Raw genomic sequence first — 70,808 nt, 5'->3', positions numbered from 1 at the left:
AATCGTTTCTTAACCAAATTAGACCCATAATATATCAAAATGAAGATAGGAAAGTGTAGAATAAGATTATACCTATTTGGAAGCCCAATGGTTGCCAAAGATGGCCAGAAAATAACCTAAAAGGTGACTGTTTCGCAGAAAAACTGGAATACTCGTCGGAAACTGGGTAAACTTTAAACGTTCATAACTTCTTCAATACTCAACCAAATCGAGTGATTCAAAAACAAAAATCATACTTCTTGACGAGACGAAGAGCATGGTACCTTTTTAGAAGGCTAACTCGGTGTGGTTTGGTCGGACAACGGTTCGAAAGTGGCCAACCATTTTCGAGTTAGCCCCTTTCGAGCAGTTTTCTGGCCAAACCACAGCGAGTTAGCAATCAAGAAAGATACCATTATATTCGTTCATTGAGAAGTATGATTTTCGTTTTTGAATCACTTGATTTGGTTGAGTATTGAAGAAGTTATGAACGTTTAAAGTTTACCTAGTTTCTGGCGAGTTTTCCAGTTTTCCCGCGGACCAGTCACATTTTAGGCTATTTTCTGGCCATCTCTAGTAATTATTTGGCTTCCAAATAGCTATAATCTTGTTCTACACTTTCTTATCTTCATTTTGATATATTATGGGTCGAATTTGGTTAAGAATAAATTGAGTTACGAAGCTTTGAAAATTGCCCAAAGAGTTTTTAACGGAAGGACCAAACCAAAATCATGGATGGTGGACAATCTCAGTAACTATTTCTATTGATTTTAAATCTCAGGGACCATTTCTATTGATTATGCAAATTTCAGGGACCATTTTGTATAATAACCCTTTTTAAATCAACAACAACTCAACTTTTATTATTTTTGTTTAGAAAAAACATAAATGAAGTAATAAATTTTGGCATATCGGGTGGAATGAAAATATTGACAATATGTCAAATTGCCAAGTCAACCATAAAATTGAAATTTGATGTTTTGAATTTGATGCCTCATTTGGAGATGCTCATATAGTATTCATTCATTAAAAGCATTTTCGTAAGAGTCTACAAATGTTTATTTTGTTAAATTTGAAGTGTTACTTGGAATTTATTTGTTCCAACAAAGTTGACAAACTCACTCATCAAATTTATGACATTGCTTCACTCACTATATTTGGAGACTTGTTATCTCACTGTTCAACAATTCTTCTTATTATAATAATGTGTTTTGTCCATTTTTCCCATTCACCACAAAAAAATTGTAGGACCAACTTGTCCCTCCTCAGAATAAATTAAACAGGAATGTTAGCTACATTTCCTTCTTGATATCAAATCTTCTGCACCCAAAATAGGTGTTGCCTCTCTGTATCCTCAATCATTGCAAATTAAGTTTAGGACAATAAAGTTAAGAAAATTAAGTTTATAAATACGTGTTAGTCAATGATTGGGACCATAAAGAGGTCACATCCATTCTGAGTGCATAATATTTGATCCCTCCCTTCTCACCTTCTCTAATTTACTTTTCTCGTTCATTGTTTGCATGTGGATTCCAATATCACTTCAAACTAGACAATTGGTGTGTTCAAAATTCTTCCTCGGAGCAAGAAGTTGTTCAAATCCTTTCCTCAATATAAAACATCTCTCCATTAATTGAATCCTTATACAAAAAATGCTTCTTCCTCAGGCCCGAATCGTTTAATCACATTTTAGTTGCGGCCGCCGTCAAAAGCAACGACCTTTGCTTCTACAGGTCGCAGTTGCATGGTATCAATCTTTAAACTCTGCGTGTCTTGTCAGTGTTGCCAAGGCTTTCACAATATTGGATGATTGCACGGAGTTGGTCAAGATTAACCAAGCACGTAATGGAAGCTTGTCTCTTATCTTTGCTCTCGACAAATGTAGCGAGACTGAAGAGTTTTCTATTTTTTTCCCATATGAAAACTCTCGATTTCGTGCCCGATTTGTACACCCACAACACTATTTTAGACATTGTGGGGTGCGACGGGGTGGGCTATGACTCTGCCACAAGTTGTAGTGAGGGACAATGGGGTGCACTATGGCTTTGCCACAAGATAAAATTTAAAAATCCTTGAAAAAATAAGAATTAAAAAAAGGTTATAATTGAATGAGCGGTATCCGGTATGTGTGAAAAGGAACTAAGAGAATTTTACACATTAATTGTCTAGTTTGAAGTGATAATGAAATCTATATGGCAAACAATGAATGAGGGGAGTATGGCTAATTTGTATGGGAAATGATTTCCAAATTTTTCTCTTCCTGATAGTCTTTTCCACCGTTAGTGTGAGTGGTTTCTCCTCTGTCTAATTTCGTCGCCTCCATTCCTCCCTGTGGTTGTGACCAGTGGTAGATCTATCATTTTTACCTATGTTTCCTCCTTTCGTTCATTTTGCTATCACGTCTCAAACGAAACTAACTTTTTTCCTGGTCAACTTTGTAAGGAATAAGGGTATGGCGGAAAAAAAAATTACCATAGACCGTCAATGGTAATCGACAAGACCAAGGATACCTCGTATTTCGCAAAACCTTATGGGGTTTCCAATTTTTCTACAACCACAACTTCTTTGGGAATTGACAAAAATATCATGTACTAAGATCATGTCTCCCAAAAAGGCATATGATCTAAATAGGACTGGCATTTGGGGAATTTAGTGTAAAGCTGATTCTCATTAAAATTGCTTGGATTAAATTATCCATGTTTAGAAAGTTGGACTTTATCATTGGAGTAAACAATGATGTTGTTGATAAGGTTATCACGAATCTGTCAGGATATGGGCGGAATGTCCGGTCTGTCAGGTTCATGAATGATATTGGAGTATTTTTCAACCCACATGACATCACAAGGAACTCATAATGAACATGTTGAGTCCTTAACACAATCTTAGGAACATCATCATTTCTGATCTTCAGCTGGTCGCAACCAAACTTCAGATCTTGAAGAAAGCTCGGGTTCTAAAGAGTTAGTCAGAGAGATCATTAATTCCAAATATGAATTAACAGTTTCATAATTGTCACCCAATTGAATTGCTTGTAAACAATGTACAATCTTACGATTTGGTCGTTCCTCTTCATGAATAGAAGTAAAGGTTTCAACGGTGAAGTTTCAAGGAAAATAGGTGTTATACTTGGATGTAGATCAACGGTGCCACACACATCTCAATCTAGTGGTATCACAAGTAGATATTTAGGAATGGCGTCATGAGTTTAATTTGACTAGATTCACAATTTCCAACTGTACCGCATTGTCTTCTTCCTTTACAACACATGCTAATAAGCCTTCACAACTTTATCTTAATAACGGTTTTCACCTTTATATCGGGAATTAATTTGTGCTTCAATTTCTGAGGTTTGCCTGTGGAGGTGACCACATGGATGACAGGTTGTCGAAAAAATAACCACTTTTGGTCGATGCTCCACCAAAGGAATAATAATGATGTAGTCAATCCGCCTCTTAGATTACATGGAAATCCATGATATCTAGTGAAATAAGATGAACTGGCATTATTTGATTGGTAATGGAAAAAAGTGCAACCATTGCACTTACACAAGACGTTACAGACTTGCCTCATGACATTGGGATTCTCGAGACGTACTCGACTGAGGTACCATGTGATTGAAGTATTTGAACAAACAAGGGTAATATGACTGATTTGTGCTTTATGTTGTTGATATGACTACGGGTTTGTTGTTCTCCTATATGGCTTGCTCCTAAGTTTCCACAATTGTGGTTCCATTGGCCTTACTTGTCTCGATACGTGTATGTAGGTTGTGCCGTTACCAAACGTTTATATGGTATTCTAGTAATGTCTGCCTCCATGGAACTGTAAACCGGTGTCCTGGAAATGAGGTATGATAACCATATACTGCATTGTATTTTCAATATAAAGAAATCATACTGCATGGGTATTGTTTCACAACTCTCAGATACATGACAGTCTTGACCTGGTGGCAATGCTTCTTGATTTACTCTATTCTTCAAACCTCATGGGCGTCCATCTTCCTCAACCACTTTTGATTCGGTCTACAGTCAATTTTAAATGCAATTTGTTGCGATCATTCGAGAGGGTGTGTAGAGTTCCAATGGTCATGTTGACTCGGGTGTTTACAACACCACCTCCTTCTCTGTCTGCCTTTGTTGGCAGTGTTGTTCTTGGTAATTCCAGGAGTTTTTTTTCAATTTATGGCTGAGATTGGCGCGGCCTTCGTGGCTGGATGAAGGGATATTACTTCATTTCATCTCCGCGGTGCTACTTGGTTGGATTATTGGTGTTTACTGGGGAAATTGAATCGGATTGATCGGGAAACACTATTGCAATGGTGGTAGCAGGAATCTCAAACTTTCTTTTGTTTTGTATCTAGCCTTGGGCCCTTTTTTAGGCTCTTTTAGGTTAGCTTGGGAGACCCTCTTTTGTTTTGTTTATATTTGTATGTGGGCTTTTGATATGTAAATTATTTAGGAATAAATTTTTGTATCTTTCTATGGAAGAGATTTCTAAAAAGAAAAAAAAATGAATGAGAAAGACAAATGAGAGAAGGTAAAAGGGGAAGGTAGCTAGCATTCCTCTAAACTAAAATAACATATAAAATTTATAAAGTTTGTTGGAATGTAAAATTGCAAAGTAGCAAAGTTTGGTGTTCAAATTGTCACTTAGATCAACAAACTTTACTAAAACTTACGGGGATGAATTCGAATTTTGAGGGAATTTAATGGATTTATAAATTAAATTCATGGATATGATTGTGATGGAGTTTCCATGTAAAATTTTAATTCAATTCCCTCAAATTATAAGGGGAGAGGTTAGATTTGTGAGCTCCCTCAAATTATAAGGGGAGAGGTTAGATTTGTGAGTGCTTAAAATACACTACGAGACCTATCCACTTCTCTCAAATTCCTTAATTTAAAAAAATATTATTTAAAATCAATTTCTAAGTGACCTGAAATGTTATAAATTTCTTTAAAATCCTAAAAGAATACAATTTCTAAGGATTTTAATAAAATATCTTAAATTAATTTTTTTTTCAAACGATATATATCTTAAATTCTTATTGAATACAGAAAATTACTTAAAATTCTGATTGAATACTCCTATATTTATTAAAAAACTTAAAATCAATCAAAATCTCAATTGAATACACTTGTGGAGCTGTTAGAAATGCTATGGCTGGAAAAAAATGCCGAACATCCTGAACCAAACTGAAAAAATCCCGATCCCAAACCGAAAACGTCCCAAACCGAAAATCCCGAATTGTTCGATACTCGATCCCGAACCGATCCTGAAAAATTCGATACAGGATTCGGGATCACATTTTCTTTCATTCGGTAATCCCGAACCGAACCGAAACATTTATAAAATATATATTTAATTTTAAATAGGTTTAAGAATTATGTGGACCGTCGGATTAGTTGAGATTTAATCTCAACTGTCCAATCCAACTTAAGTTTTTGGGTAAATTACATAGTAGCCCCTCAGGTTTGAGGTCTATTACAACCTCATACAACATCTTTAAAACATTTCACTTTCATACCTCACGTTCTATTTTATTTCAAAATAATACATCCGTTACATTTTCCATCCATTGATCCGTTAAGTGCTGACGTGGCTGCCAAATGTGTGCCACGTGGCAAAAAAAAGAATTTTTAATTTTTTTTTTAAAAACCTAAATCTTCTAAATTAAAAAAATTTCAAAAAAAAAAAAGCAAAACCCTAACACCCCATCGCCCCACCCCTGCAACCCACAAAGAACCCTTCATCCATTCTCTCTCCACGGTCGACTTCCCCGCAAACCCCCCCCACGCCATCGCAAACTCGTCAGCAACCCATCTTCCCCAACCTTCGTCCCTTCCCTCTCATCCCTCCAAGCTCTGCGACTCCTGCAAGATCTCCTCCTCCCGATTCATTCTCTGCCTACCCTGCGACGCCATAATCCACAGCGCATTTGGATGTGCGACGCCATGAATTCGTGAAATACCAACCCACATCTTATTCTCCCCAGCTTTTTCTCCAGTAACTCCACAGCATCTGCAAGCTTCCCAACGCGGATTTTAAAAACCCCTGCACCAAAATAAAACCTATATCTCAAAATCCAAAGCTCGCCTCCAATTTTGGCCTCGTCGTCGTGCACTGCGTTTCGTCGATCCCCCATGCCCATACGTTGGAGTGGAACAAGCCGATGTCGTACTCAAAGGTCGGTGATGGCCACAAACCACCATGGACCTAAGCCCTCAATTCCTGTCCGCTGTCGGAGAAAGTGACGGAGAGGGAGAACTTGAGGTTTTGGTGGTGACGGGAGAGGACGAAGGTCGGGGAAGTGAAGAGGGATGAGAGGGAGAAGGTGGGGGGTTACGGGGGAGGTGGGGGTGGGGTGGGGGTTGCGGGGGAGTTGAAGATGGTGGAGGAGAGAGAGGTGGGTCGGGGAAAGTTGGGGGTTACGGGGGAGGTGGGGGTGGGGTGGGGGTTGCGGCCCAATCTCATCTATCTCAGTGTCAACTTCATAGTCGTCAAGATGCCATCGTCGTCATCCAAGAGTTGCCATAGAAAAAAGAGGCGCCGCAGAAAAAAGAGGCGTCGTTGTCGTCAGAAGTAAGGAAGCGTCGTCGTCAAGTCTCCTTCTGCGGAAGTATGAAGGAGGTGTCGTTGTCGTCATCCAAGAGTTGTCGGCGTCGTTATCATCCAAGAGTCGCCGCAGATGATCTAACAACTTTGATTCTGCATCTTATACCGAGTCCAATGGTTTCGATAGCCGCAACTCCTCTCTGGCGAGGAGCTCCAGGGAGAAAAAGGAACGAAGCAGTCGCCGCAAGGAGTGATGAGATTTCTGGGTTGATTTCGAAATATATAAGGTTTTATTTCAAATTCTTTTTTTGGGTTGATTTCTAGGGTTTGTCAAGATTGAGGTTGAATTTGTTTTGATTGTTTCTTGATCTGCAATTGGAAAAACTACTTTGTAAAACAATTTTGAATTTTGAATAGATGAGTTTTGTATAATCCAATCCCGAACCGAAATACCGAAAAATTTCGGGAATCTCGAACTTCGGGAATGCCGAAATATCGGTTCGATTTCGCGTTTTGAAATTCCGTCCCGAAAGGGATTGGTTTGGGTTTGAGTTTGAGCTTTTCGGTTCGGGATCCTGTCCCGAACCACCCCTAAGAAATGTTCTAACGTCGTCTTTTTTTCTTTTTCCTTCTCTCACTGGCTTTGCTCCGGTGAAACTGATTATTCAATGTTCAGCTACCATTTAGCCTAATTCAACTCAACTTATATACGCAAACAGAAAGTTCAACTCAACTTACATACGCAAACAGAAAGTTCAACTCAACTTGCAGAGGTTTGGTTAATTTCCCTGTTGGTCAAATGAGCCAATCCAACCCCCACGTCGCTTCTTTAATCAAACGCTAACAACGAATTAACTTTCTCAGTTATCAAGCCCTATCAAGCTACGTGCTACATATTTCTAAAGCAAGCATTCTTATATATTTAATTAAACTCTTTCATTTAGTATTGAATTGTCAGTGCCTTTGTGCCTCAAAGTTTGTTTTGTGAAATTCGTTATATTTATCGTAAAAATAATTTTGTTGCTGATGATTTGGCTCGTTTGGGTTTGTCATGCAGTTTGGATCTAGACTTTATTGAGCATACTCCTCCCTTATCATCAGATGTTAGTTGTAGATATAGCTAAGATCTCGTGGCCTCATAATATTCTTATGTAATCGTTCTTTTTCTTCCGGACTTATGCCTTGTTGTCAACCAAAAAAAGAAATTAAACTCTTTCATATAATTATAGTCAAAGCATATACCTGGCCAATGGAGAAAATATGCAATACTACTAGTTGATTACAGTCATGTGAGGCATATTTATCGGTTCAATATATTATATCACCTAGGATATACAACCATATATCTTTCTTTATCACATAAAAAGAAAGATATACATATATTTGTAAAAAACCTCCCATATAAATTTCCTATTAATGCACCTCAATCTTTGGTTTTTCAAGCATTACTTGAACTTGAAAATCAAGTTTTTAGGACATCCTAGCATGCAATTGTAATATTCTTATGTAATCGTTCTTTTTCTTCCGGACTTATGCCTTGTTGTCAACCAAAAAAAGAAATTAAACTCTTTCATATAATTATAGTCAAAGCATATACCTGGCCAATGGAGAAAGTATGCAATACTACTAGTTGATTACAGTCATGTGAGGCATATTTATCGGTTCAATATATTCTATCACCTAGGATATACAACCATATATCTTTCTTTATCACATAAAAAGAAAGATAGACATATATATGTAAAAAAACCTCCCATATAAACTTCCTATTAATGCACCTCAATCTTTGGTTTTTCAAGCATTACTTGGACTTGAAAATCAAGTTTTTAGGACGTCCTAGCATGCATAAAGCCTAATTTTAACAAACATTTTGTAGACGAATTAATTGGATTGAGATGTTTACCTGCCAATTAATCAATATACTGTTCCCTTTCTTCTGAACATGTAAAGCAAAGGTAAGGAAGTGAACACTATAACTTGTTACTTGTGTATATATCATCGTGCTCTAATATGTATGTATAATCTCTTTGTGCCGCCTTAAATTATTACGCTTTTGCTTTATTGTTGAAAAGCATGCCTAATATTAACTTGTCGTGGTCCCTTGATCTTTAATCCATAGATCTGCACAAGAGAAGCAGCAAGACACCCTTCGTAGCAAAAAAAAGTAAGATAAAAAATTTCAGTTAACCAAATAAAGAACAATGTCGTACTTTTAATTTGTCATTTCAAACTTTAAGTGAGTAAAATAGATTTTAGCGTGTAGAATGACAAACTGAAATTGTAAATGATGACTATCAAAGTAAAAGCTGAAAAATGCATGTTTGTACGTAATGGATTATACAATGTAAAAAATATATAGCAAAAACGTTGGGTTAGAATCTTTTGATGAAAATAAAAGGTGATTTAGTTCTATCCGCTCAATAAATGTACTTCTTGGCTAAGTCCTCATGTTACGGCCAGGACTAATGGGGTATCTAATCCCATTTGCTCCCCTAGCTTTCATTTCCCAGTGTCAGTATCGACCCAGTAGAGTATTTTTGCCGTTGGTATTCTTTCCAATCTCTATGCATTTCACCGCAATTTCACAATCAATATCGTAATGAAGTGTTAGATAATTTCTTTCTTCTTTTCTTGTTGCTTGTCGATGTAGAACTTTTACTATTTAATATAAAATTCCTCAAATTCCTATAATATGTAGTATAAGGATTTGCTTCAGTAGAAACTGGAGATCAAGTAAAATGTGAGTTCAACAAGTTGGTTTCCAATGATTTATGAAGGAGATTCTCATATTCTTATGATTCAATTAGACATTACATCTAAAAACATACCTTTTGTGGTTGTATAAGATGTCTTTTGTTTGAATCTTTTTTTTAGGAGCATCTTCAATACAAAAACTCAATTTTTATATCTAAACTTATTTAAGTTCAAATAAAAAAAAAAAGGATTTGACTACAATACTTGGGCGCAAATACCTATATTAACAGGAGTCCAAAATCAAAATTTGATTTTTGCAATTTGGATATGTGCATCGGAGGTGATTGGAACTCAAAACTCAATTATTATTTTCTTGTTGAATAGCATCTTTTCTTGTTGACATGGTACTCTACTCAAATTTCATAATGAAACCCAAATTTGAATCTCTTTTTAACCGGAATTCAAATATGAGTTTTGAGTTCTAGATCTCCATAGCATTGGAGATACTGCTATATATACATCGATCGAGATAAAAGTTTTGGAGAACGATGTATTATGTAGTGCACCAGATTCCATGCTGAAAACATGAAATAAGGCACATGTGGTCACCAGAAACCCATGAGAGAGAGAGAGAGAGAGAGAGAGAGAGAGAGAGAGAGAGAGAGAGAGAGAATGGAATGGAAGTAACTAAGTGGTAAAAAGACGTTATATAAAAATATATATACTTTAAATAGTAAGACATATCAACCCTATTATATCAAATAATGGTACACATAAAAAATTCTCTAAGGAGTGGGGCATGCATTCTGCATTCAGCAGAGGCAGATGGTTTCCTTTTTCAAGGACGTACAGTTGGGGTTTGCTTGCATTAACTGTCCCAACACCGGTTTATAGATGAGAAGATGATCAAAATTTAAGACCAAACCCTACTACTATCTCCGGTCCATCTTATCCTTCACATCCATGTCTATATATAATCCCCTCTCTCAATCTCCCGCTTCACAGCCGAAGTCATCTTTTGATTAGTCACTTAATTAGCTACTCTATCCAACTATGGCTAATTATAAGATGCCTTCTTCTTCTAAGCTTCTTCTTCTTGTGCTTCTCGGTGCTTTCGCTTTCACTAGTGGTGCAAGGAAGCTCGGCAGTGAAAAAGGTTCCTTTGAGGATCAGAAAAACTTGTTTCACCGTGGTGGTGGTGGACTAGGCGGTGGAGGTGGTGGTGGTCTTGGAGGTGGAGGAGGTTTAGGTGGCGGTAGCGGTGCTGGTGGTGGTGTTGGTGGTGGTGTTGGAGCTGGAGCTGGTGGTGGACTTGGTGGCGGTGGTGGTGGAGGATTTGGTGGTGGTGGCGGTGGAGGAGTAGGTGCTGGATCAGGTTTTGGTGGAGGAGCTGGTGGTGGGTTCGGAGCTGGTGGTGGCCTTGGGGGTGGAGCTGGAGGAGGTGGCGGCGGAGGATTCGGAGGTGGTGGAGGAGGAGGACTTGGGGGAGGAGCCGGCGGAGGTTTCGGTGGAGGAGCTGGTGCTGGTGGTGGGCTTGGAGGTGGATTGCCTTAAAGACGTACATGATCTACATGAATAATCTACGATTCTATATGCACTTCCAAATCAATTATATTTACCTTGAATTAGTAATTTAGTACTATTGAATTGAACTCTCTCTAGCTCTATAAGTATGTGTTAGGGAGAGTCTTGTTGTTTCGTGTCAATTGTAATGTGCACCATCGTTGCTTTGGCTACGAAGTATTCTAATCGTGATGAGTTTGCGCAATTCTAGTCGACCCCTAATTTATTGAAGACACAAAGCTGATCTTCATATGAATGTTTGCCCAATTGTGCTAATTAATGTCAATGTGTTATTATAAGAAACTTTTATCTGCTCGTGACCTCCAGCCAATGCTAAGCGCTCTCCATCTCTCTCGTATACAATGACATTGCTGAATTTAACTACTAAATGTACCATAATTAAAACTAACTTGTCTTATAAGTTGATTGTGACGAGTTATAACTTCTTATTGTTCATAATAGATTGAGATAAGTTAACTGTGACGTGGTTTACATAATGGACCTATCCATAATATTTTTGGTGTACTTAATTAGAAGATTTGTCTCGTGTTACAATTTAGGTGGGCAACTAATATATCTCACTTTTATGATATATTAATTAAAGAAACAATTACACGGGTTATAATTTTAGTGGAATTTTGACACCAACAACAACAACAACAACAACAACAAAGCCTTTTCCCACTAAGTGGGGTCGGCTATATGAATCATAGAACGCCATTATGCTCGGTTTTGTGTCATATCCTCCGTTAGATCCAAGTACTCTAAGTCTTTTCTTAGGGTCTCTTCCAAAATTTTCCTAGGTCTTCCTTTACCCCTTCGGCCCTGACTCTCTATCCCGTAGTCACATCTTCAAACCGGAGCGTCAGTAGGCCTTCTTTGCACATGTCCAAACCCATTTTGTGTACGTGTTGATGCTTCACCGCCCAACATTTTGTGCCATACAGCATCGCCGGCCTTATTGCCGTCCTATAAAATTTTCCCTTGAGCTTCAGTGGCCTACGACGGTCACACAACACGCTGGATGCACTCTTCCACTTCATCCATTCAGCTTGTATTCTATGGTTGAGATCTCCATCTAATTTTCTGTTCTTTTGTAAGATAGATCCTAGGTAGCGAAAACGGTTGCTCTTTGGTATTTCCTGATCTCCGATCCTCACCCCTAACTCATTTTGGCCTCCATTTGCACTGAACTTGCACTCCATATATTCTATCTTTGATCGGCTTAGGAGAAGACCTTTAGATTCCAACATATGTCCTGTTAACTCATCCATTACCAATGCAAAAAGGTAAGGACTTAAGGATTGTTGATGCACAAAATCAGTGAGGACTTTGGTACAACAGAAAGTATTAAGTTTGTGATCTTCGCTAGATTGCTCTGGTCATTAGTGTGGATAAGTATGTAAATGGATAGAGACAGGAAAGCAAACACAAGATGTACGTGGTTCACCCAGATTGGCTACGTCCACGGAGTAGAGGAGTTCTCATTAATTGTGAAGGGTTTACACAAGTACATAGGTTCAAGCTCTCCTTTAGTGAGTACAAGTGAATGATTTAGTACATATGATATTAGGAAATATTGTGGGAGAATGATCTCGTAATCACGAAACTTCTAAGTACCGAAGTGTGGTATCGTCTTCACTTGCCTTATCTGTCTCATAGGTAGATGTGAAATCTTCTCTGGAAGTACTCTTCCTCCATCCAGGGGTGGTATCTTTAACTGGTGGAGATGCACAAGGTAATGTATCAATTTCACTTGAAGCTTACTTGTAGTTTCAGGCTTGGTCAAGCGCGATACAAACCATATAGTAGGAGTCTCCCAAGTCGCCGAGCTAGGGGATCTGCTGAAAGAGGTGATAGACAAGGTAAGCAATCAGAGCTCCAGCAATCAATCTTAGATCGGAAGTTTGATTTCGAGTTCCGGCTGATTGTTCTCATTCTCCCTATCCTGTAGGCAGCATGAAGGATAAAGAGAAGAAAAAGGAGGATAGATGATATGAGATGCTTTTGCTTTTGAAGAAGGAACTTTCCACAGTTATTCTTGAACTGGGCTGGAGGGTTTTCTGGTTTCCTCCAGAGTATAAGGCCGATTGAAGAATTTGAGGGTCAAAACAAGTCCATCAGATCTAGAGTACGTTCGACCCTGCTGATATGAGATACTTTTGCTGTTGACAAAGTAGTGGATGTATCGGCACTGTTCTGTTACGCTTGTCTCCACATGCTTCCTTGTATCATTCTCACTTTCCTTATTTGTTCCTCAGGCATATGTGGTATCTTCTCTGGAAGCATAAGATGTTGAAGATGAGTACTCGAGAGCAATGCCAGGTAAGTAATCAGGTAAGGGGTTCCAGGCAGTCAGTTCCTGACTGGAAGCTTGATTCCAAGTGCTGATTGATTGCTCTCTTTCTCCTTGTCTTGCAGGTAAGAACAAGGCCAAAGGAAAAGACAGGGAAAAAGCATGATATGGGATACTCTTGCTTTTAACTCTGATGATATGAGATATTCTTACTCTGGTGTAGCTTGTTTGCAGAGGTATTATCGGGGGGAAAGAAAGCTGAGTATTTCGAGAGGCTTCGTTAGGAGTGCCCTCTCAGATATGAGGAAGGGTTGAGCATTTTTCCAGGTCTGCATGTCCGTTGAGGATGGAGGTCAACATATATAGGAGTCTCCCTAACAACAAGTAGTAATGCTATTCCTTTACCCTGCTTGGTCATAGCACGGTAGTGGGAGCTGCCAACTTCACGTGTGTCAGAGCACTTTGAAAAAGTGGTCTGTGGTATCTGGAAAGCTGATGTTGGGTGTGAAGATTACAGACAAGCTTTATCCAAGGAGATCTGGCTCTCGAAGTTGAGAAAGCAGTGCCTCTTCAGTTTTCGAACAAACAATCCTGTCGAGGATCTGGCTCTCAAGATTCGGAGAACGGTGCCTCTTCGATTTTTGAGAAAGCAATCTTGCTGGGAGTCTGGCTCTCGAGATTCAAAGAGCGGTGTCTCTTCGATTTTTGAGAAAGTAATCATGTTGGGAGTCTGGTTCTCGAGATTCGGAGGGCGGTGCCTCTTCGATTTTGGAGCAAGCAATCTTATTGGGAGTGTTTTCTCGAATGTGAGTAAAGGTTGGGTATGTTTGCTAGTCTACCTTGCCACGGAGCACAGAGGTTGACACACAGGGACTTTCCAATTATCCAGCAGTGGTCCTGTTCTTTTATCATTGTAGGTAATAATATGGTAGCTAGACCTTCAAAATTTATGTGTCTAAACTTTGTTAGTGCTGTTTCTTTGCTATTCTTTTACCCTTCTTGGTTATAGTGATGTAGTGGGAGCTGCAAGTTTCACGTGTCTAAACTTTGTCAGAGATCTTTGGCAAAGTTATTTGTGGTACCCATGAGCTGATGGTGCGTGTGGAAAGTGGATGATTGAACAATAAGATTCACGTGCTTTCTACTTCACTAGAAATCTTCAACATAATGCCCGTAATTTCAGCAAAGCTGAGTGTGCATGTGACAGGTGCTGACAAGGCTGAAAAAAGTAGGTGCCTCTTCGATTTCTGAGATTGGCCCTCGTGGTCTCTGAGCAGCCCAGCTTTTGAGAAAGCAAGCGCCTCTTCGATTTCTGAGATCGGCCTTCATGGTCTTTGAGCAGCCCAACTTTTGAGAAAGCAAACGCCTCTTCGATTTCTGAGATCGGCCCTTGTGGTCTCTGAGCAGCCCAGCTTTTGAGAAAGCAAACGCCTCTTCGATTTCTGGGCAGGCGCCTCTTCGATTTCTGAAGCTCCGTTAAGTGTAGATTTTTATAGAGGCTGGCATTAAGTTCCAAAGCACACTTGAATCTCCACCAATAGAAGCTCCATTCTTGCACTTCTAAGATCTTGATTTGTCCGACCTCTTCTCTCTTCAACACATTTGAAAATGTCTGGCCCCTCCGACCGTCGTTTTGACTTGAACCTTGTTGAAGAGGCAGCCACGCCTTCTCCAGACAACATATGGCGCCCATCCTTCTTATCCTCTACTGGTCATCTTACCGTTGGGGATTCCGTGATGAAAAATGATATGACCGCTGCGGTGGTGGCCAGAAACCTTCTCACTCCCAAAGATAACAGATTACTTTCCAAACGGTCTGATGAGTTGGCTGTTAAGGATTCTCTAGCTCTGAGTGTTCAGTGTGCAGGTTCTGTGTCTAATATGGCCCAACACCTATTTGCTCGAACCCGCCAAGTTGAATCATTGGCGGCTGAAGTGATGAGTCTCAAATAGGAGATTAGAGGGCTCAAGCATGAGAATAAATAGTTGCACCAGCTCGCACATGGCTATGCTACAAATATGAAGAGGAAGCTTGACCAGATGAAGGAATCTGATGGTCAGGTTTTACTTGATCATCAGCGGTTTGTGGGTTTGTTCCAAAGACATTTATTGCCTTAGTCTTCTGGGGCTATACCGCGTAATGAAGCTCCAAATGACCAACCTCCGATGCCTCATCCTTCTAGGGTTCTGTCCAGTACTGAGGCTCCGAATGATCCCCCTCCGGTGCCTTCTCTTTTTGGGGCTCTACCGACTGCTGAGACTTCTCCTAAGCAACCTTTGTGAAAGCTCCCTTTTGTTTGTTTATTTTGACTCATGTATATGTACATATTTGTAACTTATCGGAGATATCAATAAATAAGCTTTGCTTCATTTCAACGTATTATGTTAAATACACCAAAGCTTTCTTCACTAAGTGGGGTCGGCTATATGAATCTTATAACGCCATTGTGCTCGGTCCTATGTCATGTCTTCCGTTAGATCCAAGTACTCTAAGTCTTTTCTTAGAGTCTCTTCCAAAGTTTTCCTAGGTCTTCCTCCACCCCTTCGGCACTGAACCTCTGTCCCGTAGTCGCATCTTCTAACCGGAGCGTCTGTAGGCCTTCTTTGCACATGTCCAAACCACCATAACCGATTTTCTCTCAGCTTTCCTACAATTTCGGCTACTCCTACTTTACCTCGGATATCCTCATTCCTAATCTTATCCTTTCTCGTGTGCCCACACATCCAACGAAGCATCCTCATCTCCGTTATGCCCATTTTGTGTACCTGTTGATGCTTCATCGCCCAACATTCTGTGCCATACAGCATCGCCGGCCTTATTGCCGTCCTATAAAATTTTTCCTTGAGCTTCAGTGGCATACGGCGGTCACACAACACGCCGGATGCACTCTTCCACTTCATCCATCCAACTTGTATTCTATGGTTGAGATCTCCATCTAATTCTACGTTTTTTTGCAAGATAGATCCTAAGTAGCGAAAACGATCGCTCTTTGGTATTTCCTGATCTCCGATCCTCACCCCTAACTCATTTTGGCCTCCATTTGCACTGAACTTGCACTCCATATATTCTGTCTTTGATCGGCTTAGGCGAAGACCTTTAGATTCCAACACTTCTCTCCAAAGGTTAAGCTTCGCATTTACTCATTCCTGAGTTTCATCTATCAACACTATATCGTCTGCGAAAAGCATACACCAAGGAATATCATCTTGAATATGTCCTGTTAACTCATCCATTACCAATGCAAAAAGGTAAGGACTTAAGGATGAGCCTTGATGTAATCCTACAGTTATGGGGAAGCTTTCGGTTTGTCCTTCATGAGTTCTTACGGCAGTCTTTGCTCCTTCATACATATCCTTTATAGCTTGGATATATGCTACTCGTACTCATTTCTTCTCTAAAATCCTCCAAAGAATGTCTCTTGGAACCCTATCATACGCTTTTTCCAAATCTATAAAGACCATGTGTAAATCCTTTTTCCCATCTCTATATCTTTCCATCAATCTTCGTAAGAGATAGATTGCTTCCATGGTTGAGCGCCCTAGCATGAACCCGAATTGGTTGTCCGAAACCCGTGTCTCTTGCCTCAATCTATGCTCAATGACTCTCTCCCAGAGCTTCATTGTATGACTCATTAGCTTAATACCCATATAGTTCATGCAATTTTGTACGTCGCCCTTATTCTTGTAGATAGGCACCAAAGTGCTCTTTCGCCACCCATTTGGCATCTTTTTCGTTTTCAAAATCCTATTGAAAAGGTCAGTGAGCCATGCTATACCTGTCTCTCCCAAGACTTTCCACACTTCGATCGGTATATCGTCTGGGCCTACTGCTTTTCTATGCTTCATCTTTTTCAAAGTTACAACCACTTCTTCCTTCCTGATTCGACGATAAAATGAGTAGTTTCTACACTCTTCTGAGTTACTCAACTCCCCTAAAGAAGTACTCCTTTCATGTCTTTCATTGAAAAGATTATGAAAATAACCTCTCTATCTGTCTTTGACCGCATTCTTTGTAGCAATAACCTTTCCATCCTCATCCTTGATGCACCTCACTTGGTTTAGATCCATTGTCTTCTTTTCCCTTGCTCTAGCTAGTTTATAGATATCTAACTCTCCTTCTTTGGTATCTAGTCGCTTATACATATCGTCATAAGCCGCTAACTTAGCTTCTCTCACAGCTTTCTTCGCCTCTTGCTTCGCTCTTCTATACCTTTCACCATTTTCATCGGTATTGTCCTTGTATAAGGCTTTACAACATTCCTTCTTAGCCCTTCACCTTTGTTTGTACCTCCTCATTCCACCACCAAGATTCCTTTTGGTGTGGAGCAAAGCCCTTGGACTCTCCTAATACCTCTTTTGCTACTTTTCGGATACAACTAGCCATGGAATCCCACATTTGGCTAGCTTCCCCCTCTCTATCCCACACACATTGGGTGATTACTTTCTCTTTGAAAATGGCTTGTTTTTCTCCTTTTAGATTCCACCATTTAGTCCTTGGGCACTTCCAAGTCTTGTTCTTTTTTCTCACTCTTTTGATATGTACATCCATCACCAACAAGCGGTGTTGATTAGCCAAGCTCTCTCCCGGTATAACTTTGCAATCCTTACAAGTTATACGATCCCTTTTCCTCATTAGAAGAAAATCTATTTGTGTTTTTGACAACCCACTCTTGTAGGTGATCACATGTTCTTCTCTCTTCTTAAAGAAGGTGTTGGTTAAGAAGAGATCATATGCCATTGCAAAATCCAAGATAGCTTCCCCATCCTCATTTCTCTCCCTAAAACCATGGCCACCATGAAAACCTCCATAGTTGCCTGTCTCCCTGCCCACGTATCCATTTAAATCTCCTCTTATAAATAACTTCTCCGTCTGGGCAATTCCTTTCACCAAGTCTCCAAGGTCTTCCCAAAATTTCTCTTTCGAACTCATATACAACCCTACTTGAGGTGCGTACACACTAATCACATTAATGAGTTCTTGTCATATTACAATCTTGATTGCCATGATTCTATCTCCTACCCTCTTGACATCTACAACATCTTGTGTCAAGGTCTTGTCCACGATGATGCCAACACCGTTTCTCGTTCTATTTGTGCCCGAATACCAAAGTTTAAACCCTGAGTTTTCTAGATCCTTTGCCTTAAGACCAACTTAGTTTCTTGTAGGCACATAATATTTATCATTCTCCTCACCATAACTTCCACTACTTCCATAGATTTTCCCGTTAAGGTTCCTATATTCCACGTTCCTAAACTCATTCTACTCTCTTGAACTCTACCCTTCTGTCCTAGCTTCTTCACCCTTCCTCGTCCAATAGGATCAAAGTACTTATTTTGTGTGTCCTGTGTAAAGTTGATAGGCGCATATGCTCCTAAACAACTTTGAGTGGAGTCGTTTGAAAAGAAGTTTTTATGGCCCCCTTGCTCATTTAACACTGCATCCGGGTGCCGATGGAGATACAACGATCCTTGCTCACTTATCACTGTGCTCGGGCCACACAGCGCGCCACTTAAGGGTGACGCCCTCGCTTTAGCGCGATTTCGTTCTGGATTCATTTTCATAAGGATTCGGTGTAACCGAGGAGTGCCGGCTGTCGACTACCTGACGCCCTCCCCTTCATCCTTGACCCGGGCTTGGGACCGGTAATGTAAGATAAACTTACACAGGCGGAGTTAGTGGAATTTTGACACCAAGTAGCTATATTTTAGACATTGAAAATTTTCCTACTATTGATGCCATCGTCATTACTATTATTAGATTATAGGTAGGAAACTGATAAACACACACCCTTCAATATTTCACACATCCCTATTTAGCTATGTCCATTGTTTCATTTGATTTATTCAATTTGATAAAAAAATAAAATAAAGGAATTGTTATTAGCATTAAAAAAAATCTCATTTGGCACTCCAAAGTTTCTATAATTAGAAAGAAAAATACACTTGTGAGGAGTGTAGAATGAGATTTTTGGAGTGCTAGTAATAGTTTTCAAAAATAATTATGGTGTGGAAAAATAACCTTTATTAGAGGTATATATTAAACAATTTTGAGTTTGAAATCCCAAACTCGAAGGACTTGGGACTACCGATGAGGTCAAAAATATAATCAAAAGGGTAATGTTAGGGAGACTAAATTTGGAGATAAAATTTTGAAAACTAAAAGACATGAAAATTGATAATTGGTTTATTATTTAAGTGTTGATAAACATGTCATTTCTATTGGTGATACATCATTAATATGCAAATTTTATCTCCAAATTTAGTTTTCCTAGCATTACCCTAATCAAAAGGTCCATCTGAATTTGAGGGATTTCAAAATAGGGATTTATTACATGTTTATGATTGGATATGAGAGAAGTGAAGTGCACTAAAATTTGACTTCTCCACAATTACAAAAATGTGGTAATATTGTGGATGGATCATATATGTGTGTGTGTATATATATGTATGTATGTATGTATGTATGTATGTATATAACAAAAGATGGAGAATGGAATAGTAAGAAATGTCAAACAGTATGGATAGAATAATGTTATTTTATTTTCGACTGTTCATTGCATTGTGTGCTTTGCATTCACGTGACGTTTGTTCTGCATTAGTCTGATTGTGTATACTAGTGGCGTACGTATTTAGACAAACATACAATTTATTTGTATGTGTAAATGATTGATAATATATAAAGCTAGTAAGTGCGCTTAGGGGGCAAACCTCTCTTTCTTGCGCTGCATCTGTTTGAAGTTTATGGTGCGCATTTGCTCTGAATCCTGTTTTACTGATGCTTTGCTTGACTGAGTGCCGACATAACCGTTTGGAGTTTAGTTGCGAACTAGGTTTGGCATCTTTTTATTCGTCTACGGTCTCTCTCTGAATCCTGTTTTTGCCCCCTTTGTATTTGATTTTATTACGAATATTCATGTTTCCGTTGGTCTAGTTAAATTTTCTCTATTGATCTGAATAAAAAGAAAAAGAAGGAAGTTCTCATGGCTTGACTGTTTCTCAGGAATGTTGGTGGCTGATGGGTCGATTTTATACTATATATTATTCTTTATTTTTGGTTTATTTTGATGAGATTTTGATGTTTTACTATGTGTTTTTAATGTAGGACATGCAACTTGTTTGGAGCATAAAGTAATCAAATTGTGGAATTTTTGAGTGATTCCAATTGGAATAGCTTTGTGAATCTGTCAAGAAGGTTGTGTCAAAATTTCATAATTTTATTTCGAAACATCTGATCATGGCTAATTAATTTATGCCTGGCATGCAGTGCTGGCAGATTGGGCTGCATAGCTTATTTGCGACTTTTAGGCTAGAAGATGATGGATTTTGGATCTCCGCTCTTCTTGGAACTTGAAGAGGAGGTCTTAATCTTTAATTTGAGTCATTTTTGGAGCCCTGAAAGTCCAGAAACGTGGCTATCTCTTTGATGGGCAGATTTTCTAGTCAAAATAGGAATGTAATTCCAAGTTATCCTTTTATTATTTTATTTCCTAGTTTTTAGAAAACCGTTTCTATGAGGGTTTTAATTTGGAGTAGTAGGTTTTAATTTGGAGTAGTATAAATAAGGCTTTTTAGCCATTAGGGTTTTGGGAGAGAATGCACACAACATTGAGAGGGAGACGCATTAGTTTGGAGAACTTCAGACTTTTTACCTACAAGGTGTTTTCAATCATATTCCTAGTTAATATATTTTCTTTAGTTTTTATTATGATTGTTCGTAACTAGTTCTTTTGCTAGGGCGAAGCCACAAGCCTTATCATGAATATGTGATTTTATTAATTTACTTATGAATGGATGCATGCATGTTTTGAATTATTAATCACAGTGATTAAACTATCTAATTGTCTTAGTGATTCGTGACCATTAGGGTTTTTAGACAAGTAATTTGATGCAATTTTTGTTGGAACATCACCCTGAAATTGAAGAAGGCTTCTTGTGATTAGTAATTGTAAGTTCACTTAAGGCGAACATCACGCTCTTAAGGGTTGCATGGTTTTTCAAAGGGTTTTCACAAAGCTTAACGAGCTTTGCATGTTTATATTTGATCTGAACATCTCAGACGGGTTGCATGTTAGATATACGTTTTCGCTTGAACATCACGAGGAAAGTATGCATTAGGAAAGCCTAACCTTCAAAGCAAGTATGTAGAAATTTATAAGTAATTAGTTAAATTGCATAGGATTGTTAATGGTGACGGCAGAACCCTAGTGTTTAAATTGTTTTCCAAAACCTTTGTCTTTTACTTTCTTTACTTTGTCAATTATTTAATTATTTTTATTTAAATTCGTTTTTATTATTTTAAATTCCAAAATTAACTATTTCAAACCTTTGTTCTAAATAATTAGCTAAGGATTAGTTTAAATACAAATTATTCATTCAATCCCTGTGGAAAACGATATTGCTTGAGCTGCTATACTACGATAACCTTATACTCTTGCAAGTATTTTTAAGTATTTTTATCCTTACTTTTGTAGATGGTAAAAATCCTATCACACAAATGTGGAGCAGGCCCTCTTCTTCAGAGATTGCTAACATGAAACACAGACTAACATGTTGCTTGCATTTTTATAATCATTTATCTTTATTTATTTTCTGTTAACAGGCTGCCGTCAGTGGACTCCAATCTTCTACATTTGTAAGATCCCATCCAGAAATCTATTTTTAGATTTTTGAGTGAAAATGTGGTATTCATTTAAAAAAAAAAACAATGTCACATATCATATCAGCTCAGGATGTGTGACGGTAATCTTATCATTTCATCTGTTTGATCTTAAACTTTAGCATCCAGATCAACATCTGATTGTTGACAAACTATTTTGTTTTAATATCTCAGGAGTTGTAACCTTTTTGCAAAAATACATGTTTGTCATGGTTATTATGTTCTGAAATGAGTAGAAACACAGTAGACTGGTAGTACTTGATAAATAATTATGCATTTTAATTGCTTCATTAAGTTTCTTCATACTGTTTTCTTGCAGGGCCTCGTTTTGGCAGTTATCCGCAACGCTGATAAAATGAATTTTGCTGAGATAGATAAGGAGATCAATGATGAGTTGATTTTATATTATATATTTAATCTTATTCTTGGTATATTTTGGTTATTATTTTGGAAGAATTTTGATACTTTGAATTGTATTTTTAATATAGGACTTTTGGCTTCCTCTGGAACAAAATGTTATCAAATGGATGAATTTTGGAGTAATTCCAGTTGGAGAAGTTCGTGAGTCACTTGGCTTGATCGTATCAAAATTTGGAAGTTTTCTAACAAGCGGTGATTTTCTGGCGATAGAATAAAAGAGCAGTGCGCGGTGCTGGAAATGTGACGTTTTGAGTTTTGAATTGCATTTTTGGAGCCCAAGATGACCTCTGATGGGTTTGAGGCCTTTTGGAGATTTTTTTTCAGAACGTTCCGATCTTCAAAACAAGCTATCATGGGCCGGATTTGGAGGAGATTTGAGGCTAAAATGTGGCTGGACAGTTACATGGCAGATTTTCCTAGCTTAATTAGGACTTTATTTTCTAAGATATTTTATTATTATTTGATTTCCTAGTTGGAACAAAAGACTATGTTTTAGGGATTATGCAATGGCTTTAGAGTCGGATATAAGGTTTTAGCCGGCCCTAGTTTTGTTGAACCTTTTCTTTTATGCGACTTTCGAGACAAAGAAATTGGCTAGGGTTCTTGAGGATTTTTCAGACTTTTACTTTAAGGTGTTTTCAATCATTTTCTTTATAATAATATTTTTATGATTTTAATTATGAATATGCGTAGCTAATCAGTTTTGTTAGGGTGAGGCCACGAGTCTTAGCAATAAATGTAATTTCTATTTAATTGCTTATGATTGATTGCATGCATGCTTTGAATTATTGATCACCATTTTAAACTGTGTAATTGTCTTAATGCTTGATCACCATTAGGATTTTTAGAAAAATAATTTGATGCAATTTTGGTCGGAAGGTTCCTTGAAATTGACTCTGGCGGCTTCTTGTGGTTAATAATTGTAATTTCACTTAAGATGAATACCACGTCTTAAGGGTTGCATGGTTTTTCAAAGGGTTTTCATAAAACTTAATGAGTCTCTCATGTTTATATTTGATCCGAACGTTCGGACTAATTGTATGTTAGATATACGTTCTATGTTGGAGGTTCCAAGTAGAATATATATTAGGAAAACCTAACCTTCAAAGTGGCATGTGTAGATCATAAGTAATTGGTAAAAATACATAGGATTACTAGGTGATGGTGAAACCCTAGTGTTTTTATAAATTGGTATTTAAAACTCCTTTCTTTTATCGTATTAATTTTGGAAGAATTTACTATTTGTTTTTAATTAAAATTCGTTTTTAATATTACCCAATTTCAAAATCTCTTTTCTCAATTTTTAGTTTTAAGTAGTTAATTAGGAATTGTTTTTACATAAATTATTAAAATAATCCTTGTGAAGAAAGACCTTGCTTGAGAATCTATACTACATCATTCTTTACTCTTACAAGTATTTTACGTGATTTTAACCCTATTTATGTAGGCGGTAAAAATCCTATCAATCAACACCCTCTCAAAGAAGGCAAATGATGGATCTATATCAATGGATGAGATGGCTGGAGGTACATTTACAATATCCAATGGTGGAGTTTCTGGAAGCCTTCTAAGTACCCCCATCACCAACCCCCCTCAGGTCTGGTGCTTCTCTGACACAATCTTATTTGAACAAATGGAATTCTTATTTTGGGTAGACACCAACATTGAAAATTTAACCTCACATAAGCGATTACTTTGGCAGTTGGCAATCTTGGGTATGCACTCAATAGTTGACCGCCCAATGGTGGCTGGAGGCAACATTGTCCCCCGGTCAATCATTTGTACCTTGCTCTTACCTATGACAGTAGGCTTATTGATGGAAGAGAGGCAGTTTTCTTCTTGCGTTAAAAAGATGTTGCGGAGGCTTCTCCTCGACATATGAAGCTCCCATCAGTAGTGGTACGTGATTTGATTCGGGTCTTTGGGAAAAATCTAATATGCTAGAGGATAATGAATACGTAAGACATGAATTTTGGTACAATTTTGATATGTTAAGTGAGATCCTAGGTGGATTCTTCAATTCAGCTTGTCAGGTTGTGTTTTCTAATTCTAATAGTTTATTGACCCCGTTGTCTAGATGTTTTTGTTTTACAATATACGGATATAAAGATATTTTTCACACTTTAAAAAAATCATCATGCATTCTTATGTAAAAAATATAAGAGAAGCTCTACTTGAAGGAATTTTTTAGAGTGCAAATACCAGCTCCGAAATAGGAAGCTGATGTTTCATAGGACCATTAAACATATTGGTAAAATATGAATTCAATAAATTGTTGAATGTGATTCGATGTTGTCTTTGATAAGGGTAGTAACATGGATTACATGTGGTACATTTATAAAGCTATGTTGAAATTCTTAATATCATGGAACATGGTTTTTGAATAAGGTGATACCGTCCAACATAAAGAACAAGGTGATAATTCAACACAAAGTTATTATCTTTTCTAGTAAGTTTGCCGGCCATTTGAGCTATTGCAACTAAGTTGTTTATGAACTTCTCACGGTATGAAGCAAAGATTATTGCGGATAAATTCATTAAAACTTTTATCCCTTACTTGTCATTTTAAATCATTAGACCGTTGCTCGACATTCCGACCAGCAACACCGCAACCCAAGACTCGTGATACCGGGCCGAACCCAGGACTTGGTACCCATAGTACTGACTTAAGTACGTAATCCAATGTAGTACAAATTTATCTCTTGATCCCAAGCCGATCATAGTCATGAAATATGACCATATTCTCAAATCGATATTACTTGGTACTCACTAGGGAGTACCCAAAATACTGATTTATGTACAAGGTCCAATAATAAAAGGACACGTCATTTAAAATCACACCTCATTGTTGCGCTAACCAGACATCCCTCTTCGTCTTCGCTCACCAAATACAGACATCTCCCACCGCCAACTACGATCCTCTCCCACCACCGCCGACCATGGTCCTCTTCCACTGTCCCGCCACCACCGGATATCGTCATATTCCACCACCATCAGCCACTGCCCCTCGCCCAGCACCACTAGGAGTCGTTCTTTCCCACCACCACCAGACACCGCCCCTAGCCCGAATTCATGGACCTGCATCTCACATGAAGGTAGAAACAAGAATAAAACATCCCACTCCACCCCATCACAACCAGCCACAGTATTCTCCCTGTGCAAAAAGAACCCATATTTTTGGACTCATGAAATTGAGTTTTCTCTAAATTAAAATGGTTCGTTTTGACGGGTGAGGAGTGTTCCTTTTGAATACTCTTCAATCTTCATGAGAATGGACGGTCTGGAGTAGGTTTTGGTGAGGAAGAAGGTCATTGTTTGGTTATATGATTTGTTGAAAATTTAGTGTGTTTGGTTATTGGCTAATTTTTCAGAAAGTTTAAATAACACGTGTCTTTTTCCTGTTGGATTACGTACTTAAGTCAGTAATATGGTTACTCACTCGTGGGTGAGTACCCAAGAATTATTCTTCTCAAGTTATATTGATTTGTATTAGTTACCAATGATAATAGTAATTGTAGCGCTCACCCTTTAGTCTATTGAAGGATTCCTAAATTATATCTATTTAGGATTTACACAATTACACTATACCAATAATAATTGTAACACTAACTTTTTAGTGTGTAAATACTTAAGTAGTAATCTCATCAGATACTTTAGCCTGAAGATAAAAGTAGTTGATGTCTTGTAGGCACTGCTGGAAAACATGCGAGTCTCACTTAGAAATTACATATAGGAGTAAGTCTCACCAAAATTTGGTTATGGTAAAACCTAACAGGAGAAAGCCCATAGTCTAACAAGAAAGAGGTGAGTTAATGCAACATGTCAATACTTAACATCTTCAAGAGGTAAGTAGTAGAAAATGCACACAAGAGTATGACCATTCCAGAATGGGTGTCTTGTCAAAACCTCGTCAGGTTCGAACTAAGGGAAAAAAGTATAATAGAGTAAAGTGAGGAAGAAGGTCATTGTTTGGTTATATGATTTGTTGAAAATTTAGTGTGTTTGGTTATCATGATAATGGGTGTTTGGCTAATTTTTAAGAAAGTTTAAATGACACGTGTCTTTTTCCTGTTGGATTACGTACTTAAGTCAGTAATATGGGTATTCACTCGTGGGTGAGTACCCAAGAATTATTCTTCTCAAATTATATTGATTTGTATTAGTTACCAATGATAATAGTAATTCTAGCGCTCACCCTTTAGTCTATTGAAGGATTCCTGAATTATATCTATTTAGAATTTACACAATCACACTATACCAATAATAATTGTAACACTAACTTTTTAGTGTGTAAATACTCAAGTAGTAATCGCATCAGATCTTTAGGCTGAAGATAAAAGTAGTTGATGTCTTGTAGGCATTGTTGGAAAACACGCGAGTCTCACTTAGAAATTACATATAGGAGTAAGTCTCACCAAAATTTGGTTATGGTAAAACCTAACAGGAGAATGCCCATAGTCTAACAAGAAAGGGGTGAGTTAATGCAGCATGTCAATACTTAACATCTTCAAGAGGTAAGTAGTAGAAAATGCACACAAGAGTATGACCATTCCAGAATGGGTGTCTTGTCAAAAGCTTGTCAGGTTCGAACTAAGGGAAAAAAGTATAATAGAGTCAAGTGAGTATATTTTAGGATACTCATGATGAGTTTGACAAACTCTCCTTAAGAACTACACGTGTTGCAAATGAGAAAATTTTTGTAGACCAATTCCTCGAACAAGTTTTTGGAGGATTGACTTCGGAAATGACTTCGTGAAGAAGTCGTGTAACATCCCACATCGACCAATGGAGAGGAGGTGATGTGTCTTATATGTACATGCCCACCTTCATATAGCACGAGGCATTTTGGGAGCTCACTGGCTTTGGGTTCTATTGGAACTCCGAGGTTAAGCGAGTTTGTACGAGAGCAATCCCATGATAGGTGACCCACTGGGAAGTTCTTGTGTGAGTTCCCAGAAACAAAACCGTGAGGGCGTGGTCGGGGCTCAAAGTGGACAATATCGTGCTACGGTGGAGTCAAACCCTGGATATGATGGGGGCATGGGCAGGGATGTGATAGGTCGACAAGGTTGTCTTGGGATCGGATATTTGCTTGACTTCAATCTTCTAATGCTTATGATGATATGAGAATGACGCAATATGCTTGACGCTGACTTCATTGATGTATCATTGCTTGATCTAGTTAACACATGCAATGTTGTTTCCATGGATCGTTGTTGGGACTCAACAATGGATAAAAAATTGCAAGTACTTTGAATATGTTGAATGACGGTTCATGCGCACATGTGGCTTCGTGCAAGGTAAGGAGCTCGTGGTTCAAAGACGTTGCAACTAAGTTTTGTTTAGTGGACCTCTAAGATATTGCGATGTTTCTAATGGTAAAGGCATAATTTGTTTGCCTTGTGTGGATAGTCTGTGTCAGCATATACCACAAGGTAAGCATAATCCGTTTGGATTCTAAGATAGTCTATGTTAGCATAATCCTTAAGGTAAGCATCATTCCTAAAAACAAGGGGGGGTTGATTCATTTCGAGATGCATATGGATAGAATAAAACCAAATCCATAATACCTTTAAGGTAAAAAAAAAAACCCCTTTAACACCAATTTGGTTGTGTTCACGCCTCGATCTCGACATTCGTCCAGGATCGACACGTGACATCTCCAAATACTCGTATCTCTAACTTACCCCGCCTCCGGGATAGGGCAAAGCATAACTCGAGAATCAAATCGCATAGTAATTTTTTGTATACTTTATGGCTGCATTTAATCTCATCGTTAGACTGCCTACGTACCCTAAAAAAGGATCAAGCCATTTGCAGTTCACCATTTGCTACAATTCGACATATATCACAGTTCGTTCAAGCCGAAAGGCATAGCATTCCTCAATCAATCATTAGAACTTGACAAGCATGAAATTACTAGGTCCAAAGCTACATAACAAACCCACATGACATTCAAGATTTCCATTTCATCCATCCATCCATCATATAAATCATTATGTTTTCATCATGATACCTCAATCCACAACATGTAACATATCAAAGAACCAACGAAGCACAATATTATTCTCAAGCCCCATTGATCTATTAATCTATTCATAATAATAACAATCATATCCCACGACACTCCACAATCACGTCAATTAATCAAATCCATGAATCAAAGATACACGATATTAACATCTAACTACGTTAATCAATCAATGAAATAACATATCGTTTCACGAATTTAATTAAAGAACTCTACATAAATCCCCACTTGGATTATAAGTAATAACATGGTGAATTTCATTTATATTCACAAGGTCTCCTGTGGTTACTCCCCATTGGGTCGGACTAACCTTATGAAAATGAGCAAGAGCAAAGATTATGGACCACTCAACGGAATCCAACTAAAATATGACACCTACCGAAATGTTCCAAATACAACCAATCCTCATCACCTGTAGTATACGTATGGTCCCCTATTGCGGATACACTAAGCAGAGCCTATGATATACCAAGCAGAACCATAGGCATAATCTAAGCATGCAGGCAGTGATCACCCATCGTGGATATACCAAGCATGATCACCCCTGAAATACGTATGGTCCTCCATTGCGGCTATACCAAGCAGGACCATATCCTAACTCTAGGTAGTGATCACCTATCACAGATATATCGAGCATGATCACTCCTAGAATGTGTATGGTCCCCCATTACGGATAAACCAAGCAGAACCATATGCATAGTCTAACAACGTAGGCAGTGATCACCCATCGCGGATATACCAAGCATGATCACCCCTAACAGTCCCCCATTACGGATATACCAAGCATGTAACCTATAACTCTAGGTAGTGATCACCCATTGTTGATATACCAAGCATGATCACTCCTAGAATGCGTATGGTCCCCAATCGCGGATATACCAAGCAGAACCATAAGCATAGTCTAATCGTGCAGGCGGTGATCACCCATCACAGATATACCAAGCGTGATCACCCCTGAATACGTATGATCTCCCATCGCGGATATACCAAGCAGGACCATCCATGTACCATTGCTACATGGTGTAGTAAATTCAACACACAACCTACCCATACCTCAACCCCTATGAGTTACAACGTAGTCACCTACACCATCAACTTCGCATGGCCACCAACTAAAATGTCACACAAGCATATAAGTTCTATAGAATACTTCTAATAGCATTATAGAATCACATTGTCATAACATTTATCATACTTATCATTCACATTATTAAGAAGATAATTAAACACATATATATATATCACAATATGACGTCTCATACACGTAAACCGATGTATATATTATCTGGGATAACTCACTAAACAATATAGGCCCACTAAGCCCTACATAGTCTCTAGTAATACTGATTTTAATATTTAAGATCAATTCGTAGCATGTTGACCAAAAGTCAAGTATCTGTCAAAGGTGGGGTCCACACCCTATACAAGTCAATCTGGAACATTCACCCATGGATTTCAGATCCATAACTTTCCAAGGGTCTTATTTATCTTCTAGAACAATATTCTAAAATTTAGGAACGATCCAACGGTCGGATCTCTGCCAATTGCTAGAATTAGGTTGCTATCAATGTTTGGTTTTACAAACTTAGAAATTCAATTTGGGAAGATCCGTACATTGAATTCCCAATCTGTTAGTTCCTATGGTCCTTAAATATTACGTACCATAACATATTAAGGTTTGGTGACAATCTAACTGTCGGATCGTTGAATCATAAAATGGTTAAGTGGCATAATATTCATACTAGGTTTAAACTATCGAACTATATCAAATCGTTATAAAATTTGAAATCAGAACATCGAATTTAATTTAAAAAGGCAGCGTCTGCCCACTAGCCATGTGCCGCCGCGGATGGCGGTTTTCGGCAAATGGAAACCCCAAATTCCGACCAACACTAAAATTCACCAAATTTTTCAGAAATGTACAACTCAAGGAGAGGAACATTTTTCATACCTGGGCTAAAACCTAGTTCGATTGAGAAGTGGCCAGAAAATCCCTCGAAGCTTCGGAAACCCCAAAAATGGTGAGCTTTGATTTGTCACCAAAACGAACTCCGATGCCTCATCCAATGCTTAGGCCTTGCTCCTGGGATTGAGAGGAGTCTTTTGGTGGTGGTCCTCGATGGTGAAGCTTGCCAGAGCGGCGTATCTCCGCCATGGGTGCCAGAAAAGACGACGATTGTTCGTCGTAAAATCATGTCTAATCGCCATCGAGTTTGTGTGGAAATGGAAGCTTAGATGATGCTGAGTAGATTGCAAGTGGTGGTGAGCCTTGGATAGCCGAAAAATTGCCAGAATCGGCATTGAAAATTATGAAAGAACCAGGTCGTCAAGTCAAGGGTTTTGAGTTCCGGTTCCTCTCTTTCTCATCTCCATTCTTTCCCTTTTCCTTTTCTCCCTGATTGGGCAGTTTCATACCTCATTTCCCTTCTCACCTTTCCATCATTGCCACACACATGGCTTCATCCAAGCCATTCCTACTCCAACAAATTTGGAGCCTTCCAAATTTAATAATTATATGACCATTTTGCCATTGACTTTGTTCTTTAATAACTCATTTGTTTGAACTCCAATTTAAGTTCTGTTTGCGCCCACGCGTTTGTATCAACACGTACTATCTAGATATGCAAAGAAATTTGAAAAATTATAAAAATATCAAGTACGTCCACCAAGAATCTCGTTTAACACAATAGGGGCAATTTCATCTTTTTACTTACAAATTAAAATTTTATACATCGTAAATATAAACGCGTCGAAACTACGAATATGAATACTACATATGAGATACATAATTTTAAATAGTGAAATCCGGGAACGGGATTTCACATTGGCGGCACAATTGGCACATAGAATGCACATCCAAACGCATAAATACGAAACGTTAGGTTCATACCCAGTAACCAGCAATAAAGCCAAAAATAGCATGCAGAAAACTGGAAGCTTGGTCCACTCATTACCAAGATCCATACGATCATTTAAGGGTGTTAATTAATGGTTCCTACGAGATTGTTTGGGTGTGAACATAAGGAATTAAATCTTCAACTTATGTACCCAAGGGAAATGCAATAACCATTGAACTCTTCGCTGTAAACTCTCCAACATTATCCAATCTTCTAGACTTTATGGCATAATCGGGGTGGTGAGCCCACAACCTAATATTGGTGCTAGAAACCTAGAAAAACGGTGTTGTGTGTGGATAAACATGTTACCAATGTTTTGATATATCAACCAAACCATAAATTATTTAATTGGTCCGCTAGTTGGATCAATCCATAAAGATTCTTCTGAATTTGCGGTAGAAAAGATGGAGGATCTGTTCAAATCTTGTTCGTGAATTGATGAGTAAGCAACTTGTCCAATGAACATGTTTCGCATGAAATGCAACGATCAACGATGTCCATAAATCAGGGAAGGGGATGCCCATGAATTGTTTTTAGAATATGGCACATCATAGTACCATGGGTGTCCAAAGTGGTCATCCCATAACATAATTTCCAATGCAAGCCTAGCGGTTGAGTCGGCCACATCTGTGCCTCAATAGATCGAATAGTCGTAATATACATAACCACCTGGTAGACATTCACGGATGGTCCTAATATACATAACCACTTGAGAGACCTAAAGACAAGAAGAAAGGAAAGAGATAGAGAAGAGAAAGGCTTGAGGATTATGTGATTAACATTCCTCATGCCTAGGGCCCTTATTTATAGAAATAAGAGGGAGAGAATAACTTGCTCCCTAAGTAATACAAAGTCTAGTAAGTCTAGTAGGAATCTAAATTTTCTCTACGTAAGATTTAGCAATAACTTAATATGGCTTTTTAGCCAAAATGGTCCATGAGATTTGCATAACACATTACTTTGGTCCCTGAGATTGAAAATCAATAGAAATGGTCCCTGAGATTGTTCACCATCCATTATTTTGGTAATTCCGTTAAAACTCCATTAAGTGTACTGGAGCTCTTGGCCGAAAGTTTTGGCAATTTTCAAAGCTTCGTAACTTAATCGTTTCTTAACCAAATTCGACTGATATTATATCAAAATGAAGATAGGAAAGTGTAGAACAAGATTATACCTATTTGGAAGCCCAATGGATTTTCAAAAATGAAAATCATACTTCTCAACAAGACAAAGAGAATGGTACCTTTTTTGACTGCTAATTCGTCGTGGTTTGGCCGAAAAAGGCTCGAAAGTGGCCAACTCGAGACTAAGACAGCCACTTTTGAGCCATTTTCCAGGCAAACCATGGCGATTTAGCCATCAAGAAAGGTACCATTCTCTTCATCTCGTCGAGAAGTATGATTTTTATTTTTGAATCACTTGATTTCGTTGAGTATTGAAGAAGTTATGAACGTTTAAAGTTTACCTAGTTTCCGGCGAGTTTTCCAGTTTACCCACGGACCAGTCACCTTTCAAGCTATTTTTCGGCCATCTCCGGGAACCATTGGGCTTCCAAATAGGTATAATCTGGTTCTACACTTTCCTATCTTCATTTTGATATATTATAGGTTGAATTTGGTTAAGAAAATAGAGTTTTTAACAAAAGGACCAAAACAATGGATGGTGGACAATCTCAGGGACTAAAGTGATGTGTTATGCAAATCTCAGGAACCATTTTGGCTAAAATGCCACTTAATATTGAGTTTTTTTTTTTTTTTTTTAATTTCACCCATGCTTTTTTGTAATAGAACTCCACACCTACTGGTTTTGCAGGTTATTATTTGAGCCTCACTATTTAGCAGACATGAGCAATGTAAAAGGCGAGGGCAAACCCTTTGTTTATAAAAGGGCCCCCTCACTCTCACTAGAGAAGGGAACTCTAGCCTGTTTACTCTCTCAAGCCAACAAGTTGTTGGAAATTATATATTATAATATGAAATATTGTAATATATAATTTTAATAATTGAATGAAAAATAGTGTTAACCAATTTCTTAGAAAGGTTATGTTGTTTAAGTGATATTCCCTTGATAAGTGATGTATACTTATAGTGAAAAGTTACATCTCTTTAATAAGTAGAAGTTGGATTCTATATAAACCCATGAAACCATTGGTATTAGATATAGAGAAATTAGAGTTAATTTTTACTCTTGAGAAATAGGGTTTCCCCACTTTATTTCTCTCATTCTTAGTCAAATTCCGAGTTGTGTCTTGAGAGTACGGAATATATGAAGTTCGCCAGAGTCCGAAGATTGAAGTGCTTTGACTTCGGATTATAGATTGTTGAATCCTGGGAGATAGACGCCTATCGAACTACAAGCACAAGAGTAGGGGCGAAATTCTATCTTTAGGACATTGCATTTATGCAAGCCTCAATCTCCAAGTTTGTCAGTTTTCTAACTTTCACTCTAGTTGTTTATATTAATCTCATATATAATTGATGTTGTGAATTTCTTTATTATTATTGGAATTATATTGTTATTTTTCATATTTTCTAATATTGCTCCAACAATCTAAAGATAGAATTTTTTCTCTTGCAATATTAGAGAGTATGAGTCTGAGTACGTAATAGAAGAAGTTAAAATCAATAACATTGAACGTAGCCCTACATGCTAAGTAGAAGAAATTCTGATGTTGCTTTGGAAAATTTGTGGGGCTGGATTTTACGTGCATATTGATGTATATTAGTTTATTTGATGTGCTTGAATTCTTGATATATACAATAATGTCTGTATGTTGCCACACTAGTGGAAATTGCATTCTGTATATACTAGAAGATGTTTTTCGGTTTTCATCTGGCAGTGATATGTGTGCTTTCATTGTCTGCATATGTATGTTACAACATATATGCCTTCTTGCTTGGTTATTCTCACTAAAATGAATCTGCCATGCGTATGAGATTAAAAGAATTAATAAATAGATTTTTCTACATTTGACAGTGATAGGGTATTGATGTCTTTGGCCATTTACCACCATGTTAAAATTTGAATTGTCATATGGGCTGATGCCCAGAGTATTTCTTTCAAAGAACAAAATTAAATTATTTCATGAGTTACTGATAAGTGACTTGGATATCTCCATGAAAAGGTATTCGGTACTTTAACCAATCAGTTTAGTGTGGTTCGTGGTTGGGGCTGAAATCAGATATGGCTATTCTAAATTTTCTTTGATTATCATGATTGGTTTTGAGACATTTTTAGAGACAACATGGATATATTGATAATATATGTTACACTGCAATCATGAATCTTTTGTTTCACATATGCGATTCTCATGATTCAATTGCATCATTCATGAATATCTGGCAAGTATGTTTGGCATTGACTTTTCTATTAGAAAGGAGGTGACGGTTAAGGTTAAATGAAATGGCTGATTAAAAAATTTGCATTATTTGCAAATATAAAAGGGCAATAATGTGTACCAGTTCGTGGACTGATACAATGTTTCTTTCTTGGGACAAAGGAAATCAATTTTTGATTGGGCACGAGGATGATTAATCGGGTTTTGTTGAGAAAACCCTTATATTCATAAAGATGTCAGCGAAAGCTACTACCCAAATAAAATGGGGTTGTTCTAAATTTGTATTGAAACAGTTTGGAAAACTCCAGTAGAAGATATGAACCCAACTTCCATGGTATCATAGAATATAAGATGATTATTCATATTTATTCATGGAAAGAATGGAATACATATGAAGGAAATTGAACAATTACTCAGGCATATGTGTGCATATGCAAAATTGGGTTTAGTCTTTAGTCATGGTCAGTCATGATAAGAACCCAGAAAGTGGATAAATTTGGCTTTGAGAAGCAACGAAAATAAAATGATAAACTGAACTCATTTTAGATGAGTTATCTGCCAACGTCGAAAAACGCTTATTTAATTATGGGGTCAAGGTCCAAGACTTATATTGAACCATGTGGAGGTTAAGTTGTAGAAAGATGCAACTATTTAACAAATGGATGGTTTTGTAATGTGGTGGAATTGAAAATTGAAATCTACCATGAAATTCAAAGGAAAAGCATGTCATTTGAAGTGTTGCTTTTGATAGTGAAAGGGTATGACCTTTCCAACTAGTCATTGACATATTCAAATGTGTTCACGGGCTGGTATGTAAACTTCTACATACCGACTGGATGTATTATCATATAATGATAATAATGTTGCAAAATCATTTATATGCTTTCTTCGAAGTGATATATTTATAAATTATAAGAGGCTCAAGATGATATTGAGTGTCATTTAAAATGATATTAATATAAAGAAATAATCATGAAAGTGTGGGGGTCTTTCAAAAAAGGACAAAACCATACTGAAAATGTAAAAGACATTTCGCAGATTTGAATTCGACATAATGATGCTTATTAAGTAAGCATATGATTGGACATGGCCATTGGGTCATGCATGTTAGTCATAGTAAGGAAAGAATGAAAGCCAAGAAGTGATTTTCTCATAATTTCTAGTGAGGCATGAATGCCTAAAAAGATAGATAAAGTCTATCTTAATTGTTCCTTACTTCTTAAAGTGGAAAATGTGATCGATTTAATGATAGCATTACAAGAAACTACAATTATGAAAGAATTGTGGGGGTTGGTTAAAAGTAAGTTGCTGATTGAACGACATTTAAGATGTCATCTCCTGTAATGAGTAATTGTTTAAGGTATGGCAAGGTTAGAGACCTTCTTACAACTACCTTAAATGTGGGGGAGTATGCCCAAGTATTAACAAATTACTAACTAAAGTCCCAACATGTACGGTTGAGGACTTGACATTGTAAATCAACTACTCTCGTATGAAATATAATTTCATAAGATGGATTGTGCACACCATTAAAAATAGTCAACCTAATAGTGGATCCAATTATTAAAGGTTAGACTAGAGAGTAAGTTGATCATCGAGGGGAATGAGGCTAAAGCCAACATAACTAATGAATCAGCCGAGCGGAAACCTAACTTAGTTGATTGGAGATCCCATGGTCTAAGTTCAATAGGCAAACTGGTTGGGCATGATTCAAAGAAGTTAACACACTATATACCTCATTCCTAAGATGGAAGAAGTGTGTTGTCTGCAGATGTTTTAGGTTGTATATTTATACTTAATGACAATGATATCTTATAAATAAGAGGAATAGAGCAGACTATTCTTAATCAGTGGTCACCTATGTGAGAGTAGAAGTGGGTCGCTTCTATGAGAATGAGATGGCTAAATTCTCTAAAGCTCTCATGAATCCGGGATTTGTTCAGGACCAAAATGAACACAACCGTATGAACTGGAATATATTAGGATTAGTGATGTGTGTTGCTTATTGTCTCGGTTTACTACTGCGGTGAACAGTTCAAGATTCTATATTCATTGCGTCACCAAGTAAATCCGATAAGTATTCACTAGGGTAGGTTCAAGTCCAAAAGACACCTCTCCCGATGCATCTCTTTTCCGCCTGTACTCTCAAATTCTTCCTAATTTTTCATTCATGTGGGGGATTGTTGGAAATTATATATTATAATATGAAATATTGTAATATATAATTTTAATAATTGAATGAAAAATAGTGTTAACCAATTTCTTAGAAAGGTTATGTTGTTTAAGTGATATTCCCTTGATAAGTGATGTATACTTATAGTGAAAAGTTACATCTCTTTAATAAGTAGAAGTTGGATTCTATATAAACCCATGAAACCATTGGTATTAGATATAGAGAAATTAGAGTTAATTTTTACTCTTGAGAAATAGGGTTTCCTCACTTTATTTCTCTCATTCTTAGTCAAATTCCGAGTTGTGTCTTGAGAGTACGGAATATATGAAGTTCGCCAGAGTCCGAAGATTGAAGTGCTTTGACTTCGGATTATAGATTGTTGAATCCTGGGAGATAGACGCCTATCGAACTACAAGCACAAGAGTAGGGGCGAAATTCTATCTTTAGGACATTGCATTTATGCAAGCCTCAATCTCCAAGTTTGTCAGTTTTCTAACTTTCACTCTAGTTGTTTATATTAATCTCATATATAATTGATGTTGTGAATTTCTTTATTATTATTGTTATTATTGGAATTATATTGTTATTTTTCATATTTTATAATATTGCTCCAACACAAGTCTCCATGTATAATGTTACCGACATTTACTCAGTAAAACTAGAGGCTAGACCAATGTGGGCTTAGCCTCAACTCAGGGTGAATCACGATATATTTTCTGTTCTTGTGTGTTTGTATACTTTTAAGGTCAGATCTAAGTTGATCCAATATTAACCCAATTCTACATCAACACAGGTGATTTAAGTTGAGATTAGTTTCACATGTTAGTAGTAGATCACCAAACCCGCGTTAAACCTTGGACCAAACTTTTCACTCTCAATTGAAAAGTGAAGACTGTTATATTGGCATGCAACACATGATAATTTTTTAATTTCAGTTCGGACATCAATTACATTTTTAATTGGTTCGTAGTCGTCTGTAGAGACATGGACTACAAGACAACCTAGAAGAGTGTTCAAAATTTGACTCTCTCAAGCCCCAAACTTACGAGTCCGGATCCTCGCGGGTTCCTCTTTACGAGGATTTCGAAAATTCATAAATCGTGTCCGTTCATCGTATATCGTGCGATCAGTTTTTATCAAGTACTGTTTATGTTTATTTTTTAATAAAATAATTTAAAATAATTTTTGACCGCACGATGTAAACTGAACGAACACGATTTACATAATCCCGAAATCCTCACAACGTGGATCTGCTCAAGGGTCCGGAAAAAGGTGCAAACATGAGTCAAACACAAAACAAGACCCTACGCCTATTTCGTGGTACTCTCTCAATTCCCTCTCTATAAAATTTCAACCAATTCCTCACCAAAAACACCATCAATCTCAAGTTTGATAGCAGAGTGGCAAATCCTACCAATTTTGCAGCATTTCTCGATGGCTACGCTTCAATCTTCTTTTTGTTCTTCTTCTCGTTTTTCTTCAGCTACGTTTAGAAACACAAAAGCCACTCTTCACACACCAAAATTCCAAAAATCATCCTCTCTTTCAGTTCCTAGACAGCTCCTTTTGAATGAATTAAATCTAGCAGCTACTTCAACTGATTTAGAACACAACCCAAAATTCGGAAACAAGAAAAAATCAAATCGTAACGAACCAAATTCGGATTCGAATTTGGTGCAAGAGTTGTACGCAGTAATGGAGATTGTGTCTGACAGAGCAGAAATGCATAAGAACATATGTGCTCAGAGGGACAACTGGAACGCCCTACTTTTGAACTCCGTGAACGGAATGACAGCCACGGCGGCGATCATGGCCGGACTCGCATCGGCAGCAGGATCCGGAGCGTCCATTCTGCCCCTCAAGCTCTCTGCTGGCCTCCTCTACATTTCCGTCACCGGGATTCTGCTGGTGATGAACAAAATCCAGCCTTCCCAGCTGGCGGAAGAACAGAGAAACGCTTCCAGGCTGTTCAAACGGCTTCACCAAGAGATCAAAACGACGCTGTTTCTGAAAACTCAGACTTCAAAGGACGTGAAACTTGCAATGGAGAAGGTGCTGGCATTGGACAAGGCCTACCCACTTCCTCTTTTGGGAACCATGATCGAGAAGTTCCCGTCCCACGTGGAGCCCGCTGTGTGGTGGCCGGAGGAGCACGAGACTGGGCATGAGAAGGCGGGCGAGGAGGAGGTAGAGAGGAACGGCTGGGATGAGAAGTTGGAGGAGGAAATGAAGGGCGTGTTGGGTGTGGTGAGAGGAAAAGATGGTGCGGAATACGTGAGGCTGAGCAATGTGGTGCTGAAGGTGAACAAGGTTCTGGCAATGTGTGGGCCAATGCTGACCGTGTTTGCGGCGGCTGGGGCGGGGGTTGTAGGGTGTGATGGGTTCGTCGGGTGGTGGGGTGCGGTGCTGGCTGTGGTGTGTGGGGGCTTGGGTGTGGTGGTGAATAGTTTGGAGCACGGCGGGCAGGTGGGGATGGTGTTTGAGATGTATAGGAGTTCTGCTGGGTTTTTTAAGCTGATGGAGGAGACGATAGAGTCGGCGTTGAAGGAAGGGGAGGTTGGGGGAAAGAGGGAGAATGGGGAGGTGTTCGAAGTGAAAGTGGCGCTTCAGCTCGGAAGGAGCATTTCGGAGCTCAGAGATCTGGCGAGTTCTGAGTCTTTGGCTTCCAGATTGAAGCAGGTCAAAGAGGAGTTTGCAAGCAAGCTCTTTTAATTAATTTTGGTTTTGTATATTTAGCTAGAACACAATTGGAAATTGGACAAATTACAGTCTTTCTTCTTTTTGATAAAATACAAGTCTTTATTCAATGAAGAATTATACTGGCAAGATCAATTTATTTAGTATATTAGGAATAGTTCCATTTATTAAAACGAGTCAAATCCCATATTTTAGAATTTTATTATCAATAATTATCTCTTTAATGATAAAATTTATTATAAAAAATAAATTTCTTTCATTATCTCTTTAATTATTTCTTCTTATTCTTAATTTTGTTGTTGTTATTTCTCGTTCTTCTCACTCCTCTAAACTCTATTTATAGATTTTATTTTTAATTTTTATAATCAACTTATATCATAGGTTAATTGTATTTATCTTCTTATATGATAGTTCTTTTTTATAATCAACCTGTCTCAAAAAAAAAAAAAAAAAAAAAAGGCAAAATGGGGTCCTTTGTGTTTTACTCTATCAGCCAATTTAGTCTCTGTGTTTTCAATTTGGCTAAATTGATCATTGTGTTTACATCCGTTAGCCAATTCCAGACAATCCGTTAAATAATGTGTCTCGCTTACCGAGGTAGATTATAAAATAAAATAAAAAACCTATAAATGGGATGTAACACAAATTAATGTATCTTGCTTGTAAGTATATTATGTATTTGTACATTTTAGTTAAGTTTTATATCTTACTTATAGGTATAAATAATTCATATATTTGTTACTTAAGTTACGGTCATATGTTATGCATGAAATTAGAAGATTTTTATTTATCTCTAATATTTAAAAAATATATATGTAATGAGTATAAAAGAAATAAAAGTGGAGGAAAGATAACAGTGGACATAACCTAATAACTTTGTTGATTTTTTGGATCGATCTAAAGCCCCCATTTGCAAATGCTGAATCAAAACTTTGCAACTGGTTGCGTTATACGCATTTACTTAATACATTCACTATTTAACGGTCAAATACGAGATATGATATTCTCTCTTTTTATTTAACCTTAGATGGCGAAGGAATGCACCGGAGGAGCTAAATTACTCAGCCACAAATAAACTTAGGTTCAAATTCAAATATTGAAAAGTCTCACTTGCCGAGTAATACATAACATCATGCCGTAAAATGCAGGACTGCAAAATTTACATACGATTAGTTCTGCAAAAATCCACAAAATTTAAGGGTGCCCTGTGCCATAACATGAAGGCACATGCTCGGGGTCAAAGAGTTAAAATGTTTCCGCTTAGCAGACTGACGGACTCCAACATCTCTTAAAACGTTTTTCTTTTTGGGATAAAAAAGGAGTCGGTCAGCTACATCTTTCGGCAACGCCGGGTTCAGATTCTGACTTCTATGCGTTTGTTTAACAAGTGTTCCCTTCACTGACTGAATAGGCACCTGCAAGGATTATAATCAGAGTATTAACAGTGATAATCAGCACCTAGATGCTAACAAGTCATATAAAATGTTCAAAAGCTATACCTCCTTCCGATGAAAAATGCCGGCAGCTAGGGCAGCCGATGCATTTGTTTTCCTGAACACCTCGGAGAAGTGTTCAGCAGAACCAGCACCGCTACTAGCAATCACAGGAATGTTCACAGCGTTTGAGATCAGCTTTATTAAATCTATATCAAATCCCTTCTTTTGACCTGAAAGCATTGAAGACTCAGCATAAGCGTGAAAATCCAACAAACTAGTTTGAGAATGAAGTAAGAGAAAATTGTAAATGACAGCAATGCCTTCCAGAACAAAATATATAGTTCCAAACATTTGGGAAGTTTGAGAAACTAAAACTAGAAGGGGAAAGATAGCATTCATTGTACAAATGAATAACTTTATGTATACATTTTATAAAGAAGGGTTATGCTCGAAAAAGAAATTAACTTGTAACAGAAAAAGTTTTGAGGAAAGCAATAGTAATCTTTACCGTCACAATCAATGCAGTTTAGCAGTATTTCTCCAGCTCCAAGCTCCTCAACTGCTTTTGCAAGCTCATACGCTCCAATTGGTTGGCCTTCTCGGCCACCGCTAACCTGAAGAACATACAACAGATATTTTCAAGATATAATCAGGAAAATCTTGTTATAAGGATCTCTAATTGTTGCATCTGACAACCAAGTTCATCCTCTCGTCCAGCCAATTATATATTTAACATACAATTGAAGCACAGAAATGTCTCACATTTAATTTTGTCTTTCTGAATTTTGGCTAAAATTAAATGTTGTTTGGGGCTTCTAACTAAAAGCCTCTTTGACTTTCAGTTTTCTGCTTCAGTTCCTCGCTATAGGGGTTACGGAAGTCATGTGAGATAAAATCTGCTACCTTTTTACTAAAAGAAACAAGATATGAAACATTCCTACAATTCCTGTACACTTTGGACTACCATTAAAATCTACTAACAGACAGGAGAGAGGAATGATATCTTGCCTCCACTCTTTTCTGGGTGGAATTGAACTGCATGCACATTTCCCATTCTAATAGACGCAATAAAATTGTCTCCATAGTTGCAAGTAGATGAAACCCAGTCTTTGTTTTCATCTGACTGAAAATTGGTACACAGTTATGTCACACCCAGTAAATGTACAAATCAATGTATTCTTAGTAGAAGTATGTATCAGATACATGAAACACAAACTACTTTATGTAAAATAGGAGAATAAGACATACTTGCATGGCTCTGTAAGAATGAACGAAATAGACATGATGGCTTCCAACATCATCCAAAATTAATGAGTCTTTTTCAATCTGTAAAGCATTCCATCCAATGTGTGGAACTCTAAAACCATTTGATGAATCAAAATGCCCAACCACTCCGGGTATCAAGCCAAGACCCTTCACTGAGACATGTATAACATCAGTTCAACTATAACTAAGTTAAATAGAGAAAAATACAAAGGCTATAATATTGTTAGATATATTTAAGTTCACATTAATTTGTTTCTATCACTATCTCCTTAAACCAAGCTCTCTCCCACAATCGTCGCTAATTATGATAGCACATAACAACTAGAGGCCTTCATTATCATGATAACTCACGACTGGATTGCGGCATCCTCAACATTTGCTTGTATGCCAGTATGAAAAGCAAAATGTTATCATATCGGAAGAGTGATTTCTATTCTAGGGATTTTAGGTACCATTATATAACTAAATCCATTAACTGGACTTTACAATACATGGAACGAAAAGAATCATTCATGTCAGATGAATCATTTTATACAGCAACTGCAAATCCATCTCTAATACATTGTATCAAATTATTCCAAATCCTTTTCAATACGTGATATTTGTGTTCTTATAGTTAGCCTTATTTAGAAATCCAATGTCTTTTAAATCATTCCATCCAACTAACTATAAGTGAATACTCCACGACGAGATCCATCTAGATGATTTATTACAAAAATTGAAAAACAAAGTGGGTGAAAAATGAGGCATGAAGCACTGACCTGGTCCATTCTCTTCACTGGATTCAAAAAGGAGTTGAAGTCCAAGACAAATGCCTAGAAAGGGTCGATCCTTCTCCATATACGAACAGATTGCTTCCGCCATCCTAAAAACAACATTAACGGTCTGAAATTTCTCCACCATTTAAAAAGCAACTATTATATGGTTAGTTACAAGTGAGAGATAAACTAACTACCAATCATTGTCACGATGCTTCTTTGATCATGAGTAACTTAAATCACATTTCCCATTCTCCGAATATGCACTTTATCCCTTCTTTGTCACTAATCCATTTGTACGGACTCAACGAACAATTGATCCTAGTAGAATCCGATATAAAAGAAAAGAAACACATACCCATTCTTATTCAGCACATCCATGGCAGCAGCGAAAGCACCCACACCAGGAAAAACTAGGCGTTCCGCATTCAGAATGTCTTCCGGAGTTTGGACCTACATTTCGAACTTCTGTTAAAACATAACTCAATTATTTACTATCCTTTACACGAAACTGATTTCCGACATCTTTCTTTTCTATTCTAAATTTCTAATAAAATCTGTAACACACAAAAGGAATACAATTTACCCAACATTACAAACGATATTATTTACAAGTATATTACATTGATGCAAATGTAAGCAAATTGTCAGCATTCAGGTAAAGAGAAACCAAGAAAAGATAGATTTTTGACCAAAAAAGAAGAGAAAAATTACATCTTTGACGTCGAAGCCAAGGTGGCGAATGGCATTCCTCACGCTGCGAACATTGCCGGCGCCGTAGTCGAGCAGAGTCACCGCTGTTTCATTATTCAAACAGACTCAATTACTATTGAAATTAATGATTTACTAAAACACATATTAGAGAGAGGGGAGGGAGAAGGAGAGGGGGCACCGGAATCTGCGGCGGCGGAGGCACGGACGGAGAAGTTTGTGGGACGTCTGAAATTGAGGCGAGTTTTGGGAAGGAATAGAAGGGAGGAAGGGGAGGCTGAGCGAAACGGTAGCGTCTTGGTGGAAGAGGCGAATGGTGGCGCCTCCATTGCAGATAGTGTTCCCCGCCTGAGTCTGAGTACAAAGTACAAACTGCAGAGTCGATAGGAGAGTTGGGACCTATATGCTATTTGTTTTTGGCATGTGTCTTAAAATACACTGCAGCGCAACATTTTCGCTGAATTCATTATTTGTTTTAGGTTTTTTTTTGCCTGAACAGTCATGAGATTAGTAGAGGCCTATGAATTTGTTCATAGTTATATGTCAATATTATCGTTAAATTATCATGTAAATAATTACATGACTACTTTTTAGATGGCATTTTTTACAAACCAACCCCTTCACTTAACAAAGATATTGACATATTTTTCTTGAAATGACAAAAATACTTTACGGTGGACAAACTTAGGGGTCACTTCTATCGATTTTCTTTGTCAAATGACTAAAGTACGAAGTTATGTCAATTCCAAAAACTATTCTGACTAGGGGTGGGCAAACGGGCCCTGGGCCAGCGGGTAGGGGCGGGTCCTAATTTTAAAAAAGAGAAACGGGGCCGGGTGGGGCGGGCCTTTGAAATTTTAGGTTCGGGCCTGTTCCAAAAGTATAGAAAATTGGGTACCTGAACCGGCCCGTTTACAAAAATACCCTGTGTTAGGTACTGTTACTGTCTCCCAGGCCCACGTGTTTTTTGTTCCTCCCCATGGGCCGTGACAGTTCTCACTCGAGAACAGTCCACACACATACCTCACCCATTTCCCCGTGTTTCCCCTTCCCCCAATCTCTCGAACCTTCTCCCTCATTCTTCTTCTTTGTTTCTTCTTCCCCCATCTCTGCAACTCTCATTCCTGGAGCACCCCACCGATAAATGATATGCTGCCGCCACCTCACAAATTCTTCCCCTAACGAACGATACATTGATTGGCTCTTCTGCCTCTAACTCTTCCACACACCCTCTGTTTCTTCAAATAGATGGACCGGGAGGTTCTACATCTGAGATATAAGAGCTGGTTGAACGCAGTGAAGATCTCGATCTCCACACTCTTCAATGGCGAGCGAAGCCTTTGCGACCACGTGTTCTCATCCTCTGCCTCGATCCGCGAGTCCTGCTTCACGGACATTTCACGCGAGGCGGCAACTTTGCTCTTCAGCTTCCCACAAGTTCTAGTGGCGGTGAAGAGCAAGAAGAACTCTCTCGACATCTTCTGCCTCCTCGACATGTACATTGCGATCTCCGAGAACTGGCCGGAGATCGAATCCATCTTCGGCTTTGAATCCATGGTTGCCGTCCGTTCTCAGGCCCTCAACTTGCTCATCAAACTCAGCGAATCGGTGCTATCTGTGTTCTCCGATTTCGAGTCCATGGTCCAGAAGGACTCGTCCAAATTCGACTAGAAATTTGGGTTTTGGATACTGGAAATTAGAAGAGAAAAAAAAAAGAAACAGGGTACCCATTGGACCTGTAGGAACCGGCCCGTTTTATACGGGTCGGGTTAGGTCCGGTTCTCAGTTTGAAAATAGTAAAACCCGCCCCGCCCCGGCCCGTTATATTTTCAAGCGGGTCCGGTCCGGTCCCTTCAATTTTGGGCCCGGCCCGGCCCGTGCCCACCCCTAATTCTGACTAAAAAGCTATACACCCTTAATATTAGTAGGCCATACTCCATAATGCAACAATATTTGATGGTTTATTCACTTTAGTATAGCAAAATTAATACTTTAATCAAAATACTAAGGAAACTTAGGCCATCTCCAACCGAAAACTGGCTAGATGGCTCGTTTTAGCACTCTGGCCCTCCAAGATTAATGAACAGTACAAGGTCATATTTGCCTCCATCTCCAACTGAGGGCCAAAGGGTCATAGGGCTCGTTTTAGCCTTGTCATAAAAAAGTGTCTTCAACCAAGGGCCAAACATAATTTCTTATTTTAAAACTACAACTTAAATTCAAATCCAACAGCTAAGTGACGTTAGTTAACCGTTGGATTTGAATTTTTTTTGCTATAAATAGGGTGGATATTGGGCTATAATTCACACAACTTTGAATTCAATCTATTTCAATTTAATCTCTTTCAATTCAAGTTTGCAATGAATTCCAACTTTGGATCCTCTTCGGATTCCAACTGGGGGTCCTCATCCAATTCCAAATTGGAAGAAAAATGAGCGCAAATGAGACGAGAAGATGAGGAATTTGATGAAGAAGTTCAAGTAAGGCACAACAAACAAAACAGAGCAGTAGCCATAATTGTGGCCATGGTGTGTCAGCCAACTAAGGAACAACCTCAATGGGGTGGCTCTGTTGCTGGTCGCTCTTACAAACCACGAAACAGAGCGATGATGCATGCCAATCTGATGAACAACTACTTTAACCCCAACTCGGTATACACATAAGATGATTTCAGACATCGCTTCTGGATGAGGCATCATTTTTTCGAGCGTTTATTTCGTGATGTCCAGCAGGTCAATCCATACTTTTAACAAAAGCGGGACAGAGCAGGCCGCTCTGGTTTCTCACCTCATCAGAAGGTTACTATTGCACTCTGAATGATGGCTTATGGCTCCTCAGCTGATTCGATGGATGAAACCCATGGTATGTCTGAGTCTTCATGCGTTGATACTCTTGAACAATTGTTCATGTTTACAAAGACGAGTACCTTCACGAGCCAAATCAAGAAGATATGAATTGGCTTATTCGCAAAGCTGAAGACCGTGGGTTTTCGGGCATAATAGTGTCATTAGACTGCATGCATTGGGATTTGAAGAATTGTCCCACTAGATGGCAATGAGGCTTCTGTGGAAGGTCGAGAAAGCTAACTGTTGTGTTAGAGGCAGTTGTCTCATATGACACATAGATCTGGCATGCTTTCCTTGGAGTTATCCCAAAATGAAATTACAGTTCTTGGGCGTTCACACCTCTTCAATCGCCTGACGGAAGGTAAAACACCTTAACTTGACTACTACATCAACGGTCGTCAATACAATATGAGGTATTACTTGGCAGATAACATCTACCCAAAGTGGGCGACACTTGTCCAAGAAATTCCAAACCGTAGGATTGATGCGGAAAAGTTGTTTACCTTACACCAAAAGGCATACCGGAAAGATGTTGAGAGATCTTTCGGTATTCTACAAGCACAGTGGAAGATCATCAGCGAACCGGCAAGAAGGTGGAGTCGAGAAAATTTGGACTCCATCATGATGTCTTGCATCATATTACACAATATGATAGTGGAGGATAAGCATGATAGGTATATTGATGGAGAGTCCGATGACGACCAAGACGATCCAAATAGGTCAAGAAGGGCTCGTGCAAAAATATATGGTGGGTCTAATTTGCCTTTCAATCCAAGAACTGATAGTATCTCTATAAATGAATACATGAGGCGCTATAGAATGATATGTTCCCATGCCACAAACAAGTACCTACAACAGGATCTTGTTGCACATGTTTGGGCCAAAAGAAGCATGGAGTAGGCGGTTTTATGTTGTTAAATGTTTTTAAAAATGTTGTTTAAGTTTCATATTGTTAAATGTTTTTTTTATGTTGAATAATTTTTATGTTGGTTAATGTTATTTAATGTTGTTTCATATTGTTTAATGTTGTTTCATGTTACTCAATTTAATTTAATGTTGTATAATGGCTTAGGAAGTTATAGGAAAAAAATAGAAAAAAAAAAAATATGAAACAAATTTTGTAAAATAGAAGTTATAGGAAAAAAAGTAAAATTTAAAAAAAAAATATGAAACAAATTTTGTAAAATAGAAGTTGTAGGAAGTTATAGAAAAAAAAATAGAATTTAAAGGAAAAAGATTTTGTAAAAAAATAAAATAAAACTATAAAAAAAAATTCAAAAATCACGGCTAGCTGACGTCAGCTAGTCGTTGCATTTGAAAATTTGGCCTAGCATCCGACAGGAATATTCATATTGTTGTCAGTTGGTTATATCCGACAGGAATGCTCAAATTTCTAGCCTAGCCTAGGGCTGGCCCTTTGGCTCTTTCAGATTTCGTGGGGCCCACAAGCCCTCTGGCTTAGCCCTCTGTTGGAGCTTGTTTTTGAGTTATTTTCGGCCCTCTGGACCCTTCAGTTGGAGATGGCCTTAGGAAAGGGGGAAATGAAAAAACGGAAACACATTAATTTAAAAAAAAAAAAAACTTTATTTACCAGGACAATCCACCATTTATAAGAATATTTGATGTTATTACAAAATTATTTGTTAAAGAAAGGAGGTTAATCACTTTAACCTGAAGCCCCCTTTATTCTCAATGACTTAAAAAACCATTTGAAAAAAATATCTCATTTCCTGAAACAAGAAGATGTCCGATCCCTAAGAGACACATATACCAAGTGTGTCCTTGGGTACATGATGAAATTATTCTATCCCTGCCTCATGTAATCGTGGAAAGTACAATTCTTTGATTTTTAAGTTCGCAGAAGCAAGCTGTTGAATCTCCTGGTAACTCAGAAGAAACATATCGCACAGGACACCTACAAAACAAACCCTATACATTTATTACACCATTGGTTTTTAAACCTTATATTTTCAACATCCTTCACCTTCATGTAATTAGCTAGCAAAATCATTGAAAAAAACAACTTTGTTGCTAATTACCAGAAGCAATATGAATCAAGTTTTGTTTACACTCGTGCTGGCTGAAATGGCATTGATTCTGAGCCTTTTGTTCCAAACCCCTGTGAGGAAGTTGGTGATCGTGGGGTTAGATCGATCGAAGCAAGGGCGAGGGCCCTTGGTGGCGAAGAGCGTGGGAGGAACCATTCTCGTCTTCTTTAGCTCCACCATATATAGTGTATTCAGTGTTCAGAATCGTTTAACAGAGACAGGCTTTGTCAATCCAACAGATGAGGTTCTTATGGCACATCGTCTCCTAGAAGCATCTCTCATTGGTAAGCTATGTCCATAGTAACCCTTTTCGTTAAAATTTACTTGGGGAAAAACTATATCAGTAACCTTGTTAGGGTAAAGTTGTTGGAGTTTTCAATCTTGATGATTGCATGTATCTAATTTTTGGGCGATGAATGAAAATCCTTTTCTGTTGGCAATTCTGTAACCAATCTCATGTCATGTTAAGTCTTGTAAAACATAACTCTTCGAAGCAGAAAAAGCTTAGTTGGAAGTGAAGAAAGTTGAGGCTCCATGCACCCTAAATCCAAGAGGTGGAGTCATCCAACTCCTTATAAACCTTTGAGAGGTTTTTTAAATTTCCGACGTGGGACAATATATTCTTCACGTAATCACAACAAGTACCATGTTGCCTTCTGTCCCAGTTAAAAAATACATAGTTTGCCTTAATTATAAGTTCAGTGGTTTTGCAGCAAGGTAACGAATACAACTCGGCCGATGCCAAACACCGGTTTATAGTTAGAGGCTAGCTTTTGTTCATAATTTATATGTTTTTATTTAACTAGTTGTAATTATGCCTTTTTTCTCTAATTATACTTGGAATGTTTGTCATTGCACAGGGTTTTCCTTATTCCTGGCAATGGTTATAGATAGACTACACTACTATATCAAAGAGCTCCATCTGCTCCGAAAACGCGTTGAAGAAGTGAAGAATCTGAAAAAGGATCAAGAGCACAGGGAAAGTACTGCTCCTGCAGAAGTGAAGAAGGCAACACAGATGATAGATAAGGCAGCCGAAAGCTGACTTATGAAGAAGAATAACCAAATGAGCTAGCAGAAGCTTCCAATAATGAATTCACTGATTAGTTCACATTAATAGTAGAATTGGTAAATACCAAAGTTTCTCATTAATCCCCAAACAGTAATTCAAATCAACATGGATTGATCATCACTGACATATTAATGCATACATAGCTTGCTAAATTTTAGATTGCTTCATAGAATAGATGAACTACTAGGGTCTCATGTAAATATAATACATACTTACAAAGTGCAATTTCTTTTATTGATAACACGCAATGTGATAAACTGGGAGCATGCGTAAGTTGGGCTTGAAATTTAATAAATGGGAGTTGGTCGATTTTTATATACAAATAATACTGATCAACTTTAAAGGTATAAATTGCTTAGAGAGAGATTCGAACTTTGAGTCTACATAAAAATCAGACCCTAATTGCTAAAGTCCAATGCACAAACACATAATTTTTTTACAAGTTCAATAAAGAAAAATTAGGCGAGATTAGCCCTTCGGCAATGGTCGCGTGCAAGGTACCTACTCTCCCTATTGAGGTGAGAACCATTACACCCAAAAAAACCCCTCCGTCCCTCCTTCACCATTTTATTAAGAAATATAAAGGAAAGTAAATGAAAAAAAAAAAAAAAAAACAAACCAGGCGAACTAATTCAAAACCCGCAGTGATCAAATGGTCAACGAAACCGATAACAAAAATTTAAGTTATGAGAAGTCAAGTTTCAATGTGACTTTTATTTTCCTATTCAAACCCTAACAAAAAAAATAATTAAGTTAGGGAGTAAAATTAGCTCATGAGCTCTCATAGGCTAGTTTAACTCCGGTAGGTGTGAAGAATGAAGATGCAAAACCTTTGAACAGGCTAATTTGGTGTCTGCAATTTGATGAGATATGATAACTCCATCTTCCAGAAAGCGAGCGTACCATCAAGCTATTCAATCCTAATCATCAAATGAACCACATATACATGTTTTCCATTTACAGATGAGTACGAGAGAATACCAATATTAGGTGAAATAACAATGCATCTTATATTTCGATAGGGTGTTCGAATAGATGGTGCTGATCTGAAAAATCTTTCCCAATTCACCAAACATATGGTAAGCTAGCATTGCCGTTGAGTAGAGACATATTTGACACGTCACAATTACGCAAGGATGATCGCATAAATTTTGCTTGTTTGTTAAAAGCCTTTAGGTCTTGCGAGTCCTGAGTTGACCTTTCAATACCACAAAGAGAAAATGAAGGGAAATAGTGAAGAGCCAACGTGTTTGACTCTTCCAGAAGTCGATTTTCATCATGGATTGGATGGATCTATTAATAAGTTGACGTCTTAAAATTAGTTGACTTTGTTTAAAGTCTCTTTTCGTTTATACTCTACGCCTAGTTGCATGCATTTTTCCTTTTATTAAAACAAACACCCTTTTAATTCTTCCATCCCCTTGCTGTGCCATAGAACACATTCGCTTTACTTCTTCCACTAGATGTCAATTGCCAAAGGAGGTTAGGTAATGCCAATTTAATAAGACTATTGAATGGTGTGTTAAGTTCACAAGAAGAATTGTTCTATGGAATACGACACGACACGGGAGTACGAAAGGATACCGCCGTGTCCATGCATAGTAGGTTATAATTTAGATTCTCTTGGTGAATTACATTATATGACAGTTGATGCATCAATTAGAAATTGATTTTGTTAAGTAATACAAGAATTATCCATACAAATTATACATGTGTCGGTGGTTAAGAGCAAAATGAAATTATGAGTCAGAGAAAAAGCTGGTAGTTGATACATATAACATACATATATTATAGAGAGAGATTGTGTGGATGTGTACTATTTATTTGCGAATTGAGCACCCCCCACCTCCCCACCCATGATATTAGAATGGGGAAAGAATTAAACTTTGAATTTGAATATTATTCACCTACATAGCCATGATAGAGAATAGGTAGTGGGAACAAACTTGTTGACTCCTCTCAATTGTCTAACAAAAGTCTCTCTTCTTCGTTCACGCAGGAAGCTTCATCAACCTCTCAATAAATTAAATTGACTTCTATGTCAAGCCAAAATATATATGAAGACTTGAATAATCTCCGGTAGTATGTGAGAGCGAGGTTTATAATACTAGTGTACTCGTGCCGTGAAAGTCCTCCTTTTAACCACCTGCCCGAAGCTGGCCACTGTTGTAGTTGCAGAAGGGAAGAAATCGAACATCAGAGCAGAGATCAATTCACTGGCTATGGCTAGCTCTTCACAGACTGTAAATGGATTTAACCCTTCACATGCATGTCAGTGAAAAGCCTAATGCCCACATGATATATTGTTGTCATGAGGAGAATATTCAAAGAAAATATATGCAAACAAAAAGGCTGGCCTAGCTTGCAAAACTTTGTGTACAATAGAATAATGCAATCTTCCTAAGATCAATGATTGGGATATGTTTAAAAATTAAAAAGAAATCAAAAAATTAAAAGAACAAGCTGGCCTTGTTTCTCCTTCTGGATAACACGAGAGACAGCTCCTCTTGATTTGTGTATAGAGACGGCATAAGAGGCCAAAAGGGGTGAATAAATACATGCAGATCCAGGTTATGTGTATGCTTAATTAAGCTTAGGAATATATAAATAATCAGAGTGACAACTAATCAAAAGTCACAGTTTGGTACCCTAACTAAGGTCCTTAAGTAGAGGGAGCATTCCTGTCGAAACATGTAAAGCTCCACATCCGAAACCTGATAAAATCAAATCCTCCTTAAAATGAAAAATTGCATCGATGCCTTTTGTATAACACCATTGGCATATTAGACTGCAACGATAATTAAGTTATGAACAATATTAATGTTTGATTAGTAGCGAGTCGTTGAATCAACTATGAAACTTTGACAATTCAAGTTTGAGACCTCTTCTAGTATTGGGAGCAGCAGGATCGCTAAACGGGTAGCTAGTCGGTGATTTGTCAATGCTATAGGCTTGTCGCCCTTGGAAGTTGGAACTACTAAAACTAAAACAAAATAGAAAAGAAACTCCACTAATGTTACTTTGGCAGGCAAAACTAAGACACGAATGATAACAATGGGAGTGAATAAAATCATAATTCTGATTATCTGATTCAATTTGAAGATGGTTTGATACAAAATAATCTTCTATCACACTATTACTAATCATAAATTCAAAATCTAAATCCTCATCAGAGTTTAAACTCTCAGTCTCTTCAAGAACAATTGAAGCCACAGTTGAAGAAGTTGCAGCAAAAACTTCATCGTCTGAGACGACATTGTTGTTTGCAACATCCAAGTTTTCGAGTTCTTCGTCGCCATTGCTTCTAACAGTGGACCAACTTTCGTCAAATTCCCAATTGGGTGCATATGAAGATGTCGAAAATCCAATCAGTTTCTTGATCCTTTCTGTTGGAGAATTCAAACAAACACCTTCAACCTCAACAGATTGCAATCCCGTTGGACTTTCAGATCCTTCAAATGAATCCCAAAGGCCTTGATCCAACACACTAATTGGAGACCCCATTACTTGCTCTGTATTGAACTTGGACCCCAAATGCTCTTCCAGAAATGGATGCTCAAGAAGCTGCTTAGCTGTCCACCTCTCTCTTGGATCTTTCATCAAACACTTGCTCAAGAAATCCTTACCCTTGCTCGAAAGTCGGCTTGGAATCTCCGGTACCTCACCGGAGAATCCAATCCGGTAGATAGCTGAAACCGGATCATTTATCTCCGGCCAAGGCCCGCCACCGGTTGCCATTTCTATAATTGTGCACCCTAGAGCCCATATGTCAGCCCCAAACCCCTGCTCCTCGCCGCGAGCAACCTCTGGCGCCATAAACACCGGCGTACCCGAAATAGTAGCACTTGCCTCGACAGAGTATTCGTCCTCTGCAACTCCTTGTACCAATTTAGCACAACCCAAATCGGCAATTTTGGCGCTCTCTTCGGTCACCAAAATGTTTTGGCTCTTGATGTCACAATGTACCAACTTATTCTCATGCAAATACTCCAATCCTTGCACAATTTGATGTGTGTACAGTTGGATCATGGCCTCCTCTAGCGGCCCTCCCCGCCTCCGAATCGCATCGAAAAGCGTGCCGCCGGATACGTACTCCATGCAGAGATTGTACATATGCTCGTTGTTTTCAATGCTAACATTGCAGCCCAAGTACTTAACTATATGGGGGCAACTTAGCTTGGACAAGAAACATTGCTCCTTCTGCAAAAAAGACGAGCTGGAGAGCTCGGTAGACTTCACCGCAAATCGTTCGCCGGAGATGGTGCTGGTGGCGAGGGAGACTGTGGCAGTGGAGCCGCGGCCGACGGTCGGTCCTCGGGTCCAGTGCTCCATGGCAGAAGAGAAAATGTGAGAGTTTTGAGTTTTATGTTTGGTGGCGATTTTTGAAATGTTTGCCTGAATGGCTAAATGCTCATTATTTATACGTGACATTGGGGTTGGGGGGTCCAAAAAGTAAACCCCAAAAGTATATAAAATAAGATGTTAATTAACCAGATAATTAACTGTTAAAGCTTCTTGTAATCGAGCCACGTGGCAAAAGGAGAGGGGCGTTTGACAGCTCTGGCCGTCTTGGAGCGCAGATACTTAGGCTTGTAATAACGCCACCCACATGGCGACACATGAAGCCACATGCCAAGATTGCGGGCTTAAGAGGAGATTATGGGGGAAAGAGGGGAATATGCTGCTTAAGTGCTTTTGCGTTTTGGAGAAGTCGGAAGTCTTTTTTTTTCGGCGGCGCCAAAAAGTACTTAACAAACCTCTAGATGCATCGTCTTTTTCTTTCAACGCGGTTTTTGAATATTTTTCTTTCAGTGTGAATGGAGCTTACTTTTGCACTATGACTTGCTACATGGGTTGAATGAGTTCACACTCCTCCGGAATCTATGTAAAATGGATTAATGAGATAACGTTGTTTAGGTTTGTGATTAGGTTGATCGAGTCTACCGGTTTTGTCGTTGTCCATACACGTAAAGAATTTTCAACTGATATCGAATCTATCGTAAAATTCATATATGTTTACGTACACAATTGATCTTAAGATTTAATGAGTCCCAACTGTTAAACTGCGATAAGGTCGTACCCAGTGCACAAGGCTTCTGCTTTACGCAGGGTCTGGGAGAGGTGAATGTCGGCTAGCCTTACCCCCATTTATAAAGAGGCTATTAAATTTCTTTTTGGGGCTTGTGGAAACTTGAGAGCGAAACCAGCACAATACTTGACAATGTGAAATTGAAGATTCATTGTACTAGGGGCATTAATATGAATATTCAACCTATATTAATGTACATAAAGAATTTGAGGTAAGGTCAACTAAACTGGAAAGCTTCTAATCCAACCGAATTATAAATTTTTAATCCAAAAAACTCGTAGCTTAAGTCGTCAGCACTTGCTCATACATTTGAAATCCAGTATTCTAATACATGTGGTGTTAGCAACCTTCTCGTTTTACCTTCTCAACTCTCATTCTCATTCTACAACGTTACTTAATTATTGAAATTGTCTACTTTTCAAATCACTCCTTAAAGATCATTTACGAAAAATATCAAAAATATCAGAAATTGTTTAACCGTTGGACTACTGTTTGTTTTCAAATTTCAATGTTAGATGATTCCAACATTATCAATTTGAATCCTCCCTGGTAATTATTCTTGGTGCAAGAAAGTGGCATAAGTGGTATCACAACGTGAAGGAAGGAAATAAAAAAAAAAAAAAAAATTGATCCAATCTGTCGGTGCGTAGAGAAGTCTGAGGGGGCAAGGCACTGAAAACTTATCTCCTTTACAGCTATATAAGCACACAGAGATACCAGAGAGAGAGAGAGACCCACATTACCAAACTATGTCTTCCCAAATTTACCCGTCTTCTTTTCCCCCTGTTTTTTTCTTCAAACCGGTCAGCTTGTGAAGAAAGGGACCAACCGCCCAACCCATATTGGATAGCACTGGCTTTTTTGCTTATTTGAATTTTCAGTACAGCTCGAGTTTAGGCAAAGTTAATGAGCATGCTTTAAGCTGCATTCACATTCTAGAGTACATCGGTGACATAAATTGCTGAATTTAACGGTTGGATGTGCGCTAAAGAATTAAGGGATTTAACGAGTACAACCTCATTCTTCGAAAATTCACATGCTAATATATGCCTTCATAAAGAGAAGAATACATAACAAAAAATTCCCCATAAGCTCTAGCTCTAAATTTAACATCAACATATCAATCACGTCTCATTCTTCGGAAATTTTAGACTACAACAATGACATACGATGCTGAATTTAACGATTAGATGTGCGTTGAAAAATTCAAAAAATATATAACCAATGGATCCGAACTACTTAAACTACGATGTGTAGAGGAGCCCTCATTCTTTTAAGTGAATCCAAATTAAAGTTGTTTTGATATAATACTGATAAACTATAAAATAGGAGAGTGCATCTTGGTCACATTTTTGCCTGGTCAAGAAGCAACCAAATATTCACTACTTTGGGAATAAAACGTTTCTTAGCTAAGTAGCTAGGTAGCTTTACGAACAAAGGTTACCATGTGATGAGGTCACATTTACAACTACAAATGAAATGAATGCTATGAGGCTTTGGCCTTACTGTACTGCCTTCACTACATACTGCTGGAAATTCAGACATCCCATGTGAAAATCTACTCTCCTTCAATCTCCATTCGAATTTTAATCACATTCACAACGCATGGGTTTTAATGAACTATTCCCAATATTTTTTTAAGCAGGAAATGTGAATTTCTTGAGGGGCTACTCTCTTGCTACTTTATGTTAGATCTAAAGATAAGGGAGAAATTTTCCCTTTTTGTCTATCTTACATCAAATACAATTTCACGATTCCTCGTTTGCTCGTCTCTACTCATCATGTTTAGTCTTGTCGTTATCATTCACCACGCTCCTGCATGACTCAATCTCGGGGCTATATAGGGATAAAATGATCCTAACTGCATCTTGAAATGCTATTAACTCTTTAATTAAACAACGTTACAGAGCGAATCCACAAGCGATCTCATCTCTTGCAAAAAAAATAGGATCCTCTCAATCGTCTTAATTTTAATTGGTTTCTAATCTCTGCCCCCATCAATCCCAATCCATGAGCTTGATGCTTTCATAACTTGGTTAGAAGATGCATCCCTTGCCAACTAAAATTTGTTTATGCTGTATGCATTGCCCCTTTTTATTGTTTCTTTTCTTCTGTAGGAAAATCTTTAGTACAGCGGCAAACCGAAAGAACCAAAACGATAACATACGAAACTAGATCTACTAAGCAGACGATTGCACAGGAATAATAAATCAGTTTTCAGGGTAACTATATATTCTGAAATTTTTAGTCGTTAAATCGCTCCATAGGGTTTTAGAATCTAAAATTTGAAACTCGGAGAATCCCGGGATATCAACTCAACTAATCCTCAAGGGCACACGTAGAACGCCAAAATTGAACAGCCAGGGCAAGGCAATGAGAAACAGCCTAACAGAAGTGTATCATGCATGCATCCACGAGAGTCGAACATAAGACCTCTGCTTCCCGAGGAACTTAACTATGCCAGCGCTAACACCGGATTAATCCGATGGAGTTTGGATATTTCTGTTCTATGTTCGTCTATATAAATCTTGAGCATTCAGCAAGTTACAGGGCAGGAAATCAAGTTCCCCATTAGACTAACAACAAGACGTTTCAAGGGGGCAACCAAGCTCATATAGTACAGTGGCACAAACGTAAGTACATGTATATAAACGATCGATCAAATGTATCGCATATGAAAAGAGTGTCGGAAAGTATCCACTTTCTCAGTCTCAGAGCAACGTTGAAAATACATCGGAATAAAGGCCACACACTGGTATATTTACATGCAATTATGATTCACTGGTTACTCCCAGACCCAGTACTAGATAGGATACTCTGAAACTCCAGTATGTAAAAGCGAGAATAAGCGACGAGCACAAGCTGCACATGCGAAGCTAATATTTATCTATGCAGCTTCCGCAAAACCGATTCTCTCATTGCCATAGTCAAACACTGTATGATAGCGACCCATGAATACATCTCCCAAGATCCTGTCACAAAAAACAAAACATTAGTAATTTCCTTTCGAGTCGCTCTCTTGCCAACAAGAAAGAAAGGATCATGCAACCAACGAACTTCACAAATTCCATTGGGGAAACAAAAGTATATCACCACAATTATCTTGACAAAAGCAAGAGGATCGTAAAACCAAGGGGTAATTTGTTTGCGGTCACAAAGATATTTCAATGTTAAGATTAGAATTGAGATGTCCATCAAATTATACCAACATATGAAATATTTATTGACCCAAACAAAATTACTAAATAGAAGTCTATAATAGATGGCAGATTGTACCAGAGAGGTCCGCGGGGAGGTGGGACATCCAAAGCAGTAAATCCACTAATGCATTGTGCTACATCTCCCTCGCCTACCTTGAGCACATACTGATTTCCATAAAAATAAAATAAAACGAAAGAAATATATTAGTAACGCAATCAAGTAAGCCACCGTTAATACTTTTGCATGTACAGACAGGTCAGTAGCTGGAAGAGATAACACAAGATACGCAGTCAAACATAACTTTTAAGTGTCAGAACAATGAAAGCATATCTAAACATTATATGGCACCTGCTCAGGGGTGAGATCAAATGTTCTTCCACCAATTGTAAAGGAAACATTGGGCATGGAAGACAAACCACCACAATCAACTGCAGATTCTCCCATTGGGCTAGGCAACCGTTCACAGAGCTGCATTTACAAACCAGATTATGAGCAAACCACAAAATAGCAACCTAGAGAAACATATCTGAGAAAGGGTAACTTCACCTGATTCACATAGTCAAGAATTCGTTCCTGTGTCTGATTCTGCTTGAGCTGGTTTTGCATCCATACAACCGTCATCTCACAAGCAGAACATGTCGCATCAGATAAGCCACCAGAAACCTTGTGAGCGTTCTCCTCCACAACACTCTTGATTCCAATACTGACCAGTCAAATTGGCAAAAATAAATAAACAGAGTGCACTGGAAATACAATAAATTATATAGATGCCAAACTGATTGAAGAAACAAATACAAGTATCATAAGTAGCCTTGTTATTGTTAAGATAGTTCAAAGCAAACATATTTCTATCATATCCCTCAAACCAAAGTGAGTCTAACCTAACACCACGAGTCCCATCGAATGAGCACAAACCAATCTGAGAGCAGATTTTCGCTGGTTGATCCTGCCAAAATAAAGGTAATAAATACAGTTAATTAGAAATCAACAAGTACGTATATAAATCTCCTCGAGTTCCCCAAACCAAGCTTTTGATTGATTTTACATAACAATGGGAGCATAGAAATTGTACCTTTGCTAAAATTCTCTCAATTATGGTTTCCCCATATTGTGCAACTACAGTCTTGCACTCTTGACTTACAATCCCAGAGGCTCCAATGGCATGATTAAGTTCAGTGATAATAGTCTGTAAATGAGAAACAACGCACAACAAATAAAAAACAAACAATAAACACGTAAACATGCACATCCACACGCAAATACGTTAACCCTCAAACCAGGAACAGACTCAAAGTTACAACAAAATATGTTGTAAAAAATAATTGATTTTCCTCGTCTAAAGAATAATCAATCAATAGGAAAGCAATAACAGCTGAAGTACCAGCTCAAAATCCAAGGGCACCATATGTTTCCACTATAAAATAGAAAAATTAGAAAATAAAATTTTCATGGATTGATGAGAAACCCACAATTGAAAACAACATTTAAAAAAAAAAAAAAAACCAGAAAGAAAAGGACTGCATCCCCATATATGATGTGCAACACAATAACACCACGAAAATGAATAGAATTCCTCTTAGAGGAGATGCATTAAGGCCACCCTTAACAAATTCTGAACCATCTTCTTAAGTAAAACGGAGACTGTTCGACTCCAGAACAAAAAAAACACATAATAACACACAAATACGCACCGTTGGGCCAACCAACAAAGAAGTTCCAGAATCAGCAATTGCCGAACAGCCATCAGCACAAAATCCTGAAATAGGTATGTTTAGCTAGAAGTCAATAAAATCGTACTAAACAAATATCATGTATAAGAAAGAAGAAAGCAAATATAAAATATCTTTATCTTACCAGTAGTTTGACCATCAATCATAACATCACCCATGTCAAACTGCCAACAAGAGCAATAGAGTGGGCAATATTAGAATTATTTCACAAACTCGATTTTTATCACACAATGAACGTTCAGAACACCAACCTGCCAATAGCCTTTCTGTGTAACAGGAACATATGTGTGCTTTCCCTTGTAGTGATTGGGGTCCACTCCACCAAAAACAATTTCACCTCCTTCTTCTTCGTCAGCATTACGGTTAAACCAGAATGAGAAAACTGGTTCCTTCAGGAGACCCTGATTGACCATGTTATACCTGCAGAACTCCTATAGTTAGAATTCTCGGAAAATGAAACCTGTGCCGTCAACTTACCTTGGGAGTCAATGACACACAACCTTCAGGACTAAACAAAGCAGAAACTCATAATAACAACACAGGAGACACAACGTACCACACAGGTACAGCATTTCCAACTGAAATCTCTTGAAATCCAAGTCCAAGTATGCCATCAAATTTGGCTACCAGGAATGTGATGCCGGGTTCCTTTGTTGCCTCAATAAATTCCTGAAACAAACCGCGTGTGTTAGTAAGGGCAAACCACCAACATGAAGTTCAATATGTATGACTAAAATGCTAAACTAACCTGATCTTTAACCACAAGATCACCAACTGTTACATGATCTTCACTAAAGAACCCAGAAATAGCTCCAGTTCCGTACTGGATGGCTGCAGGCTTACCTGCATAATGGAAGAAACCAGAATATCGTCTCTTGTCATGAAAAGGAAAATTCCACCAACGAGTACATGCATAAACCCTTGGACTAACAACAATAAAATAGAATAAACAATCATGCTGACAGAAACAAACCATTTTTGTTGTAGGTGCTCGAACTGCTTGACTTGTATTTCGGATGTAAATAGCACGCAATCTGCACTCATATTCAAAATAGTTACATTGTCTCCAATCTAACATCACGAAGAGAGGAAATTAAATTATTAATAACATATAAAGGATAACAAAACTAAGACAAAGAAACTCACCGAGAAATAACACTTAGATGAAGGCACCCACAAATTTGAACTACCAGTATCAAATATCACAGTGAACTTCTGAGGGGGAGTGCCAATACCAATCTCACCAAAGTATTGAGCATCCATGTAATTCTTGAGAGATACAATATCAATGTCCTCAGAATCAGCCAAATTCCCACCCAGACGATACTTTTGGAGAGCAGCTCTCAGAGCCTCTCCTTCATTGGAATCAATCTGGGAAGCAACCCTGTTATTTTGATCAAGTTTCCTCTTTTTGAGACCAATCCGGAGCAACCCATCTTTGGACTCGCAGAAAACCAACGGACACAAGAAGAAGCACAGAAAGAGCGTCGCTGTAACAGATTTGAGTTTGGTTTCCATGTTTAACTGCATGCAGAAAAAAAAAAAAAAAAACCATCAATCACCAAAACATATCCATTCTAAACCCTTGTTGACGAAAATAAAAAAAAAACCTCTAAGCCCTTAAACTAGTGAAACGCAATCACAACAGTACTCCACCGGAGTCACAGTCGAGTTTGCTCACAAACACATCAATCAAAAAATTCAACAAAAAAGCGTCGCAGACAGAAACCAGGTCATCGCTGTCTAACACTGCACTCTTTTACTTAATATTTTCTTCAACCACCGTTTATTTTCCTTGAAAATGAATAAAATTCAGATAAAAAGAACAAAATCAGAGTTCAAATTACAAAAAAGTCAGGTCAGCTCAGTTAAATAAACCCAATTTTCGTAATCAACCACAACCATATCAAATAAAACAAATACACAACGATTACTGATCAATTATGCACGAAATCAAAGTTTATCAGAACAAATTATAACGCAAACAGACAGAAAACATATCTCTAAAAAAATTAAAAATAAATTCCCGAAAAACAAAAATCTATGTTACCTGTTGATCACTGCTTTGATACGAAACTAGGGTTTCGAATTGAATTCCTAAAAAAATTATAAATTGAAAGCGATAATTACAAAGGAAATTACAGGAAGAAAATGACTCACAGTATGTAGGCAGGAAGACGATGAGAAAGGAAAGGAGTGAGCTTTTCCCCCAAACACTTCCCACTGGACAAGATATTTATATTTCGTTTGGATTTCCAAAGCCGACAACTTTCAATCTCATACGTACACGTGTTCTTGATGCCTGATCATCACGTCCGCAGAAGTCGTTTTATTCTTTTCGTGCAAGAGAGAATAACGAAGGAAAATGAGCTGTGCTCCTGTGTGGTGAAGACTACAGAGTCTGATGATTAGCTTTGGGTCCGTATGGCACAAGCCCACCTCAACTTCCATGATTCTTTCGGCCCAATGACTCAATGCTAAGTCTCAAGCGCAAGATAAATTGGCCCACTCTTTTGAGTTGAATATGGAGGAGCTTATACAATGTATTTTGTGAGGGGTTTTAGGCCGTGTCTGATTAAAAATCAGATGATTGAAACATTAATGACTCATTTACGTAATCATAATTCAAATAGAGGAATTGAATTGATGAGGAACTGAAACGAGGAGGAATCAGAATTAGATTCTTGTTGAAGCTGTTTACATATTAAAGTGAATGTACAGTACAAGTACAAGGGAGTTGAAATTGATCAGCAACAATGCACATAGCGACTGGAACAACATGAAAGATGATATTGTAACTGATTATCAATGTCATATTTAACGACATTGCCTTCACGTATTAGGAATACAGTTAAATTAGATTTGATTAAGGTTAGCTTACTAGCTCTTGAAAGAGAATTGGTTTTCCACTAGTTAGTTTCTTTTGACCTCTCAAAATTAACTCCGAATTTGCAGGTCTTTTCAAAAAATTATACATTGTACATCCCTATATATGTACTTTCTTATTGTAGTTTTGTGTTGTATTTGTAACAGATTTGCGATAGAATTTCTACAAGCATTACTAATTTAATTGGAAATTTAAAGAAGTTTATTTTTTCCCAGAATCTTCAGCAAAAGAGTTTAAGAATATCTAGAACATTTCTAGCAACTTTGGTAGTGGCTTTAGAAAACATTAGGTTGGCAATTTTATAACCAAAATGTGATGAAAGAATTCCTACTTGATCGCATTTGCTATCTCATTAGCTGTCTAAGAAGTGACTGCATGCATAAAATAGATGCAAGGAGGGATCTCCATGTCTAATACCTTTGCTAGGGTAGATATAATCATTAGCCTTCCCATTAATAAGGAAGGACAAGGAAACAGAAAATATACAATCCATAACTAGATCAATCCAATAATTATCAAACCCAAACTTATCGTAGCAGCTCTTTCGAAATCAATAATTGTTAAGCCATTTGATTATTTGTATTTTATTTCAGCTTTATGTAGATGATCAGCGAGTTTTGAATTTAGACAGTTTTTGAAAGTATGACCTTTGAATGAAGATCTAATAAATATAAACGATTCCCATCGTAAAATGCATTGTAGTTTTAACTTTTTTAAGTTATAGAAAGATATTCATCCTTATTATAGAAACTCTATATAGAAGGCCATATGTACGATTTAAAATAAATTGGGCGAAAATTAAAAATAAATAAAAAGACGTTGAATCAATGAGAGTCTTTTATTACACTCAAGCTAAATATCTAAGAATTGACTTCATATCCATATTTATCATTACCAAAGAAAATGACTTATTCATGTATTGTTGCCACTATCGTTTCTTGGAGAAACATTGTTATTGGTGTTATTGTTTGATTGAACATTGCCAACGATAGAGGTGATGGCTGCTACCAGAGCCGTTGTGAAATTAGGGTCAGCTGCGATGGCTGCTGTTGCTGCACTGACTTTGTCAGCCAGTGAGTGTGTAGTACTATCCAACCCCTGAAGGCTATTGAGAACCGAGAATTTGGGTTGGTTGTAAAGGGCTTGACCTAGAATTTGTGGCACAGACATAAGATTGTTGTGGGGAAAATTTGAAGGGAGCTGGTTTGGTTGGCCAAGTGGCATCTCTGAGGAAGTGGGAGTGCGAGTGAGGTCCAAGGTGACAGTAGGAAATGGGGCTGTAGCCGAAAGTGTTGCCAAGCTTGGTGGGCAGTTAGGCAATCCTGTTCTTGCTAGGAAGGTGTTTGAGCTTATTAGGCCATCAGCACTAGGATTTGAGCCTGATAGAAGCATTGATGCTGCTGCTGATGTAGTAGATGCCATGGCCATTGCAGCTGGAGGGAGTGGATGGTTGTGTTGACCTTCGTATGTTGTTATAAGTATTGTTCGATCTTCCGCACATCTTTGTACCTGGTAATGAGGAACCCAATTAGGTCCATTTGTTAGGAAAACTGATTTTCTCATGCCAAATTAATATTTTGACATGTTGTGTGTTATCAGACTGTTAATCTAAAAAGAAAAAAAAAAGCTGTACCTGTTTGCGAACTGGGCAACCAGTTGCCATAGTGCAACGATAATAAGCTCGAGGGCATGGATTTCCTTTAGCCATTTTCTGGCCATACTTTCTCCATTGGCATCCATCAGATATCTGCACGTTCGAATTTAATATTATGACTGCTAGGCTGTGTATTTGACTTTCTTCAAATAGCTAAGACAATCAAGACTAAGGTAGATATCGAGAGAAAAGATTATGAAATTCTTAAACGAGCCGTACACTTCTCTTGGTCTTACTGGTTTCTCTATCTTTGAATTATATTCCATCAGTTCATATTTTCTGCATCTTTTAGGGAATCAAGGTCTTTTTGAAATGTTCGAAAAAGGATATGTTTATATACAGGTATATATAATTTGTCCATGCATCTGATTAGGAAAATTAATTTCAACGAGAGTGGATCATTGTGGGAGGGTAATTAATATTCTTTTGAGATTAATGTTGTCATATAAAAACTTATGTTTTAGATTGTAAATTTGGATCACCATGTGTTTAGATAAGAATCAACTTGACTAATGAAACAATTACACAATTTGACAAATTAGGTAGCAAAAAAAAGATAGTCTAGCGAGAGAACATTTTACGAGTGAGGTAATATTTTAGGGTAAATAGCCAAAATGGTCCCTGAGATTTGCATAACTCATCACTTTGGTTTCTAACATTTCAAATCAATCAAAGTGGTCCCTGAGATTTGCATAACTCATTACTTTGGTCCCTAACATTTCAAATCAATCAAAGTGGTCCTTGAGATTGTCCACCATCCATCATTTTGGTCATTCCGTTAAAAACTCCGTTAAGTGTCCCGGAACTCTTGGCCGGAAGTTTGGGCAATTTTCAAAGCTTCGTAACTCAATCGTTTCTTAACCAAATTCGACCCATAATATATCAAAATGAAGATAGTAAAGTGTAGAATAATATTATACCTATTTTAAAGCCCAATGGTTGCCGGAGATTGCCGGAAAATAGCCTCAAAGTTGACTGGTCCGAGAGAAAACTGGAAAACTTGCCGGAAACTGGGTAAATAGCCTCAAAGTGGCCTTGGACAGCCACTTTCAAGCCGTTTTCCGGCCAAACCACGACGATATAGCCATCTAAAAAGGTACCATTCTCTTTTTCTTGTCGAAAAGTATGATTTTCGTTGTTGAATCACTTGATTTCGTTGAGTACTGAAGAAGTTATGAATGTTTAAAATTTATCCCAGTTTCCGTGCGAGTTTTCCAGTTTTTCCTCAGACCAGTCAACTTTGAGGCTACTTTCCGGCTATCGCCAGCTACCGTTGGGCTTTCAAATATGTATAATCTTGTTCTACACTTTCCTATCTTCATTTTGATATATTATGGGTCGAATTTGATTAAGAAACGATTGAGTTACGAAACTTTGAAAATTGCCCAAACTTCCAGCCAAGAGCTCCGGGACACCTAACGAAATTTTTAATGAAAGAACCAAAATGATGGATAGTGGACAATCTCAGGGACCACTTTGATTGATTTGAAATGTTAGGGACCAAAGTGATGAGTTATACAAATCTCAAAGACCATTTTGGCTATTAAGCCAATATTTTATGTATATACACACTCATCATATTAGTCAAGCAGAGGTCAAGGTAACGAGTTTCATACCATGGAAGCTTCAGATCGTGCTCGAACAGAAACCCGAGCTTTTTTAATCATGGATATGGTTTCGGATGAGGCTTGATCCACTTCCCTAGGAGGGCTCATCAACTTGGGAACCTTATTAGGAATCCACCCTTGAAATTCGTGGTCAGGGCTGTCTTCTGCCCCAGTAGTACTACTTCTTCCACTAATATCCCTGTGAACATGACTAGTACCCTTGCAGCACTCCATTGACTCGACTATGTTGTTTCGAGGGAACGACCCAGAACAATCTTGGGATCTGCAGCCTTCATGAGAACACTGTGAAAGCTCATCTTTCTCAGCCCTTCCCATATCCATAAATTGTCTTGGAGCAAGATTATTGAACTCGTTCATCAACTGCTTCTCTTTTAGTACCTCTGATCCATTTAAGTTCATCTAAAAAAAGCCATGAACGTGATGATATTAATAAAATTAATCAAAGACATAATTAATAAAGAAACGTAATTGAAAAATAATTTTGTATATTTGTTCTATATATACCTTGTGTTGTTCTGCAGCTTGTTGATCAGTCTTTTGATTTTTCAGTTTCACAAGGTGCACCTGCAACGCCTGGTAATTAGTGTTAACCTGATGAATCACACCTCTCAACCGTTGATTTTCTACATTCATACGGCCTAGTTCAGCTTGAAGAACTGCCAACTGCACCCAAAATATTATAACTTTTCACTTGAATATCGATCCAAATTAGGATCAAAATAGTTTATTATTTAAAAACACTTGCGGAAAAAAATTTATCAGAGAATATAGGAGTAGGAATAGCATCATCATATCGATTTTTCAAAGCTGAGAAGCAAAAACACTGACTAAATATTCTATGTTAGATGTACCTCATTTGTTCTATGCTTGTCTTCCATATTACGGGACGACGAAGTTCCAACATCCATGGATGATTTGTCGCTACTGGTGTATGTTGTAAGAAGATTCAATCCAGTCTATAATTATAAAAATTACAAAAAAAACAACAAACCCAATAGCACTAAAAGTCAGATGGTGTAAAAAAAATCAAAATATAGAAGTAGTCAATAATAAGTAACCAGCTATATATAGTGGTTTCACACATTTACGTCGGGTAGTTGCTTTTCTTGACCAACCCCGTGATGATCGCATTCTTCTTTAACTTCTGCCGTGTGATCTTTAGCTTCTTTCAAACGACCCTTATGAGCAAAGAAGTCTAATTCATCTACAACTCGCTTCCCATGATGATCGTGATCATCCGCCGTCTCGGGAGAAAGTACGACATGCTGTGCTTCAATTGATCTGCAGTTGTGAATAGAATGATCACTAGCTGCAGATTCCATGAGGGATATTGTATACACGTAACGTTTAGATTAATTATAGGTTTGGTCTGCTGAGAGTGACGATGTTGGAGATGAAGACGATGACTGTGGTAGGAAGAATAACAAGAGCGAGCTATGGACAGGCAAGTCGTCGTCCTCCTTTGTCCACATAAATATTTAAAGGGTTTGGGGAAAGGAATAAGCACAAGAAGAGAGAGGGGTAGTGAAGTTTGAAGTCATAGGAGATGCAACAGACTCGGCTTTAAAAGAGTTTGGACTAAGACCATGAGAAAATGAGTGAGATCTTGTACCAACAACATCATGAAATAATATGTATGGTAGAGAATAAGTGAGGTCAGGTGGTGCGTCAAGATACCACGTGGCTTTACAGTTTCAGGAGAGAGAGAGAGAGAGAGAGAGAGAGAGAGAGAGAGAGAGATGTCTGTTAGAATCATCTCATCAAAATATTATGTAGGTAAACAAAAAAAAGATACATAGAAGTTAAAAGCTGCATGAGAAACAAAGTGTACGTAGTAGAGATTTTCCAGATTTTAATTAAAGAATTGTAACATGCGATCGTAAAATAATAATTAACTGCATCATTAACACATAGCTTTGATTTGACCTTCGCCAAAAAAATTTAGTACATAATTAACGATAATTAGTAGCACTACACCTACTGAAATTTACTACAAGTAATGGTAAAACTCATAGAAAAATTCCAAGGAAAAGAATAAACAGAGGTGGTTGAAATTTTGATAGTTTTCTTGGAGAAGAAAACAGAATATAGGGATAAGTGTTGTTTGTCAAAGAAGTGAGTTTGACTTATTCCCATGAATGCAATGCATCGTTCCTATTGGTCCGGCGCAATCCATGTGAGGGCGGAGAAGGGGCGGAGTCAACGATATAGACGGCCAAGCTTCCCTTGCGACTATACTGGGTCCTACGTATGTTGTTGTTTGATTGCCCACGTTTTCGTTTTGGATCAAAGACAAAAAGACAGACAGAAGAGAAGGTGGTGTTATAATTTTGGTGTTCCAATATTCCAATATTGTCATTGTATAGTCACTCGATGATTCGCGTGAAATGTGACGGAACCTTAAAATAAGATAATATGGGAGGTGAGACAATGAAGTGTATGTATATATACGCACACATTTATAATTGGTCAAAAAGAAAATGTGCAAAATGAATGTGATTTTTCAATGTCGGTAATACTATTTGATACCTTTGTCCTTAGTAACAAACCTTAAGTCCTATGTAGTAAACCTTAAACATAACACAAGTGTTACAATGCATGTTAACTTATAAAGCAACTCACGCGGTTTATTGTCACAGACTTGTTTCATACCAAATAATTACCAACTAACTTGAAGTGAGAAATGGGTTTTTTTATATGACCCTTAGGAAACTAGGTTATATCAGTGAGCCGTATCGTCATTTAGCTGAGGTCAGGTAAGTGGCGCGCTATGTCATATAACCAAGGAATATCATCTTGAATATGTCCGCCTATGTCTTACATGGCCGGTCCCAAGCCCGGATAAAGGAGGAGGGGGAGGGCGTCAGGTAGTCGACAGCCGGCACTCCATGATCACGTCGAATCCTTATGAAAATGAATCCAGAACAAAATCGCGCTAAAGCTAGGGCGTCACCCGTAAGTGGCGCGCTGTGTGGCCCGAGCACAGTGATAAGTGAGCAAGGGTCGCTGTATCTCCATCGGCACCCGGATGCAGTGTTAAATGAGCAAGGGGGCCATAGAAACTTCTTTTCGAACGACTCCACTCAAAGTTGTTTGGGAGCATATGCTCCTATCAACTTTACCCGGGACACACAAAAGAAGTACTTTGATCCTATTAGACGGGGGAGGGTGAAGAAGCTAGGACAGAAGGGTAGAGTTCAAGAGAGCAAAATGCGTTTAGGAACGTGGAATATAGGAACCTTAACGGGAAAATCTATGGAAGTAGTGGAAGTTATGGTGAGGAGAAGGATAAATATTATGTGCCTACAAGAAACTAAGTGGGTTGGTAGTAAGGCAAAGGATCTAGAAAACTCAGGGTTTAAACTTTGGTATTCGGGCACAAATAGAACGAGAAACGGTGTTGCATCATCGTGGATAAGACCTTGGTACAAGATGTTGTAGATGTCAAGAGGGTAGGAGATAGAATCATGGCAATCAAGATTGTAATAGGACAAGAACTTATCAATGTGATTAGTGCGTACGCACCTCAAGTAGGGTTGGATACGAGTTCGAAGGAGAAATTTTGGGAAGATCTTGGAGACTTGGTGCAAGGAATTGCTCAGACGGAGAAGTTATTTATATGAGGAGATTTAAATGGACACGTGGGCAGGGAGACAGGCAACTATGGAGGTTTTCATGGTGGCCATGGTTTTGGGGAGAGAAACGAGGATGGGGAAGCTATCTTGGATTTTGCAATGGCATATGATCTCTTCTTAGCCAACACCTTCTTTAAGAAGAGAGAAGAACATGTAATCACCTACAAGAGTGGGTCGTCAAAAACACAAATAGATTTTCTTCTAATGAGGAAAGGGGATCGTATAACTTGTAAGGATTGCAAAGTTATACCAGGAGAGAGCGTGGCTAATCAACATCGCTTGTTGGTGATGGATGTACATATCAAAAGAGTAAGACAAAAGAACAAGACTTGGAAGTGCCCAAGGACTAGATGGTGGAATCTAAAAAAAGAAAAACAAGCCATTTTCAAAGAGAAGGTAATCACCCAATGTGTGTGGGATAGAGAGGGGGAAGCTAGCCAAATGTGGGATTCCATGGCTAGTTGTATCCGAAAAGTAGCAAAAGAGGTATTAGGAGAGTCCAAGGGCTTTGCCCCACACCAAAAGGAATCTTGGTGGTGGAATGAGGAGGTACAAACAAAGGTGAAGGCTAAGAAGGAATGTTGTAAAGCCTTATACAAGGAGAGGACCGATGAAAATGGTGAAAGGTATAGAAAAGCGAAGCAAGAGGCGAAGAAAGCTGTCAGAGAAGCTAAGTTAGCGGCTTACGACGATATGTATAAACGACTAGATACCAAAGAAGGAGAGTTGGATATCTATAAACTATCTAGAGCAAGGGAAAAGAAGACAAGGGACCTAAACCAAGTGAGGTGCATCAAGGATGAGGATGGAAAGGTTCTTGCTACAGAGAACGCGGTTAAAGACAGATGGAGAGGTTATTTTTATAATCTCTTCAATGAAGGACATGAAATGAGTGCTTCTTTAGGGGAGTTGAGTAACTCAGAAGAGTGTAGAAACTACTCTTTTTATCGTCGAATCCGGAAGGAAGAAGTGGTTGTAGCTTTGAAGAAGATGAAGCATAAAAAAGCAATAGGCCCAGACGATATACCAATCGAAGTGTGGAAACTTTTGGGAGAGACAGGTATAACATGGCTCACTGACCTTTTCAATAGGATTTTGAAAACGAAGAAGATGCCAAATGAGTGGCGAACGAGCACTTTGGTGCCTATCTACAAGAATAAGGGCGACGTACAAAATTGCATGAACTATAGGGGTATTAAGCTAATGAGTCATACAATGAAGCTCTGGGAGAGAGTCATTGAGCATAGATTGAGGCAAGAGACACGGGTTTCGGACAACCAATTCGGGTTCATGCCAGGGCGCTCAACCATGGAGGCAATCTATCTCTTACGAAGATTGATGGAAAGATATAGAGATGGGAAAAAGGATTTACACATGGTCTTTATAGATTTGGAAAAAGCGTATGATAGGGTCCCAAGAGACATTCTTTGGAGGATTTTAGAGAAGAAAGGAGTACGAGTAGCATATATCCAAGCTATAAAGGATATGTATGAAGGAGAAAAGACTGCCGTAAGAACTCATGAAGGACAAACCGAAAGCTTTCCCATAA

The 70,808-nt window shown here is 38.1% G+C and overlaps 7 protein-coding genes across 10 annotated transcripts; 3 read left to right on the top strand and 4 right to left on the bottom strand.

Moving 5' to 3' along the window:
- The first annotated feature begins 10,119 nt into the window (after positions 1-10,119).
- On the top strand, positions 10,120-11,094 carry LOC126588245 (glycine-rich protein 5-like). The gene has a single exon (XM_050253335.1). The coding sequence runs from the start codon at positions 10,282-10,284 to the stop codon at positions 10,780-10,782; it is 501 nt and encodes a 166-aa protein (XP_050109292.1). The 5' UTR covers positions 10,120-10,281; the 3' UTR covers positions 10,783-11,094.
- A 26,851-nt stretch (positions 11,095-37,945) lies between these two features.
- On the top strand, positions 37,946-39,548 carry LOC126588678 (probable F-box protein At4g22030). Its single transcript, XM_050253787.1, has one exon. The coding sequence runs from the start codon at positions 38,036-38,038 to the stop codon at positions 39,311-39,313; it is 1,278 nt and encodes a 425-aa protein (XP_050109744.1). The 5' UTR covers positions 37,946-38,035; the 3' UTR covers positions 39,314-39,548.
- An 822-nt stretch (positions 39,549-40,370) lies between these two features.
- On the bottom strand, positions 40,371-43,893 carry LOC126588397 (imidazole glycerol phosphate synthase hisHF, chloroplastic-like). Its single transcript, XM_050253483.1, has 9 exons — positions 43,651-43,893; positions 43,473-43,555; positions 43,117-43,211; positions 42,762-42,865; positions 41,983-42,152; positions 41,743-41,853; positions 41,243-41,348; positions 40,798-40,964; positions 40,371-40,713 (listed from the first exon to the last, which is right to left on the bottom strand). The coding sequence occupies exons 1-9, from the start codon at positions 43,796-43,798 to the stop codon at positions 40,468-40,470; spliced, it is 1,230 nt and encodes a 409-aa protein (XP_050109440.1). The 5' UTR covers positions 43,799-43,893; the 3' UTR covers positions 40,371-40,467.
- Positions 43,894-48,208: 4,315 nt separating this feature from the next.
- Positions 48,209-49,676, top strand: LOC126590738 (uncharacterized). The gene is made up of 2 exons (XM_050256234.1): positions 48,209-48,647; positions 49,224-49,676. The coding sequence occupies exons 1-2, from the start codon at positions 48,365-48,367 to the stop codon at positions 49,406-49,408; spliced, it is 468 nt and encodes a 155-aa protein (XP_050112191.1). The 5' UTR covers positions 48,209-48,364; the 3' UTR covers positions 49,409-49,676.
- Positions 49,677-52,282: 2,606 nt separating this feature from the next.
- Positions 52,283-54,023, bottom strand: LOC126589304 (mitogen-activated protein kinase kinase kinase 18-like). Its single transcript, XM_050254575.1, has one exon. The coding sequence runs from the start codon at positions 53,864-53,866 to the stop codon at positions 52,283-52,285; it is 1,584 nt and encodes a 527-aa protein (XP_050110532.1). The 5' UTR covers positions 53,867-54,023.
- Positions 54,024-57,114: 3,091 nt separating this feature from the next.
- On the bottom strand, positions 57,115-61,770 carry LOC126589305 (aspartic proteinase A1-like). Of its 2 annotated transcripts, XM_050254577.1 has the most exons (14): positions 61,616-61,770; positions 60,602-60,979; positions 60,429-60,489; positions 60,204-60,298; positions 60,012-60,124; positions 59,707-59,875; positions 59,580-59,619; positions 59,417-59,481; positions 58,798-58,911; positions 58,607-58,671; positions 58,272-58,428; positions 58,074-58,193; positions 57,801-57,889; positions 57,115-57,496 (listed from the first exon to the last, which is right to left on the bottom strand). In XM_050254577.1, the coding sequence occupies exons 2-14, from the start codon at positions 60,971-60,973 to the stop codon at positions 57,412-57,414; spliced, it is 1,545 nt and encodes a 514-aa protein (XP_050110534.1). In that variant the 5' UTR covers positions 60,974-60,979; positions 61,616-61,770; the 3' UTR covers positions 57,115-57,411. The 2 variants fall into 2 exon arrangements, with proteins under 2 accessions (XP_050110534.1, XP_050110533.1); XM_050254576.1 differs by lacking the exon at positions 61,616-61,770 and having other exon boundaries at positions 60,602-60,985.
- A 1,346-nt stretch (positions 61,771-63,116) lies between these two features.
- Positions 63,117-67,190, bottom strand: LOC126588723 (probable WRKY transcription factor 31). 3 transcript variants are annotated; one of them, XM_050253826.1, is made up of 6 exons: positions 66,707-67,190; positions 66,476-66,580; positions 66,129-66,188; positions 65,613-66,023; positions 63,976-64,089; positions 63,117-63,851 (listed from the first exon to the last, which is right to left on the bottom strand). In XM_050253826.1, exons 1-6 carry the CDS (start codon positions 66,944-66,946, stop codon positions 63,255-63,257), a joined length of 1,527 nt encoding a protein of 508 aa, XP_050109783.1. In that variant the 5' UTR covers positions 66,947-67,190; the 3' UTR covers positions 63,117-63,254. The 3 variants fall into 3 exon arrangements, with proteins under 3 accessions (XP_050109783.1, XP_050109780.1, XP_050109781.1); XM_050253823.1 differs by having other exon boundaries at positions 63,118-63,851; positions 66,129-66,287; XM_050253824.1 differs by having other exon boundaries at positions 63,118-63,851; positions 66,129-66,287; positions 66,713-67,190.
- Between the last annotated feature and the right edge of the window lie 3,618 nt (positions 67,191-70,808).

The sequence above is a fragment of the Malus sylvestris genome, chromosome 11 (assembly GCF_916048215.2).
Source record: "Malus sylvestris chromosome 11, drMalSylv7.2, whole genome shotgun sequence".
NCBI lineage: Eukaryota > Viridiplantae > Streptophyta > Magnoliopsida > Rosales > Rosaceae > Malus > Malus sylvestris.
Note: the sequence above shows the minus strand (reverse complement) of the source record. Positions and strands in the feature narration are given on the sequence as shown.

Bases quoted from the DNA above. Each gene is read 5' to 3' on its own strand.
- LOC126590738 (XM_050256234.1), top strand. From the start codon at position 48,365: ATGAATCAAGTTTTGTTTACACTCGTGCTGGCTGAAATGGCATTGATT. The intron at 48,648-49,223 runs GTAAGCTATGTC...GTCATTGCACAG, and splicing joins CCTAGAAGCATCTCTCATTG to GGTTTTCCTTATTCCTGGCA.
- LOC126588723 (XM_050253823.1), bottom strand. From the start codon at position 66,946: ATGGAATCTGCAGCTAGTGATCATTCTATTCACAACTGCAGATCAATT. The intron at 66,288-66,475 runs GTACATCTAACA...TTTTGGGTGCAG, and splicing joins ACAAGCATAGAACAAATGAG to TTGGCAGTTCTTCAAGCTGA. The intron at 63,852-63,975 runs GTACAGCTTTTT...CCTCATTACCAG, and splicing joins GTTGCCCAGTTCGCAAACAG to GTACAAAGATGTGCGGAAGA.
- LOC126589305 (XM_050254576.1), bottom strand. From the start codon at position 60,985: ATGCAGTTAAACATGGAAACCAAACTCAAATCTGTTACAGCGACGCTC. The intron at 60,490-60,601 runs GTGAGTTTCTTT...ATATGAGTGCAG, and splicing joins CATCTAAGTGTTATTTCTCG to ATTGCGTGCTATTTACATCC. The intron at 60,125-60,203 runs GTTAGTTTAGCA...GGTTTGTTTCAG, and splicing joins ATCTTGTGGTTAAAGATCAG to GAATTTATTGAGGCAACAAA.
- LOC126589304 (XM_050254575.1), bottom strand. From the start codon at position 53,866: ATGTCACGTATAAATAATGAGCATTTAGCCATTCAGGCAAACATTTCA.
- LOC126588678 (XM_050253787.1), top strand. From the start codon at position 38,036: ATGGCTACGCTTCAATCTTCTTTTTGTTCTTCTTCTCGTTTTTCTTCA.
- LOC126588397 (XM_050253483.1), bottom strand. From the start codon at position 43,798: ATGGAGGCGCCACCATTCGCCTCTTCCACCAAGACGCTACCGTTTCGC. The intron at 43,556-43,650 runs GTGCCCCCTCTC...ATAATGAAACAG, and splicing joins CTCCGCCGCCGCAGATTCCG to CGGTGACTCTGCTCGACTAC. The intron at 43,212-43,472 runs GTAATTTTTCTC...TTCGAAATGTAG, and splicing joins TTGGCTTCGACGTCAAAGAT to GTCCAAACTCCGGAAGACAT.
- LOC126588245 (XM_050253335.1), top strand. From the start codon at position 10,282: ATGGCTAATTATAAGATGCCTTCTTCTTCTAAGCTTCTTCTTCTTGTG.